The sequence below is a fragment of the Chelmon rostratus genome, chromosome 7 (assembly GCF_017976325.1).
Source record: "Chelmon rostratus isolate fCheRos1 chromosome 7, fCheRos1.pri, whole genome shotgun sequence".
NCBI classification, from domain to species: Eukaryota; Metazoa; Chordata; class Actinopteri; order Chaetodontiformes; family Chaetodontidae; genus Chelmon; species Chelmon rostratus.
In genome coordinates, this window is record NC_055664.1 from 24,289,931 (window position 1) to 24,362,019 (window position 72,089).

General features: G+C 40.5%; 1 protein-coding gene across 1 annotated transcript; it reads right to left on the bottom strand.

The window, feature by feature from the left end:
- Positions 1-2,055: 2,055 nt before the first annotated feature.
- cntn5 (contactin 5) lies at positions 2,056-53,049 on the bottom strand. Its single transcript, XM_041939936.1, has 23 exons — positions 52,881-53,049; positions 48,326-48,449; positions 48,040-48,215; positions 41,689-41,784; positions 37,782-37,985; positions 33,141-33,243; positions 28,253-28,434; positions 25,418-25,554; positions 25,125-25,254; positions 22,761-22,905; positions 18,646-18,773; positions 18,075-18,250; positions 16,176-16,296; positions 14,528-14,686; positions 12,490-12,639; positions 11,557-11,627; positions 5,324-5,558; positions 5,126-5,235; positions 4,804-4,990; positions 4,521-4,633; positions 3,975-4,143; positions 3,503-3,602; positions 2,056-2,143 (listed from the first exon to the last, which is right to left on the bottom strand). The coding sequence occupies exons 1-23, from the start codon at positions 53,032-53,034 to the stop codon at positions 2,056-2,058; spliced, it is 3,258 nt and encodes a 1,085-aa protein (XP_041795870.1). The 5' UTR covers positions 53,035-53,049.
- Positions 53,050-72,089: the final 19,040 nt, after the last annotated feature.

The window sequence follows — 72,089 nt, forward strand, 5'->3', positions numbered from 1 at the left end:
TGTGCACTGTGGCTTCCTGACAGTACAGCTGAGGTCAAAAGACAGCTTCAGTTATAGCTTCAATAATCACCAGACTAGCAACACAATCCTGGATGTTGACTCTCTTTGCAAAGCTGCTCCTTTAATCCCTCTGTTGACAGTCTTCAGCAGAACATGGTACACTTCCCTAATTCTCATTTCCTGCCATCACTGCCACAAATTAGCTAGCTGCATCAGGAGTCCCAACAGTTCCATTTTTCCAGTTAAACCACAAAAAACACAGAATGTCTTGCACAGCAGCAAAGATAGGACATAACGCTCGCTCAACAGTTTGGAAAAGATCTTATCTGTAGAATGTTTCATTACCACAGAAGGTTTCACATCACACGCAAGCTTTTAATTATGATAAAACTATAATTACTATGAGATGATTAACCAGACATACATTGGCAGAAAATTAGGAATTTGAGATCACTTAATTAAAGCGTATTGAGAAAAAACTTGCAGGCAAAATTGAATTAGGGTTGGAATTCAATGGAATCCGTGAGTGGTCCTGAAAGACTATTCCTACGGTATGTAAACAAAGGACAGGCACATCGTCACACTGTCTTATCGCACCATTCTGTCTCTTTGAGAAACATTTTTCCCCATTTTAATCCTGTCTTCTTTAAGATGTAATCATCGGCTCTTGATTTGTCATCTTCACAATCCCTGACATTATGATTATATCCCAAAACTGTAACATGTAACGTGTTGAGGTGAATGCAACTCAGTCCAAAGGAAAACAGAAGCATCTGTTGGAGGGCCCTTCTCTTCTGGCAATTTCAGGAAGAGTGCTACACTGTGACCCACCTGAAAAGCAAAGTCACAGCTCAGCTCTCAATCACAGAGCAAATACTCCAACCGCGATGCCACTGACACTGAGACTTTTGAAGTTGCACAAAGGTAAAGAATGTCTGGGCATGAATGAAGACAGAAGTGGTATCAACTGATACTCACTGTCACATTTGAAGTTTTGTGCAGATGTTCACAATGCTTGTGTATATGAGTTAGATTTCAGAGAGCGCACTTGGAAACCTCAATGTTGAATCTGTTGAAATCTAAACTCCAAAAATATTCATTGCAACAGCATTGGATGATATATAAAATAGTGCATGTCCTTCAACTAACAGCAAGCGTCCCTCCCGCTGAAGTGTCCTTGGCTCAGAGATGTTGGATCCCTCCGCTTCAGGGTTGCTGTTTATGATTATGTGTGTTGCTAATCCTATCAAGGAAAGAGGTTTATCAAATTTTAACGTTGTGTGACTCCTTAAATCTAAAACTTATACTGACTGACCGACTCTTTCCACTTCAAACACACAATGAGGCAAGAAAAAAAGTGAGGCATTCAAACACATAATGACAGTAAATAGGACCATCTCTCAGTTTAAGTCAGTACAAATAACAACATTTCATTATAGTAATGAAATACTTATACAAATAGTGATTAATAGCAGCTGGTTTCATAAAACACAGCTTGGTGGAAATATATTTTTCATGCTAAAGCTAAAGCAATATATATCATCTATAAAATGGCCTAACATAACATACTGGAGATAACTAAAATGTACAGTATATCCCAGCACACACTCACACTTATACACACACACAAACACAAACACACTCTGACATTAACCTAAGGGGAGTTCATATTTTAATTGCTGACACTATAGCTTCTGGCTCTCTGAACCAAATGGGTCCCCTTGCAGGATACATAATCCATTATCATAAATCAGATGCGCCAACACAGGCAGGTGCAGCATGAATAATTAAAGGTCGGTACATTAGCACTTGTGTGGAGGTATGTGTTTGAGCCGACGTCATTGAACAGGCTAAAAGCACCGCAAAAACCCCTCCATCCACATTAAACAGCTTAATGCTTTGCAGTGCAGACGGGAGTGATGTGGAGAGAGGAGAGCAACCTCTCCATCCTTCCCCTCTGAATGTAGCCAAAACAGAGAGGTCAGAGAGAAGAGGAGGGGCCACGGGGTAGACGCTGCTTGGAGCGGCGTTCGTCCTCTGTTTTGCTGTGTGGTCCTATCTCTCGTGGTTGAGCTGGTACCCTTGTCTGAACCTGAGCAGGTGAGCCAGGTTACTCTGACTCTGTAATGGAGAGTCCAGGGAGCTGGAGGCAGAGCAGGCAAAAGGTCTGCTCAAGCGAGCGGGCTTTAGGACTACAGATCTCCATTCTAACATTAATTACACTTGAGGCAAATTCATTTGAATTTCTGCCCAGCGAGAGATAAGCTTTTAATGCAGACAAGGCAAGAGAGGAGCCCGAGAGGAGGGAGAGATACTCTTGATGCTGCCCTATTTGGCTCTGCAGTGGTTCTTCTATCACAGAAAGTTTTGTGGCCTCTAATGCCACGTGTGTGGAATTAAATCAACCCAGACTTTACGTAACACTTGTGAAAGGTGTCTTAAAGTACAGAACCGTCTGATAGACTGGCAACATTTTAACTATTACAGATGAAAGTGTCATGGTGAATTTGGATTGTAGTGATGTATTTTAGGTGTATTACAAAAAAAAACAAACATTTTCTGTCTCCAGCCTCTCAAATATTAATATTTGGTGCTTTTCATCATTTCATGTGAGTGTAAACTGACTAGACTGTCGGTCTCAAATACTTCTTTTCTAAAAGACAGAAATTACAAACAACAAGTATTTAAAAAATATACATCACATTTATTTGTACTGATACCAAGAGTCCGTACAGAACTGTCTTTGTCTATTGATGTGTTTGGGCACTACAGGTAAGTACCTGTTTCCTACTTCCATACATCCAACAGTCAACAAACTGTATCACCAAGCATTGCTTAATCACTACCAAAAACAGAGAGTTTGACATAGTTGACACACACCACTGTGTTTTTTTCTCTAAAGGTAACACAATGTACAAAAAGCAAGTCTGGAAATAGTAAGATTCTTGGTTCCATAAAAAAACTTTTTTTCTCCTCAATGTGTGAATAAGAAAACAATGCACTTATCTCTACTGAGCTTCTGCTGCATTGCTTGTTAGGCAGCCAAGGGGTAAATTGATGCAGATAAGTAATGAAAAGAAACAGGCCGGCTGATCCCTGTATTACTACCACAGCAGCTTTCGAGGAATTGTTCATGCTCTGTAGAGCCCCAGAGCTGTAGGAGCCGTCTGAAAGTGGTTAGATGCCAGTCAATGAGAGGAACACATAATGTTAAAGTAAATGATTAAACAAATCTTTCCACACAATGTATACTACAGTACAACACTACCGTGATGCCGGAAAGAACTGTGTAAATCAAATGTCCAGGGCCTCGAAAGAAACAGGGAACTTAAAAGGATGAACTCTGAAGAGCCGCATGTTAACTGGCAGACTAAACCCCCTTTGGCAGGCCGCGGGCCCTTCGGGATGGGTAAGGCCAAAGCGAGCGGGCAGTCAGAGGGAATAAGGGAGCGGAAGACTGGTGGCTCCCTCCACGAAAATGAGGACGGCACGGTGGCCTCACCAGGAAGCCGAAGGCACCAGAAGAACCAAGAGCAGTGCTGTCCATGTTAAGCTCTGTGGCAGGCAGTGCACAGAGCACTGGTTGCTTTTTGCTCGAACACCTGAGAGAGAGACAGAGGGGGGTCAGTACTGATGAAAACAAAGATGTTGCACAAAATGCATTCATATAAAAACAGCAATCTATTGCCCTCATAAGCTGGCTGGTCATGTCACACACAGGGCTGCAAACTTTCTGTTTGTCCCGTTGCTTAGAAGTTAATTGGCTGTGCAGGAGTAGGAAGGCTTGTGTGGGCGAGGTAATTAAAACAGTATTAGCCAAAGAAAACTTGGCTCGCACAACAGCTGTGGTGACTCAATTAAGGGCAGAACATAAGATTGCGCCAAAGAGAAAGCAGCATGTGCATGGAGATTGGATTTTGAAAGGTCATGCAATGGAGTGTGTGGCTGAGAGGCGAGGCGACTAACTGGCTCACCGGAGGAGGTGACCACTCGAACTTGGGAGCTGACCGCTCCCTCTCCGCCTTCGCTGAGGGCCCGCACCTCAATGATATAGGTGCCTCCCTCTGGCAGTGACAGCATGGTGGAAGGGTTAATGGTTCTTGTCACCTGGTTGTGGCCTCTGCCCTCCTGTTTGAGTAACACCTGCAGGACATGACAGTCTCCCATTTTAGTCAACGGCACAAAAGATGAGTGACTTTGTCGCTAATTATCTGATTCTGTTAATACAAAGTCAAAGGTAAGAGACTGTGTGCATGCAAATGTCAGGAGAGAAGTTAACGCTGATTACAAAAGTGCATGTCAGGAAAAATAACCAATCACTGAGCAAAATAAAGGCAAGCTGAGACTAAGGTTATCACCTCAGAGAAGCCTATAACATATAAATATAAGATACGCAACAGTTTCAGGTTGGTCGCTTCAATGTTGGATAAATTCATCAATGTCTTTGATACTTTGCCTCCTTTTTTATGTGTTTTAATGTTATAAAATTGACCAAACATGACTTAGAGACTGATCATTACCATGTACCCGATGACATCAGATTCATTGTCTTTTGCCTTCACTGGGTCCCAGCTTAAAGACACGTTGTTGCCCTCTTGAATCCACATGAGGTTGGTTGGAGGCTGAGCAGGAGCTGAAAAGAGAACGCGACACTCTGGGTGCAAATTCAGGCAGACTTTTAAACAGCGTTTCAACCAACTAGGTCAATTACTACACTTTCTACAAGGAGATTTAGGGCGAGCTTAACAGGTAGCCTCTATTCCATATATAGCATTACATGATTAGTGTCAGTGCTGTACTCACGGGCTTTCCTGGTCTTGGCTGTGACAGCAGCAGTGGCAGGACCCTGGCCGATGCTGTTGAAGCCTTTTACTGTGATGAGATACAGACTGTTGCCCTCTAGTCCCGTCAAGACCATGGACGTTTCATTTTTCGCAGTTCTTTGTTTTTTCCCCGACTCCTCCTGCTCCATGTCTTTCCAGTAGCTGACCTGTTCAAAGAAATTGATGGCTTTGATAAAATACCATTCTCAAACCTCAACTCATGCACAAAGGTATGCATGCTTCTCGAAAATGTCAGATATTCTATGTAAATGTGCACACACACGCAAACAATTCACATGCACCTCATATCCTCTTGGTCTTCCGGGGCCCGGATTGGGCGATTTCCAAGTGACCCTAATTTCCGATGAAGAAATGCTGTAAGCTTTCACGTCAGATGGCGCTTCCCTCGGCTCTGTGAAACACGTCAAAATGGTGACAATCACAGAATGCCTGTTCCCTCGGTGCTTTTTACATCCATGCGGCCACAAACACAAACTCACCCCCCTCAGCAGAGTGGATGATGACAACTTTGCTGAAAGGCCCATCTCCTTTGTTGTTGTACACTCCGACCTTCACTTCAAACGGGGTAAGGGGAGGGAAAGTCTCGTCTCTGTATTTGTACGTCGTCGAGTCCGCTGAAGTCACCATCTTCTCCTTCCAGCCTCTGGTCCCATTGGCACGAAATGCTACGATATATCCAAAGCCCTCGCCATTTTGAAACTCCTCAGATACAGGCTGAAAACACCAGAAAGAGAGAAACAATCATCCTGGAGGGTCTTTCACTGATGAAGCACAAACTGGTTTACCAGCTCTTCAGCTCTGTGACTGATGGTGCGTTATTTGCACAGCTTCTTTGAGCCAGCAAGGCTCTCATTGTTTTTCCTCTATGGTAGCCCCATATAATCAGCTTTCAATTTACCAGCCATTTTCTGTATCTGTCTGACAGTGTTAATAAAGATGCAGTCAGTCTTGAGTAATAGAAACAAATCACATTTGGCTCAGTTATACCCGTTGTGTAGCTATTTATCTTTCCAGATTCCAGATTTTTGGACACACGCTCGCTTCAATACTTATCTGTGGTTCTCCTGAAGTGGTGAAACTGGCCGCTGTCTTCCACAGCTGTTCCGAGCTTAATCAAATCAAATGCCAATTTATTAAGTGAACTAGAATTTAATTAAAATGTGAGCTGCAGGAATTCCATCTTTGGCTAAATTTAATAAATGACAAACACCTGTACACCTGTTCTTGGCAGCAAAAACTGCTCCTGCCATAATGTGTTGATTTGCATAGGCTTCAAAGTAATATTGTCCCCTGAAGGCATCACCCAAATTATCCATCTAGTCAACAGTGGGATTGGTGGTGGATGGAGATGTAGTTCACATTTCGTTCGACTACCAGTCACCATGACTGCTAATTACAGGGATGATCATTGAAAGCGAATTAGGTTCCATCAACGTTATCATCGGAGCTGGCAATGCTTATGAAGAGATGCCAAGAATATGGGTCTTCAAAAAACCAGCATGAACAAATTAGCTAGTTAAGTCTGGAAACGCTAACGGGTTTGGGGATTGAGATTGTCACGATAAGTGCGGACGCAGTGAAAAGATTGATACAACTGAGGAAGTCTACTGGATGAAATTGTGGGGCCTGCCGGGCTCAGTGACGGTGAGTGTGGGGGCAACACTAATGGCCCTCCCAACGGCTCCCCGAGAAAAAGCAGTCTCTCACCGTCGACTCTAATGAGATGGCTGAATGAAGCTGCAGAGACTGTTTAGTCATTCATCCTGCTTAATAACCCTGCCCACCATGGCCGTCCAGGCTCTGACAACTCTCCACAGATGATTGGAGAGGCAGAACAGCCATGCGCTCACATGCCTCGACTGCCAAAAGGGGCTAACATTCCTGCACTGTCTCCTTCAATATCCATCTCCATTGATCACTGACGAAGTCCTGATTTATTTCCAAAAGCATTTAGCGGAAACGAGAAGGAATAGAGTAGAGCAAAAACGACTCAAAATGCCAAGTACCAAAAGGAGGACACGGCACAAGTGTGGTGTCTCAGCATTGTAATGTGATACTCTTGAAAAATGCCAGACTTATTGATGGGCGACTGATTATTGCGTCCCAAAATGGGCACAGAGGAAATGTCAGTTTTCAAGAAGTGCTTGATTTCTCACAGTCGCGCTTCAGAAGTGAACCGATCTGATTGCAAAAATATCCAAATAAAAACAACAAATGTGCAGACTAAATAATATTCACGCTCACTTTTATGCAGAAGAAATGAACGAATTGAAACTGAGCAGCTGCCAATATTCTGTTTCTCGAGTGTCATCAGGTGAATTCTTGAGCATTTGGGGTAAGAGGATGTTTCACTAAGTGTCACTCTTCGTAATTACTCAAATCCAGGACTCTCCATTCGAGTTTCATCCTGAACAAAGCACCAATCATGGTTTTGTGTAACTTTAAGTATCCCTTGATTGTTCTTCCAACATGTGGTCCTGTATTTATTTGCAAGGCGGCCGTCATTGTGTTACACTAGCTGCTCTAATGACACTCTTGAGTTATAAATAGGAAATGGTCTACTACCAAACACCATCCCATCTGGAATGGACATTATCCCCCATAATGTGCCACTGAGGGGCACTTCTCCTCATGTGAAGGTTATCTTCCCAGTGGCAGTTGGGCTCCCATACTTAATAACTACAAGACTAACTGTCAGTTGCTTCCACATCTGTTCACTGTTCCCCTGTTAATATATCCTTCAACTGATCTCAATTGCAAATTCTTCGCTTTGCTCATAGTAATTCTGCACATGCTGTGCCCCGAACCTGGCTCAGAGCCAAGCTGTCCACTTGGAAACAGTTCAGACTAATATCCTCTTTACTTGGTGTGAGATTTATTACATTTTGTACAGCCATTGTCAAGATTGAGATTACAAACAGATATTCATAAACATGCCTGGATTTATTGGGAACAACTCTGAGATTCAAGGTTAATCATCATTGTGCCTCTCTGCTGGGACCAAATTTAATATTCACAACATCTTAATCACTTGCCCGGGTGATGCAGCTCTGTGTAATACACGGCCCAGCTGGCCCCCTTTCAGCTTTGTCAGCAAATGTTGCAATTGTGACCAAGTTGTGCCCTCAAACTTTAAGACCCTGGATGGTTAAACAAATTTCCAAGCGAATAAAGTGGGACCCTGTTTAAAATGCAGTAAGCTGTGATCCTGGGGTTGGGCTATTGTTAGTGATTAAGTGGGAGTTTTTGCCCTGCTTAACGTGCCTACACGTGGACACAGCCTCTCTAAATCTTACAATCAGGACAGTGACAGGCAATGAAAACTGTAAACTGTATCTACAGATAATTTATGAATCTGTCTATAGTCATTATATATAGTCAGCATTTCAAGTCAGTTTGAGGTTGTTGGTAAAATGATCAACATATTGTTTATGTTGCATTCATTTGAATAGGCTCTGTTTGTTATACTAATGCTTGTACTGTATTATTTGCTGCAGCAACGACTCTATTTCCCTTGTGACCAATATGCTGTAGTTCAGTCTTTAACCCAGATACTGCAGGTGCTTCCTTTTTACAATAACCACTTCAAACTGTTGTGGAAAAGCTTCCTGCCCTGCTGGACAGAAGAGAGAGAACTAATGCAAGGGTCTACAACATCTTCCCTTTCAAATGGAAAAAAGGTCACTTTGTCCTAATGATGGACCCGAGCCCCCTCACCGCTCAAAAGACACTACAACCTCCACCTTTGTGCTGCCCGGCTGAAGACAATGTGCATCTCTCTCACCTTTTTCAACAGCAGGGTCACGGCTTCCTGGGAATTCAGTGCATCCACACCTGGGTTACTTTACCTTTGTCTCTTCGGCTGTGGTGCTGCTACAGAAGTGACATTACAGTATTAAACAACTGAGTGTGCTCTGTTTTCTAGCTGGAGACTATTACTTCATGCTTTTCCAACTTTAGAACAATCACTGAAGACTTGTGAGGGAACACTGACTAAAAACAAATTCAATCACAGCATAGAGTAGCTACTTTAATTAGACCGCAGCTTGAATCTCAAACAGCAGCTCAACATTTTCTTAAGAACTTGACCTCCTGGACTAATATAATGTTCATGAACTACTATTTATTGACTCTTTGCTCATACCAACATTTTATTGTTGGGAGTTATTATTGGTTGTTTTGGGGATTTGTTTAATGCTGACTCATGCTGCTGGCGAGAAAAATAGAGCTGAGATAATTGGAAAAAACTGCAAAAATTGAAAAATCACAGTCAAGAGCATCCGTCAAAGTCTGTATGCAAATGTGATGCAAATAATTCATCAGCCAAAAACAAAAAAAAAAACAATTCTAATTAATTATTGCGTCTTCATTAAACTATATAAAAAAAAAATCAATAACCAATGCAATCAATAAGGTTTCTGCTGATTTCAAGCTTCGACTCTTCTTCGGCTCAGTTAAAATACCAAACAAACTGAATCACCTCCTGTTTATCGCAGGATTTCCCCGCAGAGAGAGCGTTTAGGAATGAACACGTGAACAATTTTATCAACAGAGTAGAAGCTGTCTGAGCTCAGACGACGTCGACCTCCGACGCTCAACTCCGTTCTTCAAATACTTTTCAAATACATTTTAAGAACATCTCCAGACTCCTCTAATCAGCTTCTCACTTGAGTTGCTGAAACTTTCCTCTATGTTTTAATTAGATCCCACTTTGATGGTTCTGGGAATAGGACGGCAAACAAACACAGGTCCCCGGCACACGCTGAGCGAAGCTGCAGCTACTCGTCATTTCTCACCTTGGGTGAATGCAACTGACTGTAAACTAATGCAATCATCTGTACATCTCAGAATCATTAGACCGTTTCCTTCAAGTTTAGGAACCACAAGGACTAGCGTCGCCTCTCAACCATGCTTTATCCCCCTTAATAGTGTCTGACAAGTATTCCCAGGCAACAGAAAGTGAAGGTTTTTAATGACTGCTACATGCAGTGGCAGCCTTATATGATAATGATGATTAAGTCACATTCACATGAAGGATTTATTACGTACTGACAGTTGAATTCCTGAGGGAACAACGGCAAAGCTGTAGTTTCTGTACGGATGTTTAAAGTCAACCTTGTTCCGGTGAGCTTGTTCGCTTATTTTGTGGGTTACGACACTGATTGTCAAGCTGCGGGTTCAGAAATGTTCTGAGCAGCAGTCGGGTGATGATTAATTCCCTCAACATACAGATTCATTATCACATTCGTAATCTTTGTGAGTCATACTTTCTCAAGTTCAATGATGAATATTTACAACCTAAAGGTTTCTTTTCATATTTAATCATGTAAAAATCCTAAACTTAATCATCAGTCTGTGCTTTTATGTTCAGGATTTTCAGTACCACAGGTGCTGCAGTGTAGCAGGAAACATTGAGAAACACTGGCTTAAATAATCAAGATGTTAATTTCATGAAATCAAACTCATCAATCTCAAAAATCTTTTAATTTCATTTATTGTTTGGGATTATATTTATTGTCAAGCTTCTGCCGACTTGCACTGGTGATTACAATTTTTACCTCAACTTGTTTCTCCTTTTTCTGTCTGTTGTTTCAGAAAACACAGAACGTGAGCTACACTGCACAAAGTTGGTGGACTGAGGTGAGTAATTAAATGTTACATCTTCAAAAATTACATTTCAAACCTTGTGTCATATACCTGTCAATCCTGAGTCCAAAAAAATGTTGTGACACTTTGCTAATTCTTTCTGACATGAACTCAATTGCAAACAGCAAAAAGACAATATATCTATGTCTGAGCTCTTCAACTCCATTGATTTTTGTAAATATCTGCTTATTCTGAATTTGATGCAGCAGCACGTTTCAAACAAGTTGGGACAGGAGCATCAAAAGACTGAGAAAGTTGTGGAACGCTCCAAAAACACCTGTTTGGAACATTTCACAGGTAAACAGGTTGATTGGTAACAGGTGATAATGTCATGATTGGGTATGAAAGGAGCATCCTGGAAAGACTCAGCCGCTCACAAGCGACTGGAGGATGGAGCAAGGTTCGCCATTGTGTGAACACATGATTGGATAAAGGGGATTAATACATGTGCTACATGGGCTACCTGAGAGCAACAAAATGACTGAGCATCAACGTCTTTGTGGGGGTAAAAAGATCGTAAGATTGTGTTTGACACGGTCGCACTGACATGGTGCAACACAGTCGTGCATTTTACTGAAAACTACAAATGATTTCTCTCTCCTTCACAATGAAATTCAAGACATATAATGATGTAAATAACAAACAAGCATGTTTGGCACTCAACATGTTGATGTAAGCTAATAACATAAATTACATAATAGTTCTAATAGGAATTCGACTTCTGTTTAGAAACCAAGAGATTGTTCTGTAAAATCGGCATCTTGATCTTCAATGACCTCAACACAGCATGAAGCTATGTTTATTATTTATTAGATATATACATCATATCCTCGCTGAGGAGTTTTGGATACACAGTTTGGATGTCATTTCCTTTACATTTCTAGATGCAACAAGAAATTTGGAAGATTACTGCCGAGTCGGAGTAGAGTAAATAAACGCTTCCATTAACTGCTGTTAATGGAAGTTTGCTTAACTGAAGCAGCAGACCCACTGTGACATTTGTGTTTTTGCACACACAGTGTGTTGCAACGCTCGCGCTACAGAAGGAGTTTGGCAGACGACATACCTCCCACGAGATGACCAGTTCATGCCTGCGGCCATTCCCTCCACTGACGTTCGCTGGTGCCACTGATGGGACTGTTTGAAACAGAAAGGTTAACGCTGCATCACTGACCCAACACTACAAACTCACTTCAACATGTTTTTGAAAAGTGAAGAGGAGATTAAAATATAGAAAAGGTACTTCTCAGATAGCGTTCCATGTTCGTACAGATTCATAAATATAAGCAGCATTTATTTAAAATGTATTTCTAATTTACAAATTAAATCAATTTCAATTATTAAATATAAATTATAATGATTAAAAATGTATTTTAGTGTCTTTGCCTTCATTAAAAAACCTGAGTGATAGCAGGTTGTTTTGAATTGTGCACCCTTTTGTTGACATTTGGATCACAGATTCTAACTTTAAGGCTGAATTGCCACAACTGTGTGTGTGCACATGCAGTAATTAGTCCATTAATTATGCTGAAGAGATAGGACAGATTAAATAAACCACTTCCAAGGGACCAATGACCTTTGTAATTATTGCATTTTTTATATGAGAAACGAGCAGTACGTGAAGCGGCACGCTTCATTCAGCCTGTCTCAGTCAATTTTTGCTCACCATAAATAGTGTATTCTGCCATGTCTTTGCCTCAGGGCATTAAGGGACTGGCTGCTTTAACCGAAACACTAAACTTGTTGAAATTCATGTAAGCAGCTTATTTTCAACTTCTTGCCTAATTAAAATTGAGTATATTAACAATGGGAATATAACATTGTCATGAAGTGGTGTGCAGGGGCACCAGCTACTGTAAGCTCTCCAGCTACAATAAATCATCAGCTGGAATTTGCTCTCAGTGTATTTTACAATAAGTTCTGAACTGGGTGAGTACGTCTGTCAAAATGTGACTCGAATGTGATGCAAATCCATAATCTGACGGATTAGAGGATTTACCTGCTTCTTTAGTCCTAACTCCTCTCGAAGGTGCGCTGGGATCTCCGGTCCCGATCGCGTTGCTGGCCACGACCCTGAACTCATATTCCACCCAGGGGTTGAGCTCCACAGCCATGGCTGACTCCATGTCCCCTGTCACGGGGTCTGGGTCTGCAGGCAAGAGCGTAGCTAATCAGGACAAGGGCCACAAAAGAGCTCCTGCACTTTTGTTCACATTATGTAAAGTATGTAAAAAATACACTGCCCATGTTCAGCTTTGGGTGTTTGAGAGTGATCAGATCCATACTGTGAAGAACTCTAAAGAACAATGATGTGGAGATGACAACATTAGGGCTGATCGTTGGTGCAGAAGTCATCTGACCTCAATCAACCCATTGAGAAGAAGTTTCACTGCTTAAGGCCAGACTGAAACAAGCAAGAAGCGACGATGTCCGGCAGAGCATCAAAAAGGAAGATACCAGGTGTCTGCTGATGTCTGTAGCCAAGAGTCATTAACTGCAAATGAGATATATATCGATTAAATATGACGACTTTATGTGATGGCTTCCAGACCGTGTCAGCTTGTTTAATTTCTTTCTGTTCCCTGAAACTGGGAGATAACTCCTGCAATGTTTACAGTGTGCAAAAGCTGCGAGTTGACACTTTAACCTCATAGCCATTGTCTCATTTCAAATCCAGTGTGGTGGACTAAAAAGCCAAAAAAACACCTTCCCTCCTGAGTCACTGCGACTTGGCATATTTTTTACACCAGGTGGTGACAATACAGTTTACTGGAAACCTGGTAAATGATGTTGTTTTGACGTCTGAACAGCAGCTTACTTGTAACTTTAAAAGTACAACTCATTACTTAGAGGGAAGCTGATTTCAATCAATTTTCACAGTATCTACAGAAGACTTTGAGGCCTGCGTAATTATAAATCTCATCCCGAAACAGGGGAAAAAAATATCAAGTTTTATGAACGTATTTTAAACTGAATTACAAGCAGGTTACACAACTAATCTAGTTTCTTCAGCGCTGCCTTAATCAAAGTTCGTCAATATTGATCCTGCATCAACAAACAAACATTGACTGAAAGCATATCAATGTCACAAATGAACCAGAGGTCTCCCTGTGCTCACTAAGGCGACATTCAGTGAAGCAGCGGCGCTTACGCTCTTATCATCCCAAGCAGCTCACAATGAGACCACTCTGTCAAGCAAGCCGCTCTTCAAACATGAGCTGATAACTGTGTTTGCATGGAGGGGGAGCTAAAAGCCCAATCCCCTCTATGTTAATCTGAACAAGTTCAACACCGACAATACATCATAGGGTCCTAATTGTGCTTTATCGAATTAAATGTGGTTGAACAGACATGATGTGAGAGGAGTGTCTACAAAGCATGATTTATATATCTGTGGGGATGAATCATTATCACACCTTAAAACTCTTCTATTATTATCACACGGCATATTAAGATGGATCACACACAATGCTCAGCAAGCTTTCATCCTCTAATGCTAAGTGATAGTAATTGATGGTTTTTCTGTCAAGGTACAGAAAAACGAAGCTAACTCATTTTTAAGCAGCGGAAGTGCATTTACACGAAAGGAACATGGATAAGTCGTAGCATTCGAGGCCCAAAGGTTAATTTCCCCTCTCTCCACTAATATGACACTGAACAAAATTCAAAGCAGCCGCTTCTGATATAGGCTCAAATTACTTTTTGCTAAATTCTTTTGAACAGCAGCCAAGTTCAGACAATAAAATGACAGCTGGAAAGAGAAGTGCATTTCAGCTTCACCTGAGGAGAAAGTCTTGGTCAGAGGCCGATCCACAGCAACAGTGTTAGACGCTCGATCCATTACTTTCTGGATGAGATTTCAAAGGCTGATTGTGTTCGTGTACGAGAGTAAGCAGCCTCTTGAAACCAGTAACCTTGCTCTAGTTGGACTGATTCACCATCTCAATACATGACTTTGGGCAGGATTAAGGCCTCTGTATATAGCCCCACATTAACCTCGAAGATCTAGATGCTGCAATTTCCTCCTTATTGATTACCTGTTTTGACAGTTTGCCAGCCTAATGAAAATGGGCTGCGGGCCTGTAAATTATAGGTGCTGATAGGGCTGTGGTTGTCCAGGCCACGAGTCCAGGAGAGGGTGGCCGTGGTATCTGTTATCTCCTCCACTATCACCACTCCAGGGGGTCCAGGAGGACCTATGGAAAAGACAGGGATGAAATCGCCAGTCTGAACAGCTGAGCCACAGATGCTTGAGAAATGTCAGCTTCTCTAGGGAAGAACAAAAACAACCTCTGTTGCTATTCGCATCAATTCTGAGTTAGTCCATATGTCTTCATCATGCATTGTTACTCACTAGATACACTAATGGATGCATCCATGCAAGAAGGATGTGCAGCCGTATGCACATGGTGACAATATCAATTCCATGTTGTAATCTTCGCACAAACAAGAACACGACATACTAAACTGAACCGGGATTTGGGCTGACACTAATCCGCTGCCAAGGATTTCATGCTGATTAAGGGATATTGAAGCTTTCTTTTTTGGGGTTTCTGAGGCAGTTTGCCAGTTCTGCTGAGCATGACTGTGTGGTAGACCTTCCTGTGTTTTAATACAGCTGAACATATGTTTACCTCAGTCTTCTGAAGTAAATGTAATCTGCAAGTGCAGCAAACGTCTAAGGACTCAGGGGGGAACAGCTGTAAATGAAAAGCTGGCAGCTGCTACGCTCAATGAAAACCAATGTACTGTGTCCCCAAAAAGTGCCCATTAGAAGGTTGCACGTAAAGGTGTATTTGCATTTCAGGACATTAAGATGCATTCTGTGCCTCTACAGGAGCAGCACCCACTTTTTAATGTGCTCAACACCATGGCATGAATCCTCCCCTGTATTACTGCTTAATGTTAAATGACAATCATCAAATACATCAAATGCTACGCTGGAGATGGCCGATATGGCTAAAGATAATGTCACATTATATTAATATGGATATTTTTGAGATAAAGGTAAATCAAATGATTCAGAAACACCAACTAAAACAAATAAAAACTTCAACAATTAATAATAATTCATAATTTAAAAAAAACTTGGTTATTATTATCTGCCCTGCGACAATCATTTATTTTGTTGGATGAGTGGTCTGAAATTTCTACAGGTATGAGAAGTCACAGCCTTAAAACATGTATAATTTTTACTTCGGAAGCAACTCAAAAACCGAGCAGCCGCAGATAATAATCGTTAAATCAGATTATCAGCGACAATCAGAAGAAGCTGCAGATCTGATCACTCGACTTTTCAGCTGTTTAACAGCGCACATTAAACCTGTTCATGCAGACAGACCGTCTGTCCAGCCATACTCACAGTGACGATAAAAAAATTGTCAAGATGGTCAAAAGGGGGTAATAATGTGGAAATAGTCATTGTTCAATTGTCTGCACCAGGAGCTAATTTCTAATGTTTGATGTAATTAACCAACTGCCCAAATCTGCTGACTTATTTGTTGGATTCACAGCAAACATTATTTCACAGCTTTAAATCACTTAAAAAAAACTGGTGACTTTCAAACTCCAAGACTTTCCACTGAACTAAACCTCCCAAAAATAACTTATATGAGAACAACATATTCGGTTGCAGAGTAGTGGTTCGTCACACAGTCATGATACGCCGAAAGAAAACAAGCCCACCTCGAACAAGAAGTTCAGCCTCCGCAAACACGGTGTCGGCACTGGTCTGGGCCCGGCACCCATACTTCCCAGCATGCTTCAACAAGATGCTCCTAATCATCAGATCCACTGTGGAAGACTGCTGCAATTGGGAAAGAAAGGAATAAAAAAGTTAGGCACTAAGCGAGGCCAAATGTGCTTGACACAAAAAAGTGTGATTCCTTTACATCTTGTAGCGGCTCATGTGGCTTGAGAGATTCCTGTTTAATTCAGGTGCTTGCTTGCTGCTACATTCTTCAGCTTCCCGTATTTTCTCTCTGCTGAAATGAGAAATGCCCGAGGCAAGACTGGGAATAATTCAAGGTCTACAGGCAGCTGTTTAGCACGAAACCTGATTAAAATTACAAACCATGCATCAGCCAGGAATCTGTTGTGCCTGTAAAAGATTGTCACTGCAAATACTTTCTCTCCAGAGCACGGGTAGTAGCAGAGGACACATCAGGACAGATGTGATTTTAACATCCACTGTTGATAAAGGAATAGTGACATAAACAGGACTCCCTACTCTCCAGCAAATTTGTTTTCAGCTTCATTTTATGGCTTAGACACTAATGATTTCTTTTAATATTATGGAGAATGCAAGATGCTGCTTTGTAAAAATATAAAACAAAATTAATCTTGTTGAAACTTTGAGCCCAAAACAAGCCTCCAAGTAGCGCCAGAGTAATATCTGAAGTTTACTTCTGTTTTTTCAAAATTATGCTTTTAAAAAGTTAGATAAATCAAGAAGGGTAAACTGGCCATTTCACTGCTAATTAACACATACAGCACAGTAATGATTTATGTGACTTTAAGTGACATTTAACAAATAATGTCATCTTACAGTTTCTTCACAAACAGCTTATGTCAGTGTGGTATATCTACAGTATATGCACAATGCAGAATGGAGAGCATATTATCTATTATGTATATTGTACTGAACATAATACCAGAATACACCAGATATGTTTAACCAAGGTAGAAATTACAACTGGTAATAAGGGACAAGTAAAACGTGGAGGCCAGAGAGAAAAAAGGTTAAAAGGTGAAGGTGAAATGTTAACAACACAACCTCGATGTCGAAGGGAGACATGGTTAAACGCCTCTGTGTGTATATTTAGTTGTCACAGGTAGAATTTATACGACATCTTCCTCAGAGAGTCTGTATGTGCTGATCTACTCTAGATGACTGAAGTCAAACAGGCAAATTAGCAGAAGAAACTGGTACAATAAGGCTCTTCCAGTTCAGGAGGGGCCTGACTTGACAGATCAGAACAATGATGGTCGTGTGTGTTCTACAAAAGCAATAACCCACATTAATATTCGCCGCATTAAAGTTTCAATTTTAGGGTCATTTTCTATTTCTGTTTCTCATTCAAAATCACTGCGGACTGTGTTTCAACCCTTATTACCTTTCAAAGCTAGCACAAGTCTCCAGTTGTGCTTCCATTTTCACAGAAAGATGCAATTTCACGGATGCAATTCAAAGCAATAGACAAGACTTTGATATACATGATTACATGAATCATTTGAGGTCTTTGATGGTGCACGAGCTTGTCTGACTTTTAGTAGAATTGATTCTTTTTGCAAGAGTTTGGTGCAATGAAGAATACACTAAAGATCATTAAATAGAAATTACAAATGGAAACAACAACAATTTAATAAAGTTGATCCATGAGATAATTTGGGAAAAAAATCAATTAAATGAAAAAAATAAAGAAAAACAAAACATTTTTTTTTTTTACACACAGACAGACAGAGCTACAATGGATGGCAGACAGACAGCTGAAATGACAGACAGATACATAGATTGATAGATAGGACCATAATCAGCGTGATGAACTGACTCAGTCTTACTTTTGCTCTTACTCTTGCTCTTACTGTTTGGATGTATTCAAAGTGGCCGCCGTCCTGCTGAAAGTTGATCAGCCTCTGGTTGAAGAACCACTGGAAAGCCACATCCAGCGACGTGTCATGTGTCGCCTTGCAGCTCAGCACCACGCTCTCCCCCACAGTCACCTCCACTCTGCTCGGGCTGAGCTCCACACGCATGGCGTCTGGAAGCACAAAGCTGCTACACTGTCACCTCAGGCTAACCCAGAGCTAGCGTCAAGCAGCTGCATTTGACTGTGACATCACTGGCGGAGCAATCATCAGAAGCCAGCCCTCGCTTTGGCAAAGACACTCACCTTTGTGCGATAAATAATTCTGCCTGGCTCTGATCTGGACTGTGTACAGTGCATCTATGAGACAGGAGCCTTTACGCTGTTAAAGTGTGTCCTTGTAATATGATTCTTGAATGTGAGAGCCCTTGGTTCACGCTTGAGCAAGCACAATAAATTTCCTGGCACCCGAGCAAAGGTGGGGGGAAAAAATGACATTGGGGACTGTTTACTGGTGGCTGACTTGTGCTAATTTGGCAGAAAATAAAGGCCTCCAGGGCATCGCTTACCTTTTACCCACAGCATGGCAGTCATCTCTGCTGAGCCCAACTGATTCTCTGCCCGGCACACATAGTTCCCCTCGTCCGCTCGGCTGGAGTTAACAATTCTCAGACTGTTGTTCCGTAACAACATAATCCTGAGAGAAAGGACACAAAAATCAATACTGGTATGAGACGCAAATTCACGTACGAACAGTTGCACTACGAGTTCAGGCATGAGGTTATATGTTTGTGTCGGGTTACAAGAAAGGCAATATTCACCAGGGATGAGAATAGACAAGTTAAAACGAACTGCTCGGATATTCTTGGGATGATCATCCAATAGAGATTCCGATGGAAAAGCTAAAGTTAAATTGTGTTTACGGCGAGCACATTATTACCACTGAACTGAAGGGCAAAAAGCGTCTTGACAGTCGGCTGTTTGTGGAGCGAAAAAGCTCAGAGGAGCGAGGGAAGTCAGGAGCAGTGTCGTCTAACCTTCAGCAGGGGAACATGAAAATAAAGCCTATTCACTTAAGATCAATTAACAATTTAAATGGGTTAATCAATGTGATTTGCAGATAGCATTAAGTAGGCCTATCTTCAACAGGATTAAAACACAGATGCTGTTCAAGATACAGATTGAGGTCATGGGGACAAATTTTCGGTGAAAGAAAAAAAAGTGACACCAAAGTATTGATGTCAAGAACATCTGACTTTCAGTTTGATCTGATGCCTGTGAGAGAACACAATTGCCCATTGGAGTAATTACCCTACAATAAATGAGAATAAATAAATAAATAATCTGTAAAGGAAATTTTCAGAATAAAATCGGCGGCGAAAACAACATGAAATTAAATAGATGATATTTCCATAAATCTAAATAAACGTTCATCTCACCCTGATTGCTCCTTTTAATGAATCCAAAGCTAAAGCTGTCGAACTAAGACGAGCACATCGTCAAGCTGTCCTCCTGGGAAACACAAATGTAATCGAGAGAAAAAACACCGCTCTGCATTCACAAGTAGCCCCTTATCCTGCTGAAGGACACCAGCAATATGGTATTAACATTTCACTCTGACTTGTAAATAACAGCTTGGAAATTAAGTGCTTGACACCAGATGATATAGGATGTAACAACGCTGGAAGCAGGTGTGTGAGCAGATTGCTTCAGAGCAGGAACCATGTGAAAGTACAGTATTGTGAGTAATGCTGAGCCACTGCTCTCCACTCAATGCCCACTGCAAACGCCTTTTACTCAAATTCTAAATATTCAAATCACACTGGATTTCACTGTGGCCTGCAAAGGTGGGGATGAATATTTGCAAAGTTATTTTTTTTATTAGAAAATCAATTTCATCCCAAATCAAACAATTGAGGCATTTTTGTCTTTTAATTTAATTCGAATTGTTTGGCATTTATATTTACAACACTAAGCTCTTTCATCATGGCCGAGGTGATTGAAACTGGCAAAGGGAAACTCATGAAGGCGTGACAAAATCCTGCCACACATAGACAATTCAGAGGCAAACTGCAGCCAGGAGACATTTTCAAATTAGGGAGGGAATTCACATCCGACAAGGACACTGAGGCAGAAAGGACGAGATAGGGACTGCTGGGTATACGGAATATGCAAATCAATGCAATCTGAGGAAATTTAAGGAAAACATTAGAAGATCACAAAACATTTGAAAACATATATTTGTAATCTGAGGCAAAGTTTCTAAGGTGAAACCAAACAGACAGGATACTTGATATTTACATATGAAATCACTAACATATAAGATAATATTAAACATTTTACATTTTTTGTAAAAAAAAAAAAAAAAAAATCCAAATCATGCACTGACTCTAAAACAAAGAGTCTGTGGATTTCAATTGAGTCTGCCACATACTTTCAAACTAATGGGATTAATACTTTGTGTTTAAGAGACAAAAGCCCAGAACATTAGCGGAAATCCATGTTAATTACAAACCTTCATTAAGTCAGCACAGCTGTCAATGCAAGATAAACGTGAAGCTGCTTCAATTCCCCCCTCCGTTCTCCTAAGAATAGAACGTCTCTCCATCCATTACTGTTCTATAGGTAATAGCAGAAATCCTTTCAGGAGTCACCCTGGCCAAGACCTGAAAATGCACGGCTCCTCGTGTTTGTTTCCACTTTTTCAGATAGAAACCACCTTTTCACAAGGTTGATCTCCAGCTGAGCAGCGGCAGCCTAAGCACACTCTCTTATCCAGATCACTTGTCCACTATAGCGCCGTTAAACTGCAAAAAAACATCCTATTTTGGTGTCAAACTCTGCAAAACTGCACTCGTTCATGAAGAAACTGAACTGCATTCATAATACCAGCACTTAATATTAAATGATAAGTTAGGCTGAGGGCAGAGATTAACTAAGTGCTTTGCCAATATTTTTTGTGAACAATTATGCGCTCTCTTAAGACTGGACTTTATCTGAAGATAGAAACATGATCAAGACGTCGAACAGGTATGAATCTTGCCATGCTGTACGCCATCGACGGTGAAAAACAGATTTGAAGGGTTTGACAAATACCTCAAAAGCTTTATCAGATCCAGACAAGCTGGTGTCATTAATCACCATTTTGGGGCAACACGCTCACTAAGTTATCCCCATCCATCAGTTCTACTGATGACAGCTCTTCATAGAAAACAGTCAAAATTACCTCTGAGGACCATCTTTCTTTTAGCGGAAAACGAAACATCCTGTGGATTTGCAACAACGTCTGAAATTACCGAATTAAACTAATTCCAGACTCCTGTTTCCATCCACCTGTTAGAGGCAGGGAGATTTGTCGCTGCCTGTTTGAAGGAGCGACACACTGAGGATCTGATTATCAGCCGGCTGCTCTTGCTGCGGGGCTGTTGAACAGACTGCTGAATCTTGGCTGATAAATAAAGGTCCCGTTCTCTCACTCAAAACTTGGGATGCTCGGCGGTGACTTATAATTTCAGTGGTGTCGCTCAGTTTGATTGATGCACCCTCGCCCTGCTCAGCCCCCTCTAGGTACAACAGAGAGATGTTTCTCATAAAAGATGATGCATCAAACTGCATGTGAATTCCAAATGCAATTGTGCAGTCTAAATTGTCAGCATCCCTGAGAAGGAGGTGGGGTTGAGGATGGGTCTCCAGAGCTTTGCCAGTACCTAAGGTGTTTTATTTTAGCAGTGACACTTAATTTCAGTTACAGTAATGAAACTGTGATGTGTTACAACAAGACATGTATACAATTCCTCAAGGGCCTGAGCCAGAATGATAGCACTTGCTTTTATTTCATGAAACTATGATGAAAAACAATATAAAGACATTGAGGGAGACAAACTTTTCACAACTTCATACATATTTTACAGAGCAATTAACTTTCTTTCATAATATCCCCTTCTCTAAATTGTGCACAGGAGGAAGATGCGACACTATTTATAAAGCAGAGCTCCAGTAAATTTACCGCCGTCTGCAAAGAAAATGGACCATCCATCACAATAATAACAGAAAAAATAAATTCTTCCTAAAAGTCTAAAATATTTTATGTGTTTCATTCCAGACACTGAAACACGCCCTGTGACATATTGCTGTTTTGGATGCACAGTAAAGAGCTCAGGGCAGATCATTACTTCACTGATATTTCGAGGCACGTAATGATTTTGTCTGAGTTTCACACATTTCTCTTACTTTTCAATACCACAGATTGTACCTGTGCAGAGGTCTGGATGTTATGACGATGTACTGGGCAATTATAAACATTTGTCAAACAGCAGAAATGTGCTTCGCCATTTCTCCTGAGGTATCCATCCATCTCTTTGCTATCTCTGCTTATATTAGGCCATTGCATGCAATGTTGCAAATCAATGACCGGGAAAGCTTTATGGCAACAATGTAATGAAGTCAAATTCACTGGGTCAGCCCAAAATAGACTTTTCCATCTGGATATTTTAAATATAAATGCTTCAGTTCTAAAAACCTGCAGTGTGTTGTCATGAACTCGTCTGCTTTAGGTTGGGCTATGCTTTGACCCACGTGCCCATCTTTGCATAGGCACAAATATACCAGTGCACTGTAAGAGATATCCAATTAAAGCTACTTCTGTCTGAGAGCTGAACACAATGCGAGGAAAGACTTGCTGTACCTTTTATTTGGCTGGATCCTTCTGTCTCCTCTCTTCCATGTTATCCGTGGTTTGGGTGATGCTCTGGGTTTGCATTCTAGTGATACGTCTTTTCCAAGTGTGGCAATGACCCGTATGGGATTGTGGACAAAGACAGGTGCCGACGCTGTGTCAGACAGAAACAAAACATCTTAAGGTTTATGTAAAAAAACCCAGACTCCTGAGATGTGCAATTGTTGATCTTTCTGCCCCCTAGTGGTAAAACAAACTTTCTTAATGCGGTTATGTGTAGTTGCTAAAACATAATAGTCACTACACCTCTTCAGCTAAAAATGCGAGAGGATTTAGACACATCATGACGCTACTTGATCAAAATGCTGATTTGTTGGTAATTAATGACTAGATTTTCCACATGAGGCAGCACAAAGCATGCTTTTATACGTGCATAGGCATACATGTGCTTTTATATACTGTGTAATGTACCAGACTGTGTTAATTCTGTGCTAAATCAGTATCTACTACAATTAAATGCACTGTGTTGAGCAGCCTAATTACTAAATAACAGTCATCATGTAGATGATGACATGGTTGAATGAGTTGTACTACTTTTGCGAAAATTCTTTTTAACTCATATTTAACCTGGCCGCCTGAGTGAATAATAAATACATAATGTCAACATTTCTAACAATTAAAGCTTGCTCAAGAGTATGAATTAAGCATTAATGGTCTAAATAAGGCTTCAGACTTCATGTTGATGTGGCACTGGTATGCAGCAGCGTTCCACATCAAGGCCATCTACAGGCTGCAAGGCTTTGTCAGCTGTGATTATTCAAATCCTGAATGACGCTTTATAGGTGACATTATACGCAATGACAATTCAATCCCATCTGTAGCTACAGGCTGACCCCTCTCCCTGTAACACTTGTGTCTTTGAGAATGAGTAGTTGCCTGAGTGGCAGAGGTCCCCCCAGACACGAAAAGCAGCCGAAAACAGAGCAGTTGCTGTGTGTATTTGTTTTAATCAAAATAAGAGCAGGCCTGCAGCTGGTGGCAGCCCAGTACCCTTATTGCTTCCCCCGCCATTCTCCCAGAAGAGCTGGATCTGGGACAAGATCACAGGCGCGAGGGCAGCCGCTGCCCCCACGTAGCCTCCAGTGATCGCTCATCTGCAGGCTGTTATTAGCCATGTAATCTGTCCTGATAGTGTTTGTTAGTGTTAGTGCTTGTGGACATCTCCACAGAGCACAGGTCACTGGGAAGAGATGCCTGGGGGGTGTAGTTATGAAAACATTCATCACAAGCTTCCAAATATCATCGTTGTGACTCTAAGGAAGGCAAAAGCACCTCCTCTGAGCTGTCTTAGCTCAGACAAAGCTTATTAAAATCTAGAACTTCTAACCCGTGCACAGAACACTGGGAATTTAAGTCAACTTATAGATCTTCCACCAAAAACTTGGTCCATTTGCTGTAAGGTTTTCAAAATGCCACAGATTCCCCTTCAAAAAAGGGCATGCCACACAGACAGTAAATCAAGCTGTCCCTGGGGGGAAACATGAAAGGGGAATGGGTGTCACCAGATGCGTCCCAGTATGGGAGATGACAAGGAGAAAATAGTGCATCAACACAGAACACTGGACAGCCATTCACTGCATCTGTTATGTTTTTAGCCTGAAGCCTGAAGTCTGAACAGCACAGTTTCCTTTGCTTTTACTGTCCGCACGTTTCCGAGTGTATGTGACGCATGTGCTGCTGTGCACAAAAGAGATTCTCAGTTCAAAATAAAAAAAAAACATTGTAAATGTGTGACTTGAACTACTGATAGTTGATTGTCTAATGATATTAGCAGACAATGGCTTATAAATACCTGATGAAAGTATTTTTTCTCAGTAACGGGGATTGTGATGTGGGCTGTGCTTTGATGACACACAAGAAGATAAGACCCTAATGGAGTCATTAAACGGCATCAAAGAAACCACTGATGTTTCTCCTCTAGTGTTTGCTCCCATTACTATAAATCTATATCCACAAGTCGTTGCTTTTCATTCTCTGCAGAATAAGGTAGAACTGTTCCACACTCTCCTCAACCTGATGCGTGCAGACACCTCATTGAATATAACCATAAGGGTCCTTCTTTTATTCATGCCGTCCACTGCCTGGGTTAAATCAGGGACCATTGATTGGCAATCAGCACATGTCACAGTTCAGCGTTCCCCACTTGCATTTCAATCTCCCTTACCTATCATCTGGTACCTTATTCAGATGCCAATACTCTGCCTTTGTGGCGAATCAAGGAATATGCTTGTCTGAGAGGAGCAGTTGCCTCATAAAATTTGCATACATTTTTCTTCTTGAATGTCGTGTTTTATCAAATCTAAACCAAACTACCTAAAATCTTGAGTTCAGCATTTGAGTAGATGGCCCCGTATTTATTTTCTGCAACACACTGGTACATTCCTGAGTCCGCCTGCTGCACTTTGTGAATCGTCACTTCTCCATTCACTATTTCAACCCGACCCTGAAACAAGAAAAAAAAAGAGAAAGGAACATCATATCTGAATATAGATATAGCATGCATGATGATGCTGCACACAGTACAGTGGATGTGTAGTTCTATAGGAATAATTCAGATGTTTCATGGTGCAATCAACAAAAAGAGAACTGTGTAGCGAGGTTGGTACCTGGGATGTCAAGGGCAAACCATTACGGAGCCAGCGATAGGTGGGCCGGGGCCTCCCCATGGCCTTGCACTCCCATTGGAGCTTCTCTCCACTATCCATCTGAGTATCATTAATCATTCTGACCCACTGAGGGAGGGCTTGAAGATAGAAAAAAAATTTTTTTTAGAATAAGTAATATATCCTTGAAACACTAAAAAGGCACAAATATGGTCAGTCGTGCTTTTATAAGAAGAAACAGGCATGCATGAATACACTGTCACCACACACTGTGAGAGGTTGTGTTTAAGACAGTGGGTAACATGCTAAAGCTTTTTTGCAATCTTAGTGCTACAGACACAAAAGAAGGATGCTTTCAGAGGATGGATAATTGTAATTTGCTGTTTCTTACAGTCTTTTTTCTCGCTTGTCACTTCACATAAAAATCCTTGAACACACACACTGACTTCATTGCTTGTGACACAATGTGTCCGGTAATAAGACGCTGCTTTTTCTGATCCTCTGTTGTGCTCTTTAACCCTGAAGAACTGAAGGAAGATTAAAAAGCACGACTATTCTAATGAGGTTCTGGCTACAGGCAGCATCAAAGAAAGGAGGGGAAAGGTTCAAAACGGTGCACAGAGCAAAACATGCACAGCTTGCTTCTGCATAGGATTGAGCATAAACACACTGTCCCTGTATACCAACTCATCTCAAGACCAACATGCTTACTGACAGGAGCAACCCAGTCAATATGTTTGATTAAATTATTAATATTTGAGAATGTTTCTGAACATTAACAGAAAAAGCAGTGGAGAGTTTCACTGATGGGGCTCACAGTTGGATTGTTGTCAGAAAGAGAAAAGCCATCCTTTTCTCTCCAAGTGCGGATCACATTGTTTGAATCATGCTGATGAACACGTTCTTTATTCTCCTTCCACCGCATGGCCGGGCCATGGCATCGGCAAACTAAGCAACTGCCTTTCCTCTTTCGCCATGAGGCTATTTTTCTTTCTTTTTGCGCAGCCTACTTGTGTTTCCAAGGCCGTTCCTGTCCAACTTTACATGCTACAAAGAAACTCTGTCACAAATCCAGATCTGAGTGCTGTATTGGCTGTATATCATTTCTTTTCATTTTGTAGTCTCTTTCTACCTACTGGGTCTCCTACTGTATGTGGTATGCATTTCATTTGGTATGCGCATTCTTGTGCTTTTCAAGAATGTGCAATTTACAAGGACCTTTAACTGGGGCTGGGTCATTCTGCCAGCCTTGCACAGGGGGAAGCAATGTTTATCAGTGAGTTAGCCAATAACCCAAGGTTTACCTCCCTTTCATCTTTTTCTCCTTTATTTTCTCTAATGTTATGTTCAAATGTTCTGTTACGCTGAAATGAAGAAGTTGTAATACTCAGCATTTAATAAAGTGTGTGCAAAATATTAAAATAACACATGAAATGAGCAATTAATAACCCAAAGTTATTTGATTGTTATAAAATAATAGATTTATACAGATCAGTAAATGTGTAAAGCTTTAAATGTGCTGAAATCAGACAAAGCTTCCACACAGACTTCTGTCATGTTTTGCTTTATCTTTCCTTTCTTTTAACTAAAAAACAACATAAATCATTTTATCCATACTAGTGTACAGTGTGACACACCCTTGCCAGACCCAAACAATGCACGTCGCATTGCATTTCTTGCACAGGGTGCACAGAAAGGATGAAAACCCGCCTTTTCGCCGCTACTCCCACAGCAACATGCCAAGCACGTTCTGCGCTACTCTTTGCATATGGCACCTTCAGTAGAATACTTTTTTTGTGTGGTTTGATTGAATGATTATGGCCAGGAAGGTCTCCCTCACAATGAAAGTTCAAACTACCAGCTGACCTGTGTAAATTACATTTAGCGTGAGGCTGCTACAAATTAGGCTCTTTATTCTCCTTGTGATGTCAACAGAATGGAGGTTGCCAAGAAGTACAGAGCCTTGGAAATGTATCCTAGCAAGGCTGAGGCAGTCCATTATCTTGGTCCTGCGTACATGGCTCAGACAGAGAGGAATGGGGGGACATGCACCCTTGTTTATGATCATGGGCAAAGATAGTAATTCAGCACAATTTACTTGTACTTCACATTGGTTAGAAAAGCAAACCTGGTCATTAACTGAAGTCTGTCATGAAACTACTATGAAATTACTGAATATACAAAACACAGTGGATTTAGCTTGGATCTAGTACATAACTGTAGTGCATTGTATTGTATAGTGTATTGTAACTGTAAATAACTGATCATTCTATAATAAATAAGTTATCCTTCTTAAACAAATGATTTCATACTGAAACAACTGAAACTTATTTTTTAGTTGTGACAAATATAATCACAAACAAGAAATCAGTGTACTAAGCGAAGGATGTAACTAAAGTATAACAATTCAGATCATATTAAGACAAGTCTTTGAAAAAGACAAAGAACAGCAACAGTCTATTAAAGCCTCTGAGCAGAGAAATAGCTTAGAACAGTTTAGGTTGAAACAAACACACCTGACAGTTAAACAAAATCTCTTGTTTAGAAGACCCACACTTCTCTCCACTTAAAGAAGCAGCTCATTCGTTGAGGAAATGAACACTCATCCGCGGACTATCAGTCATGGATGTATGATTAGTGCTTGGACCGCTCCGAAACAGGACTGGTCCTCTGCCTTGAATTTGAGAAAGCTCTTAACTATCATGAAAAATCCTCTGAAACCGGATGAAATAGCTCATGAAAAAGCTTCTACTGCTTACGTGTTCTTACATAATATTTAATCGCTGTGAAGTAAATGGTTAACACATGAACAGAGAATGAGTGCATGCTCAGACTCACTGTAGACCTGCAGATGCCCCTTGAAAGCGGTGCCCCCTCTCGGATTCTCAGCTTTGCATTCATAGGTTCCCGAGTCCTCCAGCTGAATGTTGGGAATTTCCAGCACAGCCTGGGACTTGCGAAGTCTTGCTTTTTTGGGGATGTTCCCATTTATCTTCCTCCATGTGATTGTTGGCACTGGACTGCGAGGAGGGAAGAGTGGGATTATATACTAATCAGTACAGAGTGAAAGAGCCCAAGCAGTATTTACACACAGCGTAGGGTGTAAGCTGCAATGATGCAAGTCACCAATGATACGAAGCAAGTTTTGTGCTTTCTTTAAAATAAGAAAATCATTAAATTAATACCACTAAAGAAGACAAATGTATATATACACATCTACATTAATCTGTAATAATAATAAACTCTATTTTCCTTATGTCCTTTCCTTCAATTTCCACTCTGCATCACTGTGAGCTTCTGGAAACTGTCGTAAGCATTTTCACATTCTTTTTATTTGTTTGCCAGTGACCTACAGATCCCAGAAGTCCTTGATTTGCAATTGATTACTGACACGCCGTAATTAGTATTTAATGTTGGTTCTGCTCTACATGTGAATCACTGACCTTTTGACCACTTGTAATATATTTACTACCAAATGACCCACACATCAGAGCCCGGGTTTCAAAGGGACAGGGACAATATTCAAATCAGGCTATTATAACAGCCAGAGAGATTTGTATGATTAGTGTTTGAGCAATGTCATCTATCCCTGTTTATTCATGGATCGCCCTATAGATCCTTCTGATAGATGACTTGCACATGCAGGGACAGAATGCCTGACTATGTGCTCAGTATCAGCAGTGCTCTTGTATGACAACTAGATTTGACAGGTGTCTGAAAGATGGAAATGTGAAACCATGCAAACGTCCAGTGAACCCATCAATCATTTAGCCAAGATGGAAATGTTACATCCCTGAGTTTTTTTTATCTGTTCTAAATTCACAAGGACATTGAAGTGCTCTTGGCTGCAAAGGACTCAAATTAGGATTCAGAGCATGTTTTGTATTAAACAAAGGATTTTTTTCACAAAGTGTTTTTTTTTTTTTTTTTTTGGACAGTAGTTTTGTGTCACATATATTTTTGGTTCAAACTCTTACTTTGTATTTTTCAATAGCTGACTCATTACCTTACAGCATGCATTTAGGTTTCCTCGCATCACTGAGAGTGTGAAGTGTCACTAAAAATGAACGTCTTGAAAGTTTGTAAAATATTGATTTAGCAGCATCTTTGCTCTGCATGGAAAATGTGGAAAAGCTTATTAATTTCTTAATATAAATTTCTATAAGATGATGTATGATGACATTCATATTCACTTGTTACTCCTCTGCTGTGATCTTTTAATTAGTCATACATTAATTCAATCAAATAATGTAGAAAAACAAGTCATCTCCAGTACGGTATCTCTCAATCTGCAGCGCAGACAGCGATGCATTTTAACATTATGGTAAATTAACAACTAATATCTTCCTGTGCATACACTATGGCGACTACGGCAAAATCTGGGGCCTGAGGTAAAATCAAATATCTGTGGTCTAATGTGGGCCCATTTGTTCAGTACTTGGTATACTCATTTTACTGCCCCTGTGGGGTGTAAGAACAACATAAACAAATACTTTGAATAAGCACAGAGACTGAATCAGTACTCATAAATATACACAACAGCATGTACTTGTTATGAAGACCTTCCGTATCCGTTATTGATGGAGAAATTTGCAGGAGCCCTTTGCTCCAACTAAACTCTGGACTAGCCAGAGAACAGAGCAAATCTATGGAGACCTTGAGGGGCTGGAACATGAGGGTGAATCTTCCTGAGTCCGTGGCAGGATTTCTCTTTGCAGGCTGAATAATGAGCGCCAGGCCTGTACGTGTTCACAGGACTGGGGGTGGCCAGGAGGGAATAGACTCACTCGGTTTAGAAACGAGAGACTCTGCCTGTCAGTGTCTTCTGTACGAAACTGTTGGCATTAACTCCTGAACTCTGACGCTCGGGTCCTGTCCATTTTATCAAAGTGTACAAACTGAGTGTTTCACACCCTCACATCATGAATGTGTTACACACTGGAGTTTATGTAAGGTGTTACAGTTTTCAATTTAAGATTGTGCCCATAGGCAACCTCTGCAGATTACATCTTAATTAGCATTCCACACAATTCCTGTGCCCTCATCTGGACTGGTTCCATAATAAAGGTTGAAAATCACATCTAATACCAAAATATAGTGGAGAATTGGTTTTCCTCAGATCATTAAGATCTAGATATTAGCCCAAAATTTAGCTAATTTGCTAAGTTGTCAATTTCTTGGTCCTTCTAGCAACTATTTTTAGGAAGAATCAACCTGCAACACAACGCCAAATTTTACCTGCATAATCTAAGCAAATACAAATGTCTTTTAAAAACATTAACTTTAGCACCGACAGTCTAAAATGTGTCATCATTAAGAGGCACTTTCTATTGCTGCTGACAATGTGGTCCTTGTGCAGCTGTATAGCTCAACGAGGAAAGTAACTTCAAGGGTTTCAAGAGTTTGATTCCCTCCAGGGTCACTGAAACTAAAAGTATATCCTCTACTCTAAGGCAATTTGGATGAAAGCATCCACCACATGTCACATATTACATTTTAAGTGGAAATGAGTGGGAGATTGTGTAACCCATCGAGGGTACAAGGCTGTTTGAACTACAATGAACTTCATACGCCAATATACCTTGAAATGAATGTAGCTAACAGCACTGCACTTTCCACAGCTTCTCATAAACCAGACTGAATCAAACCAGTTTTACATTGAATTTATGTTGTTTGAAAATCTATAGTTATTATATCATCATTCTGATAGCTATAATCATTCATAGATCTATCCTAATAATCATTTTTAAAAAAAATGGCTGTATGATAAGTGTTTTGCATCACCTGGCAAAAAAGAAGCAGAACCAAAATGTATATAAGAACATCCTGAATTTAATCAACAAGCTATTTTTTTATTGTCAGTTTACTGAACACTGGTCAACATCCAGTGAAGGAAAAATGTTTGTGTAACAGAAGCAATAATGCGTCTTTTTTTTTTTTTTTTGCTACAGTTTTGTCTGGGAACCAGACACACCAGCAAAATAGTGGTTGAGATGATGACTATGAACAGGGCCATATTTTGCTATATTTGGTTTGCATCTCTGGCTGCTTATGAATGAACTATTTTACTATTAACATCTATTGACAGCTGTCATGTAATCCAGGAAAATGCCTGTTGAGCTGCGTCAGGCCACACGTAATTTGTTTGAATAGAAGCGCCGCTGTTGATGTGATAAGCCTGTTAGTTCTCGTGAGAAATGCTAATGAGGCTGCTTTCCAGCCAAAGTTTCCTGATTTCATTCATCTACTGGATGTATATGAAGTAACAACAGAAGCACAGTGATGCTCCACAACAGAGTTATCACACTTCACAAACATACAAGTTACAAACAATTGGTCTTGCAGACATTAAAATAACATTACAAGGCGACTGGGATGTAAAACCCCTAAAAGCAAAGCAGACTATTTTTATTGTTCCCTTCCTCATCTTCATCGTCTCGTTGTTCTCTCTGCCCTTGACTCTGGCCTACAAAGTACTGTCACTGGTAAATATCACAACAGACAATCACATCAAGGAGCTCTGGCATTCTCACACAAAGAGCTTTCCTGTCCTGTCTTAGCTAGTGGTGCCATCATAAATATTGATCAACAGGAGAACAAAACCCATTTTAACTTCATTTTCAGTGCTATATAAAGACTGGCATTTCTTAATAGGGTGCATTGATAAATCATTCATCTCTATGTAAAAGGGTAAGCCACTGGGATCACTGTTTGACTGAAAGCCATCAAGCACAAATTACTTCATTGAGGGAAGCTCAGGGCGAGGACTCAAGCTGTTTGGCTGCTCTACAAGCATCCAACAACCCCTGCTTAGCTAGATAGGAGAAACTAAGGGGTGTGACATCATACTGCAAGTTCAATACATTTAGGAAGTGACATACCATAATGTGGATAATTAATTGAAATCAAGGTAAACAATTATGAGGTCCTTAGTCATCTGCAGATTAGAGACTGTTTGCACTTAAGATAGGAGTCGGCAATGAATAATTCATGCTGAATAATTATAAACAAAATGAAGTAGGGATGATGAAAGATCATGTTGTACAATGAAAATACCACATCAACCTTGCTTTACAGAGGAGTCACAATGTTTTATTTTTAAGCTGAATGTTCAAACTTTACAAATAAATTATTTTTGTCACAAATATTTTGTTGTTACAAAAAAAAAGGCATTTTGAGTTAAAAAGGTAGTGGTTTTGTAAACCTGAAGCCAGCGAAGCTAACTGTAGTAACTGTGGTAAGTGGTTTGGGTTTTAGTCTCTGCGGACAAAAGTGTGTTTTCCCTCCTGGCACACAACTATTACCAATTTCATCTTTTCCAGAGACGTAACCTTGGCTTTCTACATTCATAACAGACCCTGAAAGCACCCAGGAAACACAGATACATTAGGGCTCTCAATTATGAGAACACATGGGTCCCTAGGGCTGAATTCCCTATTCAGTCTTCCCCCCTATGCACTAACATGCCATCTAACAGCTGAGCTACGATGCTGCACTTCTCTACACTCACTTAACATCGTGCCTGAAGACAAGATACGCCTGGTTCCCATTCAGGTAATGGAATAATGTAATTTAAGGAAGAGTGAAAAACAAAAGGAGTATTACCTAAAGGATCTCTCAGGAACAGAGCAGTGATGGCCTGTAGTTTATTGTTCCAGGTGATTAATAAGATACCGGCGTAATAAAAAACTTCCCATATTTGTGCTATGTGTCCTTGTTTACTTACTTCCCCAGAGCAAAGCACTCCAGTCTGACAGTGACTCCTCTGGCAGCCAGAACAGATGTTGGGAAATGCACTTCGATTTTGGGCTCATATTCACCCATGACACCTGGAAAAGGTTAAAAAAGAGGAATTGCAAACATTAGAGCCAAGCAGACTGAAACAGCTACTTACCTGCACATTTCCCCTCATCCTCATCTTCAGCTGCAGCGTGCTACACAGAGACTGGGAACAGTGGTGTAAAGATAACAGTGACGCTCACTTCCTATTGCTCTGTGCCGGTTTTATGAGTATGTATCTAAGTAACAACTGAAGAAAAAACATGAAGCAGCAAATCAAAATTTCCAGAGGATTCCTGATGTATGGACATCTCAGAATACGCACGGCACACTGAATCTCGCTGTGCACAGGTGTGGGTCTGCACATTATGCACACCATCTGGCACACATTTCAACTATGCATCTTTAATTTATACACTGTTTATTGGAAGGGTTGGGGATACTGGTTTAGATCAAATACAGAGCCACTGGATAATCACATTTTTTTCATCACGTACTAGAGGTGCATCCTGGAATAAAGTATATACAGGATAAGTCAGGAAATACCAGATTCCACAAAGGCAGCATATTGCCATCAACACAAAGTCTGCTGTGCAAGAAAGCTAGAGAAGCTCACAAGTCGTGCATCTTCATTAAGAATTAGCAATCCACTCTACAACTCTGCAAACACAATGTGAAGGACACAAGCGATAACATGTTATCAGTCTGGCTAAGTGCCACTATGACTAACACCTCCAATCGAAGTCAAAGCCAGAGGACATTTTTTCTTTGTTTATTCATCTGTATGTTAAGGCGGCCATTTATATCCATTTGCCAGAGCGATGTGTCAGTTGGCAACGAGGCACATTTGGAGCAACAAAGGAAAACACCTTCATCTGGGATCTAATTATTATTATCTTTCTTATTAAATGGGAGTATGTGATATGAATATTACATGAGCATTTACCCTTTACAGATGAATGTTAAATGCACAGAGGATCATAGCATGTTGCACCACTGATGGACACGCTGTTAACCTTCCCCAGCGCCTCCCTGCATCCGACAAAACATATCAGAGCAGGCGCACTGCTGCTGCACGTGCACTGTAACTGTAACTGCACATGATCAGTAAGACAAACGACCGACATGACATTTGAGAAACCATAATTACACCTCCTACGTGTACCTGACACTTTTTATGTGATAAAATGAATGCTGCAAAGAGGGAGTGGGGTTACTGAATTGTGGCCCACAATGAATGGAAAAGTAGTTTTATGATATTTGTTCCAAAGAACTTTTCAATTTCAATCTCATTCTCAACATTTATGGCTCCAAAGCAGCCCTTCACATATAATGAATTTGCAATATTTCATTGGATCATGCCATAGTACATTCAATATCATATTCAGTCTCAGTGGCTAGACTTGATAGAAGTGACATAAATAATGTCTAGACTTTCTATTGCCGGCCCTCATTTGTAGTTTAGGTTTATATTTTATGTTGCAGTTTCATTTATTAAATCACATGAAAATTACAGTTTTCTGTTGTGCTTTGTTCTTCTGAGAACCAATTTCAAAGCTGCCTGTCCTGAAATTTACTGCAGCTTATAGCACTGAATGTGTTTTATTAGCTCTCTGATGCAGCGATAGAGAGATGAGAGAAAGTTTGAAACTCCGATAAGAAAATAGAAAATGAAACAATCAATACATAACAAAATTAGATGAAGGTTTTTCTACAAATTAATAGACCTGCTTTAAAATATATTAACACTTTATGAAATACTCATAAACATTTCAATCCAAATTTAATGTTTCTTTTTTATTTGTCAAATAATCAGATCAGATTTCCTCTATGAAACAGTAAAGTGGTAATCATTTCATAACATAACTTGCTTTCTTCATCTACACACATGACAGCTGGACTGGTCTCCTCATTGTAATTGGATTGTCACACCCCTACTGTGGGCCTCATCGAGGAAGTCGCCCCAAAGGCACTGATCCTCCATCTATACTGCATTAGCACTGCACTCTAGACGATCTCTGACAATTTGACTTTAATTATTAATTTTTGATAATAACATGTAAAACAAATATTTCTTCCTGGGGTGTAAGGCTGGGATTTCACATGCAGGCAATCCAAATGTGACATCCAATGCAAAAATACTTCCTGAAATTCAATTTTTCAAAAGCTTAGAAAGGTTTTTTGATTTTCAAAAGCTTAGAAAGGATCAGTTTAATCATTGCAGACACTACTGTTTTTTACCATAACAGCAAGTAAGTAAGTAATTGACTCTAAGGGGAGTGGGTTGTTTTGACTTCCCCACTAAGTTGGTTAGTAAAAAAAATCACGCTGAATCAGTATGGCTCTGGGCCTCAGGTCTTCAATAACCATTTATAGTGTAACAGAAAACATGACCATATGGAGACACATACAAGCATTATGTTTCACTGATATTACTGTCTGTGTGGAGAGAGAAAACGTCGTATGACAATAATAACACCATCAGTACTGCAGTCCACTTAATCTGTAAGTAAAAACAATTGTTAAAAGTTGTTTGTATGACAGAATCCGTTTGGTAGAAACACGCATTAATTGAAGAACTGTAGATGTATGATCTATAGGTTACTGCTGTGAACAAACTCAAAACTTCAAACTCAGGTTTGTCATGTATTAAATGTTGTCAACTAGTTTGATGGATAGAATGAGAAAAGTTTATCACTGACAATTTCCATTAAAACAAGGTTGCAAGGCTTTGTCAATACAGCTTATGTAAAGGGGGGGCATAACATTGTCACTCTAAATATCACTACATAATTATAACTCAGTATAAATAAACCCAGGATGTGAAACCTTGTGTTGCTTTAATCAAAAGAATACAATAACTGACAAACAATGGCTATGGATGGATAGATACAAAACTGCATAATAGACTGTAAAATATCAGATTTGTTTTTATTTACAGCAACCTGACTTTGCTGGAGTTTTTAATTTTTATTAAATGAAATTCTAATTATACACTTCATGAGTTCTGATTCATTTCAGAGTTACTGCTATCCACGGTAATATTATGCACTTGCTAAGGCGATAAACAGATCAATCAAAGCAGTGTGTTTCTGAGATGAACGGTATGTCTGTTTAAAAACAGTGCATTAGCCCAGAGTTCAGTGCTTAGCCCAGCTTTGCTCAAGGTGGATTGCGAATTGACGATCAATGGCTTCCAGCAGGGTATAATGGAGCCCAGATGCTTGTTTTGATTAAGAGACTAATGGTTGGAGCTGACAGTGGTGAGCCACACACACAGATCCAGCTTGAACTGTCTACTGTGTAATAATCACTCACTTTTACTGAGGCACAGATTGCAGTATCTGATTGGTCAGACTCCAATGACTGAGGGGTGCACGCAGCATGGGAACATTTGGCTGTCTGCTGTGAGGTGTGCCAATGCAATTTTCGGCATTTTAGGCCCAAATTCACAATGAAGAAGGCTGCTGAGCATCATGAGATTTGCAGAGCAAGAGACGCCAAGACATTCTTTGGCATAATGGACCTACAGCTGCGGAGATTTGATTTGGCCATGCTGCGTTGTGTTGCAGGTGAGAGTGCTGTCCGTCAGCCAACATGCCATAGCTACATATCACAACACGGATGCTGAAAGGTTCATTCAACAGTCAACATTTTAAGATGCTGAGAGCAGGCTGACCACATGCCCTTCTGAATGTATTTTGCATCTTGATTAATGAGGGAGCAAACTTTTTTAGTATGGCTATGTGCTTAGTATTATGCATGTCTCTGAGGGGCAATTCCATACAAGGTTACGCAAATACAGAGTGGGGATCTTGCTGAAAGCGATGTAATCCTTGAGAGGTAAATTCCTGTTGCAGCATTTGGATCAGCGCTGGTTCCGAGGCGCAGAGGCCCTTTCACAGCTTCACTGGGGATGTAATCTCAGTGGCTCTTTGAAACCTTGACAATGACAGGCACCTGTGAGAAGTGACGGACGTCGCTCTGTGTAATCAGATGTAAAAAGCCTGTAGGTGAAATCTACACCTGAATCTAACAAACAGCTCCACAGCATGGCTCATGAGAGGCTAGTATAAAATAGCGAAATCCCATCCGCAGCAAGGGCCATTGATTCAGTTAATTTTATGCTGGAAAATGATTTCCCTGATGGCCAGTTTCACCAAAGCACATTGTGAGTGAAGAAGGCTCCCCACATTCATGTTAAAGCGTTGCTCACTATTTATTTACGGTGTGTATGGAATTCATAACGCTCTCCACTAACACAAGTACTCGGCGGAAAGCACAGACCGCCTAACTTTTATTAACCTATCTGATCTCAGATTTTTTTTTCTCCCAACGCATTATAATATCATAAAATACTCCAGCAGAATATGAAATATGCTTTTAGATTTTCATCTGAGCCAAACAAGTTCAGAGGGAGGAAGCACGAATCAAAACATTTTTACACTTTCAAATGAACAGAGAGAGGTCTCTGCAATACTTCCTGTGAGGTTTATCCAACGAAATCCATTACATTCGTCTGTCTGGGGCATTCATACAAATCAGGGCCTATCACGTGTGAGAGGGGCTATAAATCTGAGAGCCTCACCGTCGGTTTTCAGTGTCAGAGGTGTCGGAGGGCTCAGAACCCGCGCATTCGTCACCGCGTTCTTCACCAGACAGATGTAACTTCCCACGTCAGAGGGCTGCACCTTCGAGATGTACAGGTTTCCTGTGTCCTGGGAGATGAAGCGCCGACTGTCTTCAGCGACGAACGAGGGGAACTCGTTAAACACCCAGCTGTAGATGATCTCTATGAAAGCAAATGAAGACAGCACGTGTATTAGAAAACTGCAGCACCTATCTTTTGTCTATTTTGACTTTATGTTAGTCCTCTACGCACACTGCCAAAATCCTGTGCATCTTCTTTTATGTTATCAATAACTACCTTAAGAGTCACATTTGGTAAAAACACTTCATGCAGAATAGTATATGAAGTGAGCACACAAACGATTTCTCTGAAAAGAGCAAGACTGTAAGAGAACATGTTGACATGATGAGTATCACTATATGTTTTGTTTCATGCTACCATTTTAAATACTGTATATACTGTTTCAACGCATGTCACAGAACAAAGACAGGAAATCATTAACCACTGATAATTTAGCACAACACTGATAACGTTAATCCCCGCTCAATACCTGTGACACAATAACAATTTAAAGAAGTAATGAGTGTGGGATTTGTACAGCAACAAAGGATCAGCTTGCTCATCAGCATAAAGAGCGCGCTAGTTTATACAAAGTCTAGAAAAAGAATACTGAGGCCCTTAAAGATGAAAAAAATGACAATTAAACAGGGCCTTAATGAGCCTGCTATGTGCAGCTCCGTTATTTTAATTAATTGGTGATGCCATCAGAAAGGTAAAACTGGTGCATGATAACTGAAACTCCAGGGCGGACTGTTTCCAGTGAGCTCGGTTGTGTGTGTGCATGTGTGCCTCGCTAATAATCTTTGAAAGAATATGAAGCTATTTGCATCTAGGTTGAATCTTTTATATTTTATTCATGAACAACAGGGCGCGATAGTGTAGGATATAAAGCCCGATCCTTGGCAGACTTGGCAGCTTATGTGTTTAGTATTCTTTACAGTGCATGCTGATATACAAATTAAATTGTTCAAAAAGAAAGATTACACAGTTTCTTAGAGCAGAATATGTGGGTTTGCAGGAAAAAAAGTGTAAAAAAGAGGAACAAAGAGTTGGCAAAGTGACCTGAACAGGTGTAAGTTGGTAATAAAATGGATGGATGTAAGGACGGACATGTGACTGTGATGAACATACTCTGACAGCATGCTGTTTGATTTGTGTCTATTGTACAAACTTCCACACAGCAACATCCATCATTATTAAAAAAAAGATCACCGTCAAACTCAGGGACAAATGAATCTATTCCATGTTGTCGAACAACTTTTTGATTATGCATCCGTAGTCTGTCTGTTCTGTCTGCTCTATGATCTTCATACTATCAATGTCATCTTGGTAAATAATGAATAACTGCTGATTCAAAGATGCTCAGATCTGAAAAATTTGAACTCAGTTCAACACTCAAAGTTAGTGGCTGCAATAAAACTGCAGAAAACCGAATGAAAGAGAGGTCTCTTTTCCAATGTTGCATGTCAGCAGATTAGTTTGCACTTGCAGCATCATTTGCTTAATCTACCGAGAGGACTTGACAACGAGAGGAAGCAGGAATGAGGCACGTGGTTGTAATCCAGACTGAGCTACAACACAGACAGACTGACTGTACTCGATAATCGAATTTACAGAACTTCCCCAGCTATGGATTAATAGTTTATCTTTTATCTTAAAACAGAAAATGGACTTAATACTCAACATATGTTGCTGATTTAACATGTAATACAGCATAAATGACAACAATCTTTGCAGCAAACAATTAGCATCATCAAGCACACCTGAGGTTCAACAGGTTTTTTCAGACGTCAGCTGACTTAAGCTTCATAAAGGTAAAACATTATTTACCGAAGCACAAGTGCTCAAAGCCATGAAATGGAAAATAATAAACTTTTCACATCTCAGTGATTTCAAGTTATGTTCAGTCATGAGACCTATCTAATTCAAGTGGCATTTTAATGTCTCTGAATCACAACCAATTTAACCCAAACATTGTTTAACACTCCCTACACAATCTGAATTTCAATTGCGACACGCTCTGACACACCAAGGCATTCATCACACGAGCAAATTCTATGGCTGTGGCACCGTTTTAAATTATTTTAGTGGTTGGAGATCGTTTTTCATTTCTCGTCAGCAATGTTGAAGAAATAAATTAGAATCTTACATGTGCTGTGTATTTGAGCATGATCTGTAAACGTGAAAAATAAGCATCAAAATAAAGGCTCGGCAGCCTGTTGAGGCTGGCCTGCCAAAATCTAAGAAGTAAATACTCCAACAGTGTAATAGCCTATCTGTCTTAAGCAACCTGAACTCTCTGACTGTAGTACGATCATTATACGACCACCGTTTGTATAGCAGTTAAAGCTGAGAGGCACATTGTTTACAGGTTTAGTTGAGGGACTGTTTCAGCTTGTAAGATATTTTCTTATAACAATATTTACCCAGTTTGCCTTATCAAGTACTTTGGATTTCACTGTGGTTCCACTTTGAACTTTTCCACCACAGAAATGGAGCGAAAGGGAATCGGAAACCATCCGAAACCTTTGATCACAGTTTCCTTTTAAGTGTCACTTTGTAGATCTGATCTTTTATGTCTTTTCTTATTTGTTTACCGTCTTTGGTTCATAAGTGCTGATTTGACAACCTCTGTCACAATTAATTTAGCGACTTCATTCAGACAACAAACACAAGAAGGATCAAAGTATTAAAACGAGCCTCTGCAGCAGACTTTTGATACTGAGGTTATAATCTCATCATTCTGAATTGCACTCTGAACAACTGAGTGATTATTTATATCAAATATTCTGTATTGATCCAGTCAGTCAATCTACAATAATACAAGCAATGTAACATGAGGGTCTTATAGTTTGTGATCATGACTGAAACCTGGGCCAATTTTACAGCTTATAGCAGCAAGACTGTAACAAACCCCAAATGACAGAAAATCACTATTTCCATTAAACTGATCTCACTCCGTAACATCATCTCCAGAGTCTGGCTCTAATGTTATGTCAGTCACACTTTTAGCCATTCAGGAGAAAACCACGGTGGATAAATAAACGCATTTATGTAAGGCGGTGTGACCTGTTAATGCAGCGTGAAAAATGACATACACCTGGAGCAAAGGCAACATCTGCACTGTGATCAATGGAGAACTCCTGCACATCTGCACATCTGGGCTACACTTTAATCTGTCAATCATTAGGAGCCGTTAATCATTAATTGCCTCCTTTTTTTAAATCAGCTATTCTGTCACGGACTCTCTGGTCGCTATCGAGTCATTCAAAATGGGATCCACAAATGGAAGCGGGTGCTGGAGAGCACTTGGAAAGCGATCCCACGGGTGCAGTGCAGCGGTACGACAGGGCTGATGCAAACAGAAAGCCTGGATGATTCATGGCTCACATAAGAGCTTACATTAGAGGACAACTGCAGAGAGGCATATTCAAGATATGCCATCAAACAGCAGTGTCTATGCTCTGCCTATGTGAAATAATTGGCTGTGTAACATTTCTTTTCATTTCTAATGATCCAGCAAATTTGATCTCTGAGAATCTGCGCTCTGGCTCTGCTGTCGCCATAACTTATCACGCCATTTGAATTCGGATGGATACGAGATGGACGGGTACAAGAGCCAAGCATCAAAATACAATGCAGAAAATAAAAAAATAATGGGAACAATCATTCACCTTCGCACAGAAATAACATAACATTACTTGTTGTCATAGGAATTGTGATGAATAGTGATGAGTTTATTGAAAATGTCATAAGCAGCAGAGATGTTTTTCTTCTGTCTGCGACTGACGGTTTAATCTCTTACCTGATGAATGAGGAGGAGGGGTACACATGAGCACCACACCTTGGCCTTCACGAACAGAAACCCCTCCTCTGGTCTTTCCACTGAAAGCACCGAGATCTGGAACAGCACACAAAGACAGTCCTTCTCGGTAAACAATAAAAAAAAAAATACATATTTATGTGTTAGCTTGAAGGGCAAGAAAGTTTATTTTATCCCTGACAGCCAGCCTTCAACTTCTTTATGCGATTGAGGAACACTAATGCGTTAACAGATGTGAATTCTGAAATGGTGGCTTTCGTCCATTGTTTGATTGGCGGAGGTGGTGCTTCGGGTTCGATCATGTGCTCACACATCATTATGTTTGTGGCTTAGCGACGGCTGAGGTTAAGCAAGCACAGCTACTTGGTTCAGGTTTGGCAAAGATCATCATCATGGTTCAAAGAGCCAACGTAAACAGCATTAAACGGTTTACAAGAAGAAGGAGGAAAGGAACCTTGAAAATAAGCCATTCTTTGAGCCGGTGTCTCAGTGTATGGCTGAGAGGAGAATAACTGCTGACTGAATGAAGTTTAGATGTTTGCTCGGTTAACATCGGCGAGCTGTCACGCTGCTCGCAAGAATTATTGAATCTACGCTAGAACTGAAGTGGATAAATTGTTAAATTAAATCATCTCTAATATGATATAGACTTTTCTAAAACTCCTTTCTTTGACAGCATTTTGAATGTACTAATGTGGCAGTTTTTGTTTTTACTGATTTGTTTTTCTGTGGAAGTAAAGCACAGCAGGTTTAATCTCAAATCCCAGAACTGCAGCTTTCTCAAACCATTTCTGGTCGAAGCGATGCCAAAGTGTGGAAATCAAGCGACAGGCTGCTGACCCAGGGCGGGTCTCTGTGTCTCCACCACTTTCATTTCATCACTTTGAGGGGCAGTGTTTACCATTACCCTGGAACTGTTGGATAATTATGCCTCCGAGTGACTTGTGAAACCTGCATTTCGTCTAAATTTCTGGCACATTTAATAATGATCATAGTTCACGGCCTCCATCTTAAAGTGTAGCACAAAGTCAATTTCCTGTCAGCATGTGTTTCTTTATTTTTCAAAACATCAGCATGGTCTCCTTTTCCTCCTCATAAAGCACTGAGCCACATTTCACTTTCTGTGCCGGTCACATCATCATTTCTTCAAAATAGCTAAACGTAAACAAATGTACAAAATTAAAGGTTAATTTGAACAATTAAAAAAAAAACACTGGCAAGACAACGGTGAGCAGGAACAGCTCAGCTATGTCAAAAAAGAAAAGAGGAAGAGTAAATATTTGATGTGTTCTGCTGCACTTTCACAGCAGAATCAGCCAGGAGAGCTGCCTGTCATAAAACATGGATCTGCAAGCATTCAATTCACACCACAAATCAATGCGCCATGCTGACCACTTCCTGTGCTTAAAATGAGGCAGATGCAGCCCTGAACAGACAGCCTATCAGCTCCAGACTGTGTGCAAATGCAGAAGACTGTAGAAACATTCTCTTGGCTCCCGACGTTATTCAAAATTAACTGTGAGTGATTGAACCTTTAACCCTAAATTGATTTTCCGCAGATGGGACCTTCAGTTCAATGTTAGGTGCCTCTGCTCAGAGCAGAGGCTGCTGGTTTGCCTGTGTTTTTACGCTGACTTGCCATTTTTTTTTTATTCTTGTCTTAGACCACTGTGCTAGTGAAACTCGGTCGCCATCATGTTGGCCCATTTGCTGTGAGACTAGTGTTGATGTATTTGTGCCAACAACTTGTCACCAGAGTATTGGAGTGGAGAGCCACCGATTGTCACAATGTTCACTAATGATTCACCAGCAGCTGTCATCGCCCCGTCTATTTTTGTCAGCATGGCTCCCTTCTACTTCTCTTTCCTTTTGAATTCAAACATAAGTCACAAGCTATCAATGTTCTCTGCTGCAGCTTTAACGAGCAAAGAGACAATAGGTAAAGGCAGCTAAATAGCTTTTTCACCAATTGATACAGAGGACTTCAATGAATGAATGAGCAAACACACTGACCAATGGTTTCTACATCTAACCGCTGAAGTACGACAACAGTAATTACTGACCGGCAACATGATTGTTGTACATGGCATGACCCAGTTGTGAGTTTATGTGTTTCTGTAAATACCTTCAAGTATTCAGCCGGGCTACATATGTGGAAACACAAGTCTTCTGAGATGGCTTGCCTAGGTTCATGAATACTGAATGTAATTTTCATCTTTATGTGTTTCCACTTTGATACCAGTCAGCTGCTGTAGAATGATAACAATTCAACCTACAGTACAGTACACTCGGTTTTAGAGACCCCTCACACTTGCTGTTGAAAACAATGGGTGAGGTCTTTCCTGCGAATCATCTCCAGGCACATGAGAAATTACACATTTATATTTCAGGCTACAGCAGCACTGCTTGTTTGACATAAATAAGTCATGATTAGCAGTAATAGACACTATAACCGAGAAAGAAAAAAGAAAAAAAAATCAAAGAGCCACCTACATATTCCTCCAGTTCTGATAGCTGCAAGTGCAGAATAGAAGCATCAGAGCAATGATGGCAAAAAGGAAAGAAACAAAAACCCAGCTGGTGTTTCAGCCATTCAAAATAAGACATCAATGTTAGAAGCATTTACATGTTCTGGAACCAGGAGATGAGGCTTTCACTGACCTATCATTTCCCTTTGCAAACTACAATTATGTAAGCGAATCAATATTAATGACATTTTGATCATGTAAAAACAGCACGGCCATTAAAGCATCCTCCAAAATTACAAGTCAACATATGTCCACATAAATGTTTAAAATCCAGACATGCAGTGATGAAATGAGCAGCAAGAACACGAGCAGGTGCTCAATGCAAATTAGTTATTTCAAGATCAGTATGAATTCAATCAACGGGCATTAACGACTGATCATTTCAGATTTGTACAACATTAAGTGTGTGTGTGTGTGTGTGTGTGTGTGTGTATGTGTGTGTGTGTGTGTGTGTGTGTGTCTTCCAATGCTCAAGTCAAAGCATCCTGTTAATTTCATTACTACTGTACCGCTCAGAGCGGCTCGATACCTGAGCCTCAGCCAGAATCACGTCTGCCGAGAGGGAAGAAGTCTTTGGGGAGAAAGATCAGAGGCCTCCTTTCTGCCTGCTGCCTTCAAAGTCACGGCTGAAAAACAGCCCAAGTGTGAGTTCAGCAGCTCAGAATTTCAAAACAAAGAGAGAAAAAAGCATCCTACTGAAACATCTTTGGAGCAGAGTACAAGACCAGTGGATAGAATATAGAGAGCCTTGACTGAACCTTTCCTCATGCACTCTGGCTGGTCCACTCTGCCTCTTCCCTGATTCCCTGCATGAAACAGAGCCGTGTTCACTTCGCCAGCTTGACTTAACAACCCTCTGGACCAGAGGGTACAGTGGAGCGCTGCATGGCCACATTAATTTCAACCTTTGCCGGACCCCGCAAAATTCATTCAAGGATTTAGCGTGCTCTGCTTGAACTTACAGCAGGTGGTTTGTAATTGGGAGAACAACGTCCCTGATCTCAAAACAGAGCTGAAATGAAATGCTGTATGTGATGTCTCAATGTACACTGATTGTGTAACACAAGAGGATTACGTTGACCGTTCTATTTAGAGAAATGACAACACATAAAAGCATGTAACTACTTCGTTAAAACACTCGGCTTATGTGTCGTGTATCTGAATGAGTGAAAGCAGTCGACAACTGTGTCAATGCATGAAAATGTGCAGTGCCAACATGAAAAAGGGTAGAAGAAGTTGAGCTCCACGCTGAGTGATAAATATCCACCATTTGTTATGCTGAAAGAGAGAGGGAAGGTTCTGCATCCAAATGCGTGCTGCAGGGCACCTCTCTTTGTTTCTGTGGCCAGCCTTTTGAAGGGTCGCCTTTTAAGAAATGTGGACTGAGTACGGCACTATAACACATTGATGCTGTTGAATATTTGTGCCGCATGAAGTTGAAGAGAGAGTCACACAAATCTGTAGCTTCAGACGCTAAACAGCCACGAATAAAATTAAATTTAAATTTGGCTAGTTTAGCTTAGCAAAGCTCAGGAGGCAGCAACATCTATTGAACTCAGTTCAGCTTATTTACAGCATTATTAAGGCAGCTTGATGCACTAATGAACAAAATATGTAACACTTGATATTTAAACTACACTCACAAACAGTACAAATAATTGTTCCAGTGTTTCCTTTACTTCGCTGTATGATGATACTATGCATAAACTATTTCTACAAAGAACTATTAATTCTCCCACATGCACATTTAACCAGTTCTTCAGGTCTCACCACAACAAGAGTTGGTGAGATGTGGGATTTGCTGCTGACTCAATAGCACAAGTGAAATAGCCACACATGTTTATTCAATGAGTGATATTTTCAGGCCGTGGCTCCAAACCCCCAGGCCAGAGAAAATATGCTTCACTGTACTGCACTAGAAGGGACTGCTGTTATTCGCCAACAATAGTTGAATAATAATGATAGAATTTTATTCAATTATAAGCTTTTTTAACTAAACTGGGCACAGCGTGTCTGTGCTGCATCTTTCCACACTGCGCCATGCCAAGGCCCAAACAACAGGATACTGACTGACCTGTCTGTTACTGCGACTGGAAAATCCAATTTTGTGCAAAGGTATCTTGGCTGACGCTGATGTGTGACAAACAAGTGGACATCAACTCAGCTGACACACCTGCCTGTCAACCAAACATAAGGCCAAAAACGCCCACTGCTTGCCTCAGTATGCTTTAAGACTTCAATTTCTGCCAAAGCACACACTGGGTGAGTTATAATTAGTCAAATGAAACAGATGCAAATATGTATAGGGAGTAAATTGTGAAAAAAGGAACTGATTTGAAATTGAAGAGAAGACAAAAAGCCTTGATGGTGTTTCCATTTAATTCAAAATATTCATTATGTCTGACCTTTAACCATTTAAATACAGTAAAACAGTGAAAGTGTGCTCTAGTGCAAATCTGCACAACCATTTGCACTATATGACACATCTATCATTCACTTAGCTTTGGTTCAAGTGGGACAGAACTGTAGTCATCCTACAGATAAAGATGTGACAGGTCCAACGGAAACAAGAGAAAACACTGCCATGATTCCACAGAAACAAAACTTTGGCAAAATACTGCTGGAATCTTACAAATCATCACTCTGAATCTGATGGATAACACAGTGTCAAGCAAATGCACAGTATTCATGCAAAACTAAAAATAGCTCCACATGTCTCAGCTTGAAGCTTAGGCTAATAAATGAGTGCCTACACGTTACACTGCTCATTTTCAGGCGAGTTCAGGAAAGAAAAAAAAGCGGATTTTCTTCACATACTGACTTGACACGAAGGGGAGAGACGGGGAGGAAAAGATCTGGACAGTACATGCCGAGGTGCAGCTTCTGTCCCTCAGAAACTAGCAGCACTTCTTTGAAGCTTGTCTGTGCTTTACCATCTGGGCATGTCTGCCTGCCAGTGCAGTCTGGCTTATAAGTAATTATGAAAGGTCTTCTGATTTTCTTTTTTGACCACTCTAATATATATGAAGCAAAAAAAGAGTAAAAAACAAACAAAAACAACAAAAAATGTCTGTTGGCCTGCAGAAAATAGTGCTTTTATGAGCTTTTTTTTTACCGTTTATATACTTTCAGGATAATCTAACCATTTGTTTCCTGAGTAATTCCTGTAATAACTGTAAGTCCCCATAACAACACATGAGACCATGTACTATACTTTCCAGCAAAAGCTCAGCGAGTGAGACCGGTAATCTCCCCGCAGACATGCCAATAAGGCTATTATGGTCATTGCTTCCGAGGAAACTGTAGAGAAAAGCAACAATGCATTTTCCTCTGAGCATTGTGCCCCTGGTCTCTCCGTGTGTGCTGCCTTAGTCTGTGATAATGTTTTGGAGTTAGTCCAGGGATTACTGGGGGAAGAAATGTGCTTTTTGCTCTCATTTACCATTGAGACATGGCATTTGAGGGCACAAACCCTGTTAGCGGAGCAACTCAGCAGTATCAGATGGAGCCGCTGGGAGCCAAACTCAGCAACAAAAGCTTACTGTAGACAGCGTAGTGTTTATTTACCCCCGCAAGCAAACAGGTTTATTTTGACTCAGTAAGATAAAGGGCTAGAAGCTAATTATTTGCTTCATATGAGAGTCATATTCTTCACCTCTCTAAATCTGACAGATGAAAATGCACCTTTTCCCAACACAGACACACAGAGCTTCATGCTGCTGCACAGAGTACATCAAATATATCATTAGACCTTGTGTGTGTAGAATTATAAAGATGCTTGAAATAAATCAAAAAGTCTACTCACATGCAAACTGTAAAAGAGCGTCTCGACTTAGGAGGGTCCCAAAGCTGTTCTCTGCTTTACACTGGTACCTCCCATAGTCAGTGATCTCACTTGCATTGGTAATAATTAAGTTTCCATCAATTAAGCTGTAGCGATAATCTGTCTCTGCATCTACTTCTGTCCGATTGATGTACCAACTGCAAAACATAGGAAGAACAGGAGATTTTAATATATTTGTGGTGAACAAAAAGCCAATGAGCTGTGAAAGTAGGACTGCAGGTAGGAGACAGACAAATATATGTCATACCTGTATTTGGGTGGTGGATTCCCTCGTGCTTCGCAGTGCATCACCACCTTCTTTTCATCAGAATCCAAAGGAAAAATGATATCATCTGGCTCCTGGATAAAAACAGGCCCAAACTCTTCACTTTCTATGAGAAAAAAAGAGACAAACACAAGGATGATTGCAATTATCACAACATGAGCGCCACTCACTTTAACAGCCAATTACTTTTTCTATTACTCCCCAGTTTGGTTAGTGCAAGCACATCTTTCCTACTAACCTCTGTTATAGGAAACAAGAGACAAGGAAGGTGTGCAGCTGCATAGTGTGACTGAATCACAAACAGCAAAATGGACTGTAGCATTAACTAGCATGGCATCCTGCAGCAGACTGCAGATTTTTTGGACAGGTGATGACACTATTGTGATATATTGTTTAACTGATGTGGTTGTTCAACACGAGGAAGTCATCCCAGTTATCCTGAAGCCTGGAGGCTGGTTGGACATTAATCATTTGGTAAATAAAAACATTTATAGTAATAAGCACACAAAGCACATAATGATAATGGTATCACTGGTATACAACCACTTAGGATGAGTGATAACGTTTGTAATGAACTGTTGGTGCTATTTATCGTCTCTTCTCACTGATCGATTTCTGACCTTTTACGGTATAATTTTCACCACCCTACAGCTGGAAAGCTGTCTGGTTTCTTATTTGTCAGGGAAGGAATGCTACAACTACACAGTCTTTCCTTTTTCTGTCAGTCCTCCAACATTGTTTACAATCCTCCTAATAGTCTGTGGCAGGCCTCTATTTCTCTAACAAGCTCTGCAAGCAAAATTACTTGAAATAAAACAAGTTTATGGTAAAAATGTTATCCATAAAAAACGGCAACATGGGTAATTTGTTGGCAACAAACACTTACTGAAAGCAGGTCTTATCTTTGGGCTTTAATATGTTATTACTCAACTGCAACATACAAACGAATGTAATAAAACAGACAAAATATTGTATCTACAAGATAACAAGAGCTTATTTCAAATGAACTTGTCTTCAAATCCAATTCAATACGGTTCAACATTAAAATTCTGTCTGTATGCTTTATAGTTTTGGCTCTTTTTGGTTGTATTCTATACACTCAACACTACCTATTGTGAGTAAATTCAAGACTCTATCAGTTAATCAAATAAATAGGCAAATTAAGCAAATTATTCTTAGCAAAGTGTTACACATTAACAAAAATCCACGTGACATTTGGCGCATCATTTGGTGCAAAGCGCTTTTGTCGTTTTTGTGTCTGGAAGGTTTCGGTGCACTATGGGGCCTTCAGGTTTACTAGGCAACAAGCACGGCTACGAAAAGGGAAGAAGTACCTGCACACTGGAATCAGAGCTCCTAATAAAATAGGTTTTAATGGTAATGTTTGGACGAAGTTTAATCCTGCCACTGTCAGGTGAATGAGGAGAGCTATACAAACCACTGACGCCTTCAATGACTTACATTAATATGTGTAAAACATGACTGTCAGAAGTGTAAACACATCATTAAAATATGTTTTACAGAATCATTAGGACAGAAGAAACTAAAACTAAAAACACTGCACCTCCTCACACTGCCACAGTCGAGATATGACACTGTTTCTTGATCTCAGGTGCTCCTGTTGTTAATTTAAAGCGGCTCTCGTGCAAGATTTGAACTCTCCTCGGCACAAATTCGCCCACATATGGATATGCTTGCTGACATATTATTCCTGCGTGACAGTCGCTGTTGCAGTGCTCTTCTGTTCCTTCAGAGTGCTCTACTCTTTGATCTATTCTTCTGTTAACACAGAATTGGTGAACTTATTCTTGAGGGTGTTCTAGGTGTATTGCACCAGACTACAAAAGACAGCTGAGTCTTTCCAGCGTTGTACAGAAGAATCATTTCTCTATGAGATAATGGATTCATGAAGAAGGTAAAGCTAGTAAACAGATAGTTGTTGATAATCACGCTGTGTGTTTGAATAGACATCATTATATTGAGCGTGTACGGTTGGGTGGCGTTACATTTGATCTGGTACATAAATACTACAACAATACGCGTCACCAGTCTTGAGCGCTTGTCACTATTTAGGAATGATCTGATAACAAAAAAAGAATCGTGGCTTTTTTTCTCAGGGTATGTATAATCTCACCAATCCTCTGTCAGCAATTTACTGCTCTACAGGGAAATAAAAGCTTTTATAATAAGACTCTAATCAGTGGAGGAAAATGAATCAATATTAAGTTGCAAACCTTGCAGTGCATATAAAGCAAAGCACTTCAGAACCCGCAGTGCTAAAAAATGGCACTAGATCTCACTAGATTTTCCTTTACACCGCTCTCTGTCCATCCATCCTTATAGATATCCAATAATACCAGTCTGCTCCACCTGTCTCCATTTTCCTTGTGGAGCGGACCATGATGTCCGCTTCTGTATGCTTCTGGCACTGAGTTTCATTTTAAACAAGGAACAAGTAAAAATAAAGTTCCTGCTGATGTCTGTGGGTTACTGACTACAGGAAGCCACGAAGAAGAAGAATTACAGCGTATTTCATTAAATATGGTGACTTCAAGTTTAAGTTAAATTTTCCAATTAATTTCTGTCCCTTTAAATCAGCTGACGAAGCGTAAAAAGGAATACGTGTCCACAACGTTCATCTGATGCGTCTGTGACAAACACCTTCAAATTAACGCTGCGAGTTCACACTTTAACCTCAAAGTTATTGTTTCATTTGAAGTCCGGTGTGATGGAGCACAGAGCCACAAAGAATGTAATTGTCTTTGCTGACTGCACTGTAGTTCTGCTTTACAGTTGAACGTGATCTAAATCAATAAACAATATATAGTTTACTGCAGAGAGCCATAAAGAGGCTATGCTTTCTGATTCACATGACAGGTGAAACTAGCCGTGGATTAGATTGATGTCATAATAAATGGACAATTGAAGCAAAAACATCTGATTTCCATTGCTGATTCGCTGTGGGAAAAGTATGACAGTGCAATCAGAGGTGTCCTGAAATTAATTTAATTACTATTTTCTTTTTTTAGAACACCTAGTTGCTTAATTATTGCTGAACTACTGGAGCCACATTCACTACATTTGTGGCCATTTAAGAACATGAAACAGTTGGATGAAAAAGCCAGGTTTCAGTGCTTAGGGACATATGGTCTGTGTGTGTGTGTGTGTGTGTGCGCTCGCATGCGTGTATAAAATACAAACTCATACACAAGCATAGAAGTTGTTTAAATCACTCAACTTCAAGTGCCATGGCCATCTGTCAGTCACAGAGCCAAAAAGCAATATCCCCTTTAAGCCCCGAAAGGTGTATTACTTTCTGGCATCCATTTCATCCACTGAACATCAATCCAGTGCAATGGTATAATGCTCTTGTCACCACTGACAATGGAGAGGCATTACTCTCACCTTGGTTATAGAGATGTAAGTCATTTTATAGCTACCCAGTGATAATGCCGTCAAAAAGTAAAAAAGGCAGGAAGATAAGGCCGAAAAATAAAGTTTGTGATTCCTGTTTACCGCCTGCTTTTAATGCTCGTTGCTCCCTGTGTGTGCCATCCTTTCACTAATTCAGCAGCAACTTCGGATTTCTATTAATTAAACACTCCAGAAGCAACAAGCATGATGTGATTAATTACATATCAAAGCATCAATGTGTCATTGTTTCCTGAAGAAGTCAGGAAGTGACCCACGTAGATTTATGACTTTATGTTCCAATGCTGTGTTTGGGATATTAAATCTTCCCTTTTGACGAAGATATCCATCATATCTACAGCTTCTATGCTGACAGGAACACAGAGACAGTTGGATATTGCCATGATCCCACTTCAATTTCACAAAGGGCATAACCCCGGCCACTGCAGACCATGCACAGTGATGATGGATAGGTGAGATTCATTTCCAGCACAAATCTAAACAGACAGGAAGCCTTCACACATAAAGTGTGAGCAGATATGGCAGATTGGTGCAGAGACAGCAGAGTGCAGTCACACAATCATGTTTGGAGAGGTTTATTCAAACTCTGCAGAGTCTACCCTTTTACTTTGTTTCATTATGGCAGGTGAGAACAACCTGAGCTCATCTGGCTCTTCTGGTTCACCTCGAGACTACGTGAAAACTCAGGTCTCTGTCCTTCATGAAGCGATAACAAGGCTGTTGGTCAGAAATGAGAATATAATCCAAGACTGTCAGTGGAAATTACACAAAATGCAAAGCTCTCTTGGCAGAAGGAGGCAGATGATGACATTTGATAGCCAGCAATAACATCTTTCAGTTAATCATATTCAGTTTTTTCTAACTAATGAACGCCACAGCAGGTAAATAATGCCAAGAAGTCTTCATTATCCTTGTCTTAGGCTGCAAATCTATGCAGGAAAACAAGTTTGCAAATTCCACTATTAATAAGCTATTTGTGAGGTTGACTTTTACGGACGGTTTGTAAGTCAGGATGTGAACTTTAACAAATCAAAAGCAAAACTTTTCCATTCTGGTTCAGACAAGAGCAAACAAACTGTAGGTTTGACTGCACCATTAGTTTTACCTTCACTCCTGTAGTCCTCCTGAGAGCTGAGCAGACTCAGGGCTGACAGGGGGTGACTGGAGAAAGCAGGCCAGTCAGGAGTCACCAGCCCACCACTGTGGTGTTGTCGAGGTCTGCTGCGCGAGCTGAGCACTGACGAGCTGTCTGCTTTCATTCGTAATACTGCTGCATATGATATCGGCCGTGCTGCAACAGCTCTCGCGAAGTCTGGAAAAAAGAAGGGAAGAGTTACATCATATAACTGTCATGGCTTTCAGCGAAATAGGTGATAAAGAAGAATGGTGTATTAGATAAATATCTGGAAGAGCTTCTTATATCAAGGTCCAAATGGAGGGAAAGAATTATGCAAATGCTAACTTTCTGGTCTAAAAAATCTGAATTCCTCTTGTTTGTTTATACACAGCACTCTTCACACCAACCTGATTGTAGTTGCATATTCTCAATCTGCCCTCTAACTTCGCCACATGCTAACTCTCCCTCTGTGTTCCTGTCATCACCTGACCTCCCCCGCCCACCTGCACACCTGTTCCCACTCACCCATTAGTCTTGCAGCATCCTCTATTATACCGGCCCATCCCCATTCATTTTCTGCCAGATCGTAAATATGTGCAATCATCCCTGCCTGCCTGATTCCTGCCTACACCAACCCCTCCCCCCTCGTCTGTCTGGTATTGACTTTTGCCTGTTTCTGACCTCAAGTAAAGCTGAACCTCTACTTGCCTGGTCTCTGAGTCGTGCTCTTGGATCCAAACCTAATAATACAGAGCTGTGACAGTACCATATTGCAGCTTCTGTATACTACAGTGGTATTCTCAGTACTATCGTCCTCCCCCATAAAACGGATGAGCTCAAGTCAGTTTCCCGTGCTACTGCATGAGGAATAATCTGCAGCACTAGTGTTCTACAATGCAGAAATCTTGCTGAACAGAAACAAAGGAAAGAACAGAGTAACGACAGCAGGATACGGAGGTGTCATGATTCAGAGACAGCTCTGAATGAAATGTGGAGAAAACCTGGAAGGCATTTCTTACAGTCTGCAGAAAATATGTGTACCATTAAAACATGGCCACAGTATGTGTGACGCAATGGATTTCTGAAGAAAATATAAATTTAGGCAACAAGGTGCAGATTTGGAGATTCGAAGTCTCCTCTTTAAGCCCTAGTATTTACTTAATGGAACAATAATTTTCCAAATCACCACCAAATAAAGACCATAATTCTTATGTGAACACTTTTTTTTAAAAAATCCTGTATTAGTATTAGTTATCTGAGTGTTTTTGGCTCCTTTTTCTGGAGCATCTGGCAGATACTATAGTTGCCATTAGACGCAGCACGTAAGGGCACTTACGATGCCTCAGGTGGAAACATGAACTTCTCACGAGGTATCACAGATCCTGTGTATGTTCTGGAAATCACTGTCATCAAAGTCTCAAACTGAATAACATGACAGGAGAGAAGCAGCTTCCTTTAAAGCAGTGGAGGTTCAGAATAACACCCTCTCTGAAATGCAAACTACAGCTGAGGCTGTCACTAGTCATTGCTGTCACCGTATTCCTCTACTATTTATTACTGAGGAATTAAACTAATAATACTATAAATGCAACAACTCACAAACAATTAGTCGCTCCATGACAGCTGATCACCAACACATATTTTCCAAATACAGCTAAAACACAGAGCTGAAATTACTGATGCTATGGAAACCATTTCATATAGTGCTTAATAAAAAGGCAAAAGACTAGATTCTTGAAGCTCAGCAAGAGTCTAATCAGAGTTCTGCAAAGGGGGTGGGAGTGTTTTGCGCTACATGATAAAGTGCTATGAAGGAACCGAACAAAACTGAGAAATAATTATGTGCCCTTGGGGACTTGTCAGCTGCAAAAATACTGCGATCTACAAATGGAGAGCAGGCAATTACTGTATTACATATTATGGGGAGAAGCAGGATATGGAACTGCATTTGAAATTAAAGGTATTGTAGTTTGAAAATTGATAAGCAAAGCAATTAGTTGCTGGTTGGTAGTAAATAATGTATCTTGCTGAGAATCAGCTCAATTGAGGTGTAAGCCACATTCTCGCTGCTGATGCCCACGGTTGGCTTAACAATGCCAAGTCCTCCACTATTTCCTTGACAGCTGGAAAATGTTAGAAAACATATTAACTTCAGGTAGTTGGACAAAATGTAAGAGTAAGACTAACACACCATTTTCCTCGTTTTAGCCCCGCTGAGCGAACACCTTAAACCTTAAACATAAAATACTGATACAGGAGCACATTTTGTGATGTCTAACATAGATTTAACATGGCCGACTAATTATCTCAAACACAAAGAAACTGAATAGTGGTGTTGCTGAACAATTGGTTTCCTAACATCTAATTATTTTATGACATTTCTCAAAAGCCCTTTTTTTTTGAAAGAGCGATATTTACCAGCAATTACTGGGTTTGGTGCCTCTTTATTCTAACTATTGTTCTCCTTTCTGTTATGTTTCATTGATTTGTCAGCATGTACTTCTGACATTGTTAACCTTCTTACCTTATTTTTTTTTTTTAATTTGTTGCCATTTTTAGCTATATAAAGACTTTTGTAGCATTATAAAGCAGATTCAATCACTGATGATTCTGTTTTGCTAGTTTCGTCCCACCTCGGTCCACTATTTGAGGATCTTTGAAAATTAACAGTGAATTATAGCAGGTACGTTGGCATTACAGGTTAGGAAAATGACAGATTCACGATTCTCTTTTGAACAATTGAGCAGTGACACACAAAGCTCCAAGGAAATTTAAAAGGTTTCTCAAGTGTCATCTGCCAGCTCGCCTCTGTCACTGCGGTGAAGTCACATTTTGCAGGAAATGGGGGAAGTAAAAAGGTCACTGACTGAGCAAAATAAATGAGATGAAAGTTGTATCTCTTTTAGTTTAACTATGTTCAGGTAACCAACATTGAGAAGTGAGCACCGGACTACGTAGTGACAAAGTCTGGCTGTGTGCATCATCAAGAAAGATAAAATTAATTCAACTATTAATTGTCCTTCATATTTGAAACACTACTTTCCATGCACATCTGGAGAGAGAACAGAATCTCCAGCTGTTTCATCTCACTGAGGCCAAACTGCCAGCAGCAGACCGGACGTATGTCAGTTTGTTGCATATGTAACAGCATCTCTGTGATTGACAGCTGTGTGTTCACATACGACTAATTTGCATTCATAATTACGTCGTGCTGACAAACATAATCGCCGCTTGCATTGTGTTCACCCGATGTTTGTTTGAGGGAATGAAACATTGAATGTACCGCACTGGAGCTGCAGGGAGGTGGTCTGGTTGGACGGCGGGCAGGACGGTGACACCAGAATCCAGAGCTCAGGTCCAGACTGTGGTTAGATGTACGTGATATTTACAACTTGCCAGGTATGTTAATTACGTTAATAAAAAACATAATCTGGTGGGCATTGCGTTTCCTTCAAAACGTATTTGCGGTTGTTAATTAGTTCTATATAAATGTCATTTCTAAGAGACAGGGCTCGACAGTTAGTGCGTTTGAGAAAAGCAGCGAGTGATGAAAAGGAAATAGCCTGTTATCAAATACGCTGATCATGTTAAATGATGACAGCTGCACTGACTTCATTAGTCGGGGTTCAAAATGCTGTCAGGACAAAAGGCTCATTTCTGATGAGACGAGATGTAAACATGCCATATCATGTCAATGGCAGTTTGCATAAGTCTGTCATGGTAATAAATGATAATATAAGCAAATTGATGAGACATTGTTGTATGTGGTTATACAGTAACAAGTGAAAACCAAAGACTGACATGTATCCAGACACATCGTCGTTTTGTAATTTAATCCCAGCACCCTGAATCGAAATCAAATTGTTAGACACCTGGAGATTCCCAGCCCGGAGCAATCCTGGACAAAGAGAGGCGAACTGAGCAAGAGGGAGTATTGGATCGCACAAAGAAGTGGCAATAACACACTGGGATGCAAGTCCTTCTCTCCACAGCGTTAAAGCAGCCTCTCACTGCAGACTGAGACCAGGCAGAAGCCATAAAGAAATGTTATCGCCGTGCATATGTGACACACTCAGCTGTAGGGAGCAGGGCTTCAGCATAGTAATCAGAGAGGTTGAGCCAAGCTATTATGTTCTTTCATATGAACATGGCTTTATGGCAAGGTTGTCACGATTCTGACGTATTCAGTTTTGTTGCCACAGTGTCAGAGAGATTGATTTGACTCAATGATCATTTTGAAGGCTGTATTTTTGCAGTGCTGCTTAATACTGCATAATATTGTAAGGTATTTCTCATACTTTTTCCATCCCCTATTAATGTCTGCAGGGGATGGGTGGTGTTAAATTGGATTGTACTCAATGTAGCTCGGTTTGCCTGAAGTAATGAACGGGCGAGCCAGGAACACATTTTTGACTGCATGGTTGACCCTGAAACTGCTAACTGGGGATCTTTGGATAGATCTTTTTGATATTCTCATTCAGTTGTTTACTCGTAAATTTGCATAGAAAATAAATGACATGAATATGTTGCATGCGTACGGTTTTATCAATGAAAACACTCAAAATTAAAAGCATTTCAGCCTCCAAACACAAGATTTAAATTTTATTCATGTATTCAATTAATTGGCAATAGCTTGTTATTCCCACTTGTGTGATATAAAATAGGGCTGCAGAAAATAATTGTTTGCTCTTCATTTTATGATGGATCAATGTAGCCGCGCCCCTGATAAAGCTATTTTAAAGCTAACACTTATTGGCAAAGTTAACTCCCCTGATAAAGCTATTTTAAAGCTTATACTTGGCAACACTAACTCCCCTGATAGAGCTTTTTTTAAAGCTAACACTTGGCAATGCTAAATCCCTTGTTATAGTTATTTTAAAGCTAACGCTTGATAAAGCTAACAGCTCTGATAAAGCTTGATTCATCACATAACACAGAGAAAACAGACAGTGCCATTAGTCAGACATTTGAATGTGAATCCTTTATTTCAACTGAAACTTGAGCAATATCTTATCAACTATATTCATCATTAATGTCCATTCATTTTACTTCTTTTTTATAATTATTATTGTGGAGGCTTCACCCGTACTTGTTGTTTGAAAGAGCATTTTTTCAAAGCAGCTGTTAGATGCAGCCCTAATATAAAACTATTCATATTCATATATACTGCTTCTTATTTCAAGAGCATTTGCTTGTGCATGTCCTCATACCTGTCATGAAACAGGTTACAGGGGTTTTCATTTTGCATACTGTCGTGTCAAATGTTAAAGTAATATGTTTCCAAGAAAACAACATTCCAGACTGGGGCTAAATCCTGACAAAAACAGCATACTAAAAAAAAAAAAAAAAAAGCCTCTTTTGTTTGTTTGACTACTGAAGCTGACAGGCACTTGCTCTTGTCAGCTGTCACCTGCATCTGATAAAAGCATTGACCCTTGCAGATCCCACTGATCTCTATCTTTCAGAGGGCACAAAATCAGAAACACTCATTGCTGTTGAAAGGGCTGCACCTGCTGCATTTCAGGGAGCAATGACATCGGTGATCGTTTCAGGTCTTAACACCACCCTCATGATAATATCGCCAAAGAACACAATGGCCAGTTTATACGTGAACAAAGAACAAAAAGCCAAACGCCCCTGTTACCTTGTCTTGATTATCATATGTAATGTTAAACTGTGGGTTTAATGGACATCAACTTTTAGTATATGAATTCAGCATTAAAAAAAATCCAAGTTATCATGCAGCGTGACCAGCTGAGGAGATTTCCATGGATTTCAGACAAGGGACAAACCGACAACAGAGGTGGAGATGAGGCTGAGGGAAGGTGACATGTTTTAAAGGGGAGACCTGAGGAAACAGCGAGAAACTCTGCTCGTATCAGGTCAAGGTTGCCACAGCACCGAAGACAATTTGTGACTCTTGAGCTTGTCTGCAGCCTGTGGACCGTGGCGTGAAAAATTAATTAGAATAACATACAGTAGGTAGGTGAGACGCTCATGGGGGCTCGAGTAGATGGACATGATTAGCCATAGCCTGTAAGATTAATGAAGACCTTCACCGGGAGATTATATTGACTGAAGCTGATTATGCTTGAGACCATTTATTCAACGGAATATCATTACGGATAGAACAATCCATACATCATATGCAACCTCAGCTCACCTCCCATCACAGCGGACTACTTCCTAAAACCCGGTCTTTCCTCCTGATCCTCGGTGCTGTGGAGATTGCATGAATTGATGAAACCACAGCGGTGTTGTATGTGCTGTATTATGTTGTCATGCTTCTGAATGGGAAGTATGGCGGTCTCTATCCAGCGTGCTCTGCTACTGATTCTTTTGTTTTTTCATCCAATCATTGTGCTGGAGGTACAACAAAATTCTACAGTGGCATGACACAAAACCAGATGCCATACATGTTGTCTGTGTCTAAAATTTAGAACAAATGACGACAAACTATTGTAATTGGCTTCAAGCTATGTGGCACATGATATATTTTGCAGACTCTGGCGTCAGCACACAGGCTCATTGTATGTACTCGTGTACTCTGAAATGCCAACTTTAAAATCCCTGGGTGCTGATTATAGTGTTGATCACTGTACGCACCAAGGACATTTGACTGCCAAGACGTGAATGTTGTGCCCAACTTCTCATGCTTACAGAAATCAACAATGACTTTTTTCTTCTTCTTCTTTTTTTTTGTCATTTTCTGGGCTCAAGTTGTGAATGTAAGAGATGCTTTCACAACTCAGGATCTTGCCAGTTGGAGAGAGTCCATTAGTCCCTGATGGTGGGACCATAAATAGATCCCAGAGTTTGGGTATTTGTATGTAGAAAGTTAATAATGCACAATTCTGTACTATTTTTTTTTTTTTTTTTTTTTTGGGGGGGGGGTTAATGGGATGTCGGGACATTGGGAATTGCAGTTAACCTCTATGGCTTGGGAGTGACTTTTAACACTCTGTATCTTAATGTTTATTTTTCAAACTATACAATCACAATATATAATCCCAATATATTCATTGCATGGTCCAGCTCTGTGTAATGCACGCAAATACTCCGTTTACCAACATGCAACCATATATCTGGTGCATAACTCTTTTGCCCTTGGTGAAAATGACTTCATGAATCACTTAAATGGCACTACACATCTATATTCCCTGCAACTCACTTTTAATACTGAGATACCTCAGAGTTAGCTGAGGAACAGCTGAATTACCATTCCACACTTAACAGTCCAAGATTGTATTTCAATCAGAGGCGGACTGGGAGGAGGAGGAAAAAGGCCCAGACATAATGCCTGGCCAGCCCACTCTTAAAATGAGAGAAATCTAATTGTGCTTCCCTTTCTGCTTCTGCATGATTGAAACATATATGGCATGAAAAAACAACTAGGCATTGGAGGCAAAGGAAAATAAAACAGAACATGGGAAGTATTGTCTCCAATATGAGCTTTTTCAGAATATTCACAGAGAACAGAAGGTCAATAATCCATTACACAAGCCATCATGTCAGAAGTATCATAGTAGACAAAGACTGCATCACACCCCAGGGAGTCGCTGCTCATGGCTCCTGCTGCTGATAATATTGAAAACCAGTTTGAAGAGCGGCACTCTTACTGAAATGTGACATAATTCTGACTCAAGCATACTCAGCTCTCGGCACTGTTTTCACGAAAGTGGAAAACCTCTACTTTTGTACATTCTCTTTCTTACCTATGTGCCAGCATCAGTGCAATTACTGGATGGAATGAACAACTCTCTCTTAAAAACAGAATCCACACACTTAATATTCAACATTATGGTGTCTCCAACGAGCCTGTTGTCATTTCCAGAGCGTCTAAAACAGCTGCTTTTTCACGCCCCTCTGTGTCACAAGGTAGCCTTGAGCATCTGTATGAGGCGCACCAGGCTTTCATATTATAAGAACTGTAAACTGACAGAGCAAACTGAGCAAGGTGACATAGTGTAAAGAGCAAGAAAGTCTGCACATGGAGGAAGATGGGGCCGATACACCTAACCAAGCAGTCTTGGTGCTTAGTCCTAACCAAACTGCAACTGTTTCACAACATTCACCACAAGTTAGAAAGGCTTTCTGGCAGGAAGGCTTTGCTTCAACGAGCTAACTTTGTTTCTTATTTTGGTTTCACAGTTTAAGAATAAATATCAGGACGGTATCAGCGCTGCAGACAAAATGTGCAACACTAATTTGACTGATTCCTGTTATTGACAAGGCAATATTTAGTTGTTAATGTGTGGATGGATGATAACAGGAAATAGAAGTTTCCTCAGGAGATGTTATAAAAGACCACTGAGAGTCCTTCCTCTAAAATAACCAAACAGAAATGAGCAGAAGTTTCTCCCAAGGCCAAAGAACAAAGAAAGCAAACAAGAGTAAAGACCAGTCATTGCTTGTTCTAAGACAGCAATGTGCCTAAGGACAATACTGATGTGTGGTGTGTATCTTCTTTTTGGGTTTTTTTATGTGATGCCTGAAAATTTCAATTCTAGACACTGTGCTGCACCTCTTGTCTCTCTCATGCAATGCAAACACAAGACTTTATACAGGAGGAAATGCAGACATGAATTATATAAATGGACAAAAAGGACAATGCAGCCTGCAAAGGGAATATTGTGATCATCAATGTGGGCGACACTGGAATGCATTTTTTTATTTGTGGGTATGTTCACATATCAAGAAGTCTGATTATTTGATTTCTCATCAAATAAGAACGAACACATTGCATAGAAAAACACACAGAATAGTGTTTTTCTTACTGAAAGAACCAAATGTTCAGGACTGCAAATTGATTAGTTCAATAAAAACTCTGATGCATACAGTGGCCTGACATTCTCACTCAGACAAACACTTTCATCTGTATGTGTGGAGAGAGAAGTGCTTTTGTTCTTAATCCAAACAGCAAGTTTCATTAAGTATCTTTTTGCACATAGAGAGTCTGCAGCCCTGCTTGGAAACAGAGCAGACAAACAGGGATAATCTTGGTCATGCATATATACTAATATGAAAACAGTGAGACTATAATTTAATGTTCATGCAATGGAATTATCAGTTTAAGATGTGATCATTGCTGAAAGGTTAATGACTTGCAGTTGAAGAATCATCATATTTGATTGAATGTAAAAACATGAACTCTTTGCTTTCCTGTGATGTGCTTCAGATGCACAGTGAACTCAACGGGACGCTGATTTCATGAGCTCGTATTTAAGGCAGAATGAGCCGGATTTGTCACTTCAGTTTGTAAACACAACAGTCAAAGCTCAACGCCTTCTGTTGGATGAATGCTGAAGTCCCGCCCTCACACCCTGTGCCCTGTTATTGGCTGGGGGCTACACCCGCTGCCAAAAGGTTGATGCCCAGAAACAGGGGCCTCTGCGGGGCAGGGTCTCTGCAGGTACAGACACTGCCACACGCTTGATGTGATTATTGAGAGGAATTATTTCTGTTTGTGTGGTTTTTTGTTTTTTTTTTAGGAAAACTACTCATTCTGCTTTGAAATTATCCTGAAATGTGTAATAATTTAATTATTTGTTCCCAGCATTTTTTTTTTTATACCTCTAATGGCTGAAATGGTTACTTCGGTTTAGACAAAAGTAGGCATGGTCACATATTTCTCTCTGCAAGAGTATGGAATATAAAGGTGGAAAAAGCAATCTCATAGTAAAGCCCTATAAGACCTATGAGAAAGAGTGCACCCTTTTTTCCTCAGAGGCAATTATTTTGCAAAGCAGTAAAAGAACAGGAGTCAATGTAGTAAGAGAGGGCTGAGATAGGTATAATGAACAAGCAGAGCAAATTCTGTCAACTATATGCACCCAAGGTACCAAAGAACCAAATCCTCAGATCAAAAATCAATGGACAGAATTAACTCAGCTGAAACAAATTAACTGCACAAGCCACTGAGTCCCTGTTTAGAAACTTGATAAACTGGCTGAAGTCCTGTAAACAGACTAAAGACAACCCGCAGCTTGACTGTCAGGTCATGTCAGGCCTCTCATTTCAAAAAAGTGGAGCTCAAACTACACTACATGTTCTGCTGTGATCTTTGTGTTTCTATACTCTTTTTAAAGTTGCTTACAGTGAGAACGCTGAAGTGTCTCTAACAAGACTCTCTTCTCTGTTGTTGATGTTTGCAATAACGACAGCAGCCCTGGCCTTTGCTGTTATCTCACAGCAGATACTCCAACATGTTCTCCTCCCGGTTGGCTTTCAAGTCTATGTGCGACGGCCAGCTCGCACAATGGACGCTGCTGTGAAACACTAGCTGCTCTGTTAGGTTTAGGAAAAGATCGCAGACTTTTTAGCTTCACATAGGACACAAACCTCAGTCTCCTGGGTGGAGGTCCTGTGTGTGACACATCACTCCACCCCGGCTTCCACCTCTCTAAGGACTGTGTCGCTCTTCCTACTATGTCGGGTGGAGCAGTTGCTATGAGCGTCTCATATTGCACCAAATGGGTTTAGACCGGAGTTGAAAGCCTGGTGCGCCTCATTCAGACGCTGAAGGGTACCGTGTGCTTCTGTACGAGACGCCGGGCCGCGACAAACGTCGCTATTTGATGGTCTGGGAACGAGACCAGGCTTGATAGACACCCATGAAAGATGAGACATTTGTCTGAAAGGCTTTCAAAAGTCATTACACTTTGTGGTTACACTGCACTTTAAATTTTTCTTTTCATCATCTTTGACTGCACATCATTCTGAGTCATCCTCAGTCTAATTGAGTTGGACGACTGAATATTTTTACACACAATGTGGTCTAAACCACTGTATTTTAAAAAGCTTAAAATGCTGATCAAAAAATGAAAAATTGTTTTTCTGACATTTCTTTATACTCGGAACCCTGAGAGGGAGGCAGTGCAGTATGTGACAAGTGCATAATGAAGGTGTCTTTCATTTTCCCTTTGAGGAATTTCATTTTACTCCATCATGCCTTCAACTTCTTCAAGAACTGCACAGGATTCAGGCTTCGACTTGTCAGTACTGCAATTTTCTTAAGTGTGCCAATATCCACCACACTATCCTCTGCTGAATCTCTGAAACAGCGAGACCTCTTCCAATGTCTGAGGTTGAATGTTGACCCACTGATTCAGCCTGATGAGGAGGGGTGACATAAGCAAGCCATGACATCACAGTAGATCAGGTGGAGATGGATATAAATATATATGAGGCATGTCTCATTCCCAGAGCATCAAATGCCGCCGGATTGTCCCACCCATTGGTGCCTCATACAGACTCAGAAGGCAGCCCTGAGCGTCTGTATGAGATGCACCAGGCTTTGCACTAAATCCACTTTAAACCCATCCACAGCAATATTAGATGCTCAGAGCAAGGTGACATATAAGTCTATAAATGGAGGTAGGTGGGGTGCAAACACATGACTTTCACCCACAAGGCTGGCGAGCTACCTAAACCTAATCAGGTAGTTTTGACGCCTAAACTTAACCAAACTGCGACCACAAATTAACCACAGGCTGTCTGGCAGGAAGGCTTTGTGCATTGCTGCAAAGAGAAAGTTGCAGCAGCTGCTCTCTGGGTGTCCCACATTGCTGAAGATGCTTTTACATTGCAGTTAGTTGAAAGGCTGATTCATCTCATACAGATTTAGAGCACCTATAGGGAGACATGTATATATACACAAAGCATTTTGTATATATGTTACCAGTCTTCCTGCTCCTCCTCTAAAGACGTCCAAACTTTACTCAGGATCTAAAAGTCCCCGGAAACAAGGATCAAAATAAAGAAAAAGTCGTTTCCATTTAATAGTGTGGTTTAACAACCAGTCAGATGAGATCAGCGTATGTTTGACTCCCAAAAACGAAGCTCGGAGAGTGCATGAACGCTGGGTTGAAAAGAACCATTAAAAGGGCAGAATCCATTAGACTGGCAAATACATGCTCTCGACTAACCGAGGGAGACACTTGCACTGGAAGTTTAAAAAATTGTGCACTTGCTGCTAATCCCACTAGCAAAAACATGCTACCAGAGAGCTCGGCTTGATTCCTGCGGGGTCGCTGAAGGTATTTCACATGCAATCTCCGCTCAATCTTTTTTTAATTGTGTGGGAAAGTATTTATCATTTAATGTCTGCCACGTTAATCAACCCTGCTATTCAAATGATGCCATGCAAATAGGGCTCTGAAACAAAAAGCGGTAATGTCTGGCTGAAGCTTTATCTGAGAGTCTGCGCTGTTTACAGCCACCACAGACCTCAGCTGGAAACCCTGTCAAATATCTGAGACTCCAAAGGCGAGCAGAACAGGGGCGCACAGTGAGTCACGGCATCTTCTCAGGTTTAACTGCAAAGTTAATCATTTCAAAGATGTGAATTCATCCTCTCCAAGTCTGAAAAGATACAGACCCACTCTCACATCCATAAATGGCGACTCTCACGGCTGTGTTACATTTCCAAGTGCAACGTTGTTACTGTAGATTTCACTGATAGCTGCACCCTTTCATCTAATGTCAGTTCTTTTGTAGATTTTTCTGTACAACTATTTCTTACTATTATATCCAACCACCAGCTTTTAAATTTCTTACCTGAAAGGCCACTGATGACAGACAGGAGGAGAAAGGGTTTCCATGGTGACCCCATACTTGTTGAAGAGGGTCCCTTCTGCAAGGGTGTTAGCAGGTCTGCTTCTTCATTAAAGCTGCGCCTGAAGACAGAGGGAGTAAACATAATTTGGAGGAGGATATACAGTACGTCTGGTTATCATATAGTTCATCCAGAAACACACTGTGGATCTTTTTTAGTGTTCTCAGCGTGCAAAACATAGCTCCACATGGAACATCTCTGCAGTATTTGGTGTTAAAACAGTGATGCTTGTGACGTCAGCAGAGCCTGTGTATTTATTGGTATGTATGGTTCACTCTGTGTGTGGTGCAAAAGACTTGATGTCATTCAAAACAACATTTCTAAATATTTAACACAGGCAGCGCTGCTGTGACTGTACGACATATGCTGTCAGTTTCAATCCCTTCCTGGGTTCTCACACACTCTCAGCTCTGGATACTTCCTCTCATACTACAAAACTCTGGTGCTGAGAAAAATCACACATTTAATGGAATTAATTAGATTGTGACTGGCACCCACAGCACTAACTAGGCTCTAAAATGTGCTGTCATTAAAGTGTGACTAAATTCCAATGAATTTGTGTACTTTAAACACAGAAACGACAGCAAGTATTCAGAGTTTGTTCTTGTTTCTAGGTGAAACATTTTGCTAAACTTGAATGCAAGTGAAAGGTTAAGTGTGTTGCCAAGAGAGATATTTGAAGATATTTAAATATCTTCCTGACAAACGCACACATACTTTTTCACAGTCAGTTTAGTATCAGACTGACACATAAAGGTATACGCTCCACATCGTGACTAGTTTGTAAAGAGCAACATAGTCCTCAGGCATGCAGTCTGAGGAATGTGTTGCTGATGCTGATGTACCTTTCGTTTAGTACAAAATATTCCCTAAGATGACACAGACGTAAGCATTTAAAGGAACAGCGGTGGCTGAACATCCCTCGCCTCACCCTCCAGCGGCCACCATTGGATCTCAAAATGCAAAAATGCAAAAGGTGCACTCTGGAGCCAGCGTTTGATTCGTCTGTGCTGGGCTACTGTGGCAGTGACGGCCATTCTGAAATAATGAAAACATAACGATTCTTATTTTCAGGTGATTATACACTAATGAAAACATATTTCTGAATATTGTATTCCATTTCTCCCAATAAATCCCATAAGTCCTACACAACGAAGCTTCAAACACAACGAGGTGTCCCAAAAATAATGGACGAGCTGGAGTTTCTGCAAAGCAAACATGCATACCAAACTATTCACGTTCAAAAGTTTGTGTTTGTGGTTAGTGGTTAGAATCGTCTCACCACCGACTACAAGCATTGTTATTGTTGCTATGTTTAGTTGCATTTTAATAAACCTTGCACATTTAATTAGTACTGGTTAAACCTCTTGTCACTGCGAGTGATGCCCTTCACTGGGAGGGAATGACACGTGTGAGGTTCTTGTTCACACCCTTGCAACAGTGTGAGTAACGTGTAGCGACAAGCATGTTATCTCTTACTGACTTCATGTTGATTATCACTTTACGTGACCTGTTATCTGACCTCTAACCAGTGCCCACATAACAACCTCAAACATTACCTTTCTGTTGTCTTGGATTTTCTGCGGTTGAGCACCAACAAGAAATGTTCCAACAACACTTGAAACACGCTGCAATTCATTCCAAACAGAGGCTTTCATGCTATAATACTACCTTAGTTCAGCATCAAAGCCTGACCACAATAACTAACACTGATATTCTGGTAAATGTGCACGTATTCTTACTGATGCAGTTCTTTTAGCAAACAATGCTAACTGGATACATTTCTGACGTGCAGCCCAACGGCATAAAGACTGTAAGATCTGCTGATCTTGTTATTCTCCCTCAGTATCATTCATCTCTACAGAAGTGCTTCTCCATTTATCTGATATTTTCAGCCTCTTTGTCAACATGTGTGAATGCATGCTCCCTGCCTTTGTTTCTCCCTCTCTTATCTCACTTACAAGCTTTCTAATCTTCATTTAAGTTGTCTGTCATTCAGATCATTAATGCGGTGGCACAGGCAGCTCTGGGGGTTGAGGGAAGCATGTCCAGATCCAGCAGGAGTCGTCCCACATTCATCATTTATGCCTCCTTGTCTTCGCCTCACCTCATTTGTTCCCTGTCCTCCCAGAATGCACCAGCAGTAGTACTAGTGGGTTAAGCAATTAGTGACTTAGCAATTAGGCTGTTATTTAAGACAGATAAAAAGGAAAGCAGAAAGAAAGAAAACGAGACAAACACAATGATCCATTTTCTTTCCTTTCCTGCTGTTTTTTGCTGTCTTCCTCGCCATATGTACTCTGCTATTCTTCTCTGCACCTTTTCTCTACAGCTGGAAATGAACAAACTTAGACTGGTGGCACTTTATTTGGCGATCTCTTAGTTTTGATTATCTTTGCTCACCAATGCAAAGAATTAAATAGCTGAAGGTCTGTCTAGACAGCTGTCTGCATAAGCTGGTGAAAAATGCTCTCCTTTTCTCCTCGCAGCATAAAAATAGAACGTATAGACTAGCAGTGTGATAGCACATAGCCTGAAGCCTACTGCATACATTAAAACACACACGTCACCCAGGACTGGAAACCCTCACTGTCCCTTCTTCTCTGCACTTCCTTTTAATTCTGGTCATAGCACGTCGTCATCCAGCAGATCATGTGATCGATCATCTCTGGCCTGCAGACACCAACCCTAGCTTTGTCTGCCAATTCGGAACATTTGGCTTGGGTCATTTTGGAAATTAAGATCAGCTACACCACCAAACAAGTCTGAAAATTCATCCTCAGTTTTCAATTAACTTTCCATGCTGAACACTGCCATTTGTGTTGAGATCTATATTTTTTTTAATAAATTTTTAGCATTTGATGATATAAAACTCTGAGATTTTAAGTAGATATTTGAACAATTCAGTTTTCAGTCCTCACGTGCCGAACACATCCTCATATTACAACATCCTACATATCCACAATATCACACACAGCTGATGATCTAAGAATTTGGTCAGTTATGCTGCTCAGCCGTCAGTCTGACGGCACATTGGGTAGTTTGATGATAAATGTTTCATGGCTCACGCACAGGCAAGGTGCATATGAAGGATTTTACAGTTTATGTAGAAGGAGGAGAAGAGAGAGTATGAGCAGCAGATCAGCACATGTATCAACTGATACTGCTAGTCATTGCTATGGTATCAGTATCTGAAATGAAAACTGGTATCAAATAATCTATAAGTCTCAATGGCACAACATAGAGTGTGTTGCATCTGCACATCAGTTATAAAGAAAAGGTCATGATGATACAGTTGCCATGTACATGGGCTGCATGCATCATCGCAAAAAACACTATTTTAGTTACCTGTGTTACAGGAACTGGGAGTTGGGATCTCTTGTCCACTGTCAAGTATCGAGCAGAACACGGCTCCCTTGTGTATATCAAATAAAGTCCGTCTGCACTCAGGCAACCTAAAGTTCACCTTACTTGACTGCTCAGTGTCTCACAGAACTCTGCCAGACATGTCATTTGTGGACTCAGCTTTCACTTTCCAGTCAACCATATACTTTATACGGGAGAAAATACATCGGTAGAATCGTTTTTGATTCACGAGAGACAAGCCCACACAAAAGACGTCTTTAGAGCACGATGGCACGGAAACGTTGGCTCAATTAGGCGGGAACACCTGCCAGCGAAACATGAAATAAATGACAGGACATGACAAGCAAAGCAGAAACATGACAAATACAGAATCCACCAATTAAATAGACGAAAGCATCCTAATTTGAATATCCTCTAAAAGATATCATGTGGCAACTTTAGCCTCCTCACTAATGCATGCAGACTGCTCTGCAGACTTGCAGACAACTGAAAGTGAAACAGCACAATAACTTTTTCACTACCTCACAGCACCCTGCAACTTTCCCAGCTGTGTGCGACGAACAATCAGGGGCTGTGGATTCTGCCACGCTCGAGTCCAGGCGATCACAGCTCAGCCAGATGGTTATTAATGAGGCCGTGCACAGGGTGCAACAAGGTGCACTGACAGTTCTGAATGTGATGCCTTTACTGCTCTCATGGCTGTTTTCCACAGGGGGTGTTACACATGAAACAAATGCAGACATAATTTGCTTGGCTGAGGTTCGACAAACCCAGTCACAAACATCGCCTGGTAACATACACGGTCATTTCAAGAAAATACAAGACAGCGAGATTATAATGTGCTTCTGCCTGTCACATAAAAAGTGTATGTATGTTCATGCTTAAAATACAAACATCTCATGCGTCAAACCTTTTAATTCTCCAACAGAGGTATTAGAGCAAAGGTTGAGTCATAAAGGCAAGTGGACGCCATGATGACAAATGTAATGTGCAGATATACTCGGCTCGTGATTGTAATTATCATTTTCACACCCCCTTCTCTCACCTTGTCAGCACTTCCAATTAGCATAGGCCACATCTTGTGCATCAAGATAAGAATAGCACTGTGTTGTAGTAATAAAACGATGAGAGCAGAAATGCAATCCTAGCACAGCACAGCATTTGACAGCATGCCGCACACACATACACGCACACACACACGCACACATACACATTGTGTTAAAGTACAGCAAGGAGATTCTGTCATTTGCACAATTTGTTTCTCCTTCATGAGCTTTTTGCAATATTGTTTATTTTTAGTTCAATCACATCACATTTTTTGTATTTAATAAAAATGACACATTGTGTATTTATATAAAAAAACATGCTGTTTGCAACGCCGCTAGCTTTTGGCTCTTCTTCCACTTACTAAATTCAAGCTCTTATATCCACTGTGTAATTTGTGCGTGTAAGAGTAATAAGCGGTGGAGGAAGTATTGATTAAGTAGTGGTATTGATAGTCATAGCGTAGTTCTGGTAGCAACAGAATCGGCACAAGTAACAAGCAGCATCAGAAGCAAACCTCTGCCTTCTCCTCAGTAATCATTTGAATATAATAATCCTAGAAAACTGTGTAACGGTGGCTGAATGACACTTCACTGCTCCCGATGATACTTATCTCCGCTGCGCGTGCTCATTGATTTGTGAGTTTTGTGGCATGAACACTCAAAGACGTGTGTATAATACAGATATTTTGTACAAGACAAGGCCCTATTAGCATTTGCTCAACTATACAATATGAATATACGACTGATGTTTTTGTGTAGATCTAATGCATTGTAATGCATTAAATAACTGGGACTGCACAGCTAATTAGGCCAACAATATTGTACAGCGTGGTAAATTAGCCTATATTCTAGATTAACACAGACCTGGAAGAAACCAGACACAGAAGCACCACGTGTCAGTATGGCAGAGAGATTTTATAATGACACTTGGACCTGGACAATACTCTCTCTCCACTTCCACACAAACACTTTCATCTGCAAATCGTTCACGTCATCGTGTTCAAACAAGAGCTGGAGCAGATTTTCCCTTTACGTTACTGCCAACTCCAGACCCGCTTCTCAGACCAGACCCGCCTCCAGACTTTAACTCTTCCTCCACGGCTGTACGACCAGCAACATCTCAGGGCAAAGCACACAAAAGCACTAAAGCATGCACACATTTTAAATGGTACTTAATCATAATTACAAGTTGTCGCTGAAAGTAAATATTTTGCTCCTGTGTAATTAGAAGCAGTTAAAATAAAATTAGGATGTTTGTGTGGGTGGGTGTTTATTGTCGTTATTTACCGTGTTGTAAAATACTTGGAATTTGTCTGACCTTGATTAAAAGTGGTCTACATTAAACAGCAAACCCAATATTTTAAGAAAATAACATGTCTAGATACGTTTCAGCACCAGTCAAATTGGAAATTCTGTTTTCCATGTCCTCTATTGAAGTGTTTCTCTGAAAAAAATACAATTGCAAGATAATAAAATAAAATTCTGGGAAGATTTTCAAATGTGTAGTTAAACAGGAGGGGAACCATTGCTCGGACATTTGTGTATTTCAGCCTTTACAAGCTACTACGCTCTCCAGAATGAGCCTCGTTACCCACACTGGAGGTGTTAATCCGAGTGCAGGGGGATGAAGTTAAAACATGATAAAAGGAGGATTAATCTCACCAAAGTTTCACTCCTTTGACCAAAACAAGCCCTCTGTTAATAGGACATCGTTTGTAGATTATCCTTTAGCTAAGTCATGTTAAAGCCACAGCAAGCACTTAAAAACAGCTAATAAGAGGGACCAGGTGCAGGAGGGGATAATGGGGAGGGGAGGAGTGGGCTTTTGATTGGCATTTGACTGTTTTCAGCCCCTGAACTGGAAGAGAAAATATGGGTGCAGCAAACACTGTTAATGTCCGCCGAGGCCTCGTCTCTTTCCGCAAATACAGCTGAGCGTGATGAGCACTTCACCTCCAGTTGTGCCGATGGAACTACACAGCGGTCAGCAGTAAAACTTCACGTACTACTAACTACTCAGCAGCTGCATGAGCATAAAGAAAACGACTTCTGCACTGGATTGAAAAAGAGTTAAAAATAGAATTACAGCTATAGTATGCTGTTTTTTTTTTTTGCTTCAAGGCCGGTTGTGCATCATTTGTCCCACTATCAACCCCCTCAGTTGATCAA

What these genes read in the sequence shown, in the direction of transcription:
- cntn5 (XM_041939936.1), bottom strand. Translation starts at nt 53,034, where the DNA reads ATGAAAGCAGACAGCTCGTCAGTGCTCAGCTCGCGCAGCAGACCTCGA. An exon ending in AGGATCCAGCCAAATAAAAG is followed by an intron (nt 18,774 to 22,760) that starts GTACAGCAAGTC and finishes CCTTTCTCTCAG; the next exon opens with GATTATGTTGTTACGGAACA. An exon ending in TGCCATGCTGTGGGTAAAAG is followed by an intron (nt 18,251 to 18,645) that starts GTAAGCGATGCC and finishes TTGTGCTTCCAG; the next exon opens with ACGCCATGCGTGTGGAGCTC.